Below are 66990 nucleotides of genomic sequence, written 5' to 3' on the forward strand. Positions count from 1 at the left end.
TTCTGTGGAATGCATAATAATTACAATTATGTATTCATTATGATTTATTAAATTGATGAATACAAGTATTAATATCTTTCTTTAAAAAGAAATATTGTATTTAAAAATTGTACTCACCCCAAACACTGGAACATTGTGTATATAAAAACAACTCTCGTCTCTCTGAATAGTCTACTAAAGTTTATGAGGAAGTGTCACTGGTGCACCCTCACAGAAACTTTTGTACACCAAGACCTGTTGGACAGGATTTCAGTCAGTCATTTGGAACTCTTTCCTTAGAATTATTTTTGAAAAAAAAAAAAAAAAAAAAAAAAAAAAAAACTTTTGAGTTTCTATCCTATCACCATCCCCTTTAAGAGACAAACTTCAAGTTTATCTATACAAATATAGAGGAGTTTTAGTTGGTACTGCATAAAAACAGTTAATTTGAGTATAAAAAGATAAATTAATCTACCATATAAATATATATATATATATATATATATATATATATATATATATATATATATATATATATATATATATATATATATATATATATATATATATATTAACTCATATTCTGTCTTTCATCCTTATGTTTTTATACTGCAGTGTAACAACCCACCATATATAGATGCTCCCACTAAGTATCCTAATACAATTTATTATGAAATAATATACTACATGTGATCTATAACATAGATCAGTGGTTGAGGTGACACTCTCCAAAATAACCTGATTTAAAATTCCCAGTTGCAGGCCACACACACTCTCTTATGTCTGCAATATTTATCGATATTCATGTATGCCTCGCCCACAAAATTACAGGGAATGTAACTGAAAGTGTCATAACACTGGAACCCCTGGAACTTTACCACAGTACTAGACTGATCTGAACATGAGAATATGATAAAAAATAAAGTCATATTTACTTTGAAAGAGAAGACTATATCCTGTAAGATTATGTTCAAATAATAAGTACAGTAATAATCAAGTACAGACAATAGTTGTTTAAAGGGATAGGTCACCCAAAAATAAAAATGTGATGTTTATCTGCTTAACCCCAGGGCAGTTTGATCGCGTTGATCACAGCGTGAGTATAAGAAGGCAGCAGGTGCAATATATACCAGGTTTTTGCTGAGGAGCCGAGCCAGAGACCTGGCAGCTCAGCGGCGGTACAGCAACTGTGTTGATCAGACGTGACCGCTCCGTTTCCTCCTACAGGGAACGAGGGTTACCATAAGTAACCAAGTGATTCCCTTTCAATTAGTAACTCTCGACGTCAGGTCAGTGACCAACGAATTGGGATTCCTACCAAAGCAGCATGGGTGCTGCCCCTTCCAGTGCCGTGAGTGCCCATGATTTCAGGAGTAAATAATGGGTAGTGTTATGTTTAGGGGTAGGGATTGGGTTAAGTCTATATTTTTAGACAATAATGTTGATCCAGGATCATCAAAAAATTTGATTCAGGAACATGTCTTACTTGGCAAAATCAAAGTGACTACATAAGTACACAAGTCACAATAACAAGAAACTGTGCTTCTAACCACAGGTTTAGAGCTGTAGTTCCAACCATGTAGGCATGCTATACTGTGGTTTTGGGAAATACTAAATCATTGATCGAAGTTGGTATGATGGAATTTTGCAATCCCACAGGTACTGGATTATCACTTAAGATGAATAGTAGTCAAGTCATGTCACTTTATTTATTTATTTTATTATTTATTTATTTTTTATTTTTACAAAATTATAAGTGTTAGGTGTTTATTCATTATAATTTATTTAATTGATGAAAAAAAGTATTAATTATTTTCATTAAAAAATAGATTGTACTACCTCCAAACATTGGAACATGGTGTATATAAAAACAACTCTTGACTTAGTCTCTCTGAATGGGTGTAGACAATTTTTATTAATGAAAAGATGAATTAATCAAGTATAATCAAGGTGAATCTAGCATCTATATATCCAAATGTTGTTCCAATTTAATCATACAGGCTTGTGTGTAAAAGGCAGAAAGAGCCCACCTGGCAGAAATGTACAGACCCTCAGATAAGAAGCATCTGGAGAAACACAAGTGGGCCTTGTTATTTACCATAACAAGTCTTGGGGGCCCCTTCTCTCTAGGAAGGAATGGAATTGTATGTATATGGAAACCTAAATGATACATAAACACGCCTTATCTTGTGTAAAAGGAAAAACTCTATAAAAAGAAAAGCAGAACAACAAACGAGGGACATTCTTTGCAAAGAACTCTTGGCTTTATTCTCCTTAAAATAAAGTCTTCTGGAAACAAAACCCCTATTCTGAGTGTGATTCGTCAGATCAGCATCAGATGACACTACATAAAGTAGGTTACTAAGGTTTATGAGGAAGTGTCACTGGTGCACCCTCAGCAGATTACTTTTGTACACCAAGACCTGTTGGACAGGATTTCAGTGAGTCATTTGGAATGTTTATTTAGAATGTTTTTGATAAAAAAAAAAAAATCGCTATCAGTATCAAACTTCAAGTTTGTCTGTACAAATATAAAGGAGTTTTGCTTGGTACTACATTTAAAACGGGTAATTTGATTATAAAAAGATGAAAGAATCATTAACATTAACACACACACACACACACATTATTTCTTCACTATCAAGTCACTAAACTTTCAAATCAAATAAAATTATATAATTTATATATAACAATTAGATGGTACCATTAAATATCTTAAATAACAATTTTCTGTACTTGATTATCACAGTACTTATTGTTATTTGAGAATCTTTTAGGAAGTAGTATTCTCTTTAAAAACAAATATGAAGGATATTTTTAACCATATTCTCATTTTGATTCAGGTTAGTTTAGCCTGTGTCGCCTCAACCACTGATCTATGTTATAGATGGCATTTAGTATATTATTTCATAGAAGTAACAGAAGAAAAACTTATGTCTGTGTACATTGTCATAACAATTTATAATGTTTTACATGCATGTTATGTATAGTATATGATTGAATGACAGGTATTAAATCTGTCTACTGTTAGGTTACAACAGAGTTACCTGAAACTGAAACTACATTCATTTCAGTTCGTTTTTGCAACCACTGTGAAACATCAGTCATTTCATTTTGTTAATATCTCTGCTGCTACATGTGGAGTCTGTGCTGATACATAAATAACTGTGTCATCTGCATATACTGTAACTGACATTTAGTTTCCTTACAACAATTAAATCGTAAAATACTCAAAAAAAATTAAAAATAGTAAACTACAAAAAGAATTAATGTTAATTTTTTTTCCACCAGACATCATAATGGTTTAGATCATATTGGCAAAACCACCATCTAAAGCTTCTATACTAAATTCTGTGAAATAACAGTTTGCTCTTTCTGTTAAATACTTGGGTCTAAAACAAAACTGATTAGAGTGAAGTAAATATTTTTTTCTCTAGATAATGGATAAGTTGTTCTGCCACCAACTTTTGATATTACAGGGAGTTTAGCAATTGGTCTATAATTGTGAACCTCATTAAATTGGTCCAGCCTTAAAATTTGGATTTACAATAGAGGTTTTCCAATATGATGTGACTCTATTTTCTTTAATAGACAGATTTATCAAATTGACCAATGGCATAAAAAATGTAGCACTATATACACACACATACAAACCTGATTCCAAAAAAGTTGGGACACTGTACAAATTGTGAATAAAAACAGAATGCAATGTGGAAGTTTCAAATTTCAATATTTTATTCAGAATAGAACAGATGACATATCAAAATGTTTAAACTGAGAATTAAAAAAAAAAAAAAATTTAATGGAAATTGATTTTAAAGTTCATGGCATCAACGTATCTCAAAAAAGTTGGGACAAGGCCATGTTAACCACTGTGTGGCATCCCCTCTTCTTTTTATAACAGTCTGCAAACATCTGTGGACTGAGGAGACAAGTTGCTCACCTTTAGGAATAGGAATGTTGTCCCTTTCTTGTCTAATACAGGCTTCTAGTTGGTCAACTGTCTCTTTGTCACATATTCCTTTATGATGCACCAAATGTTCTCTATGGATGAAAGATCTGGACTGCAGGCTGGCCATTTCAGTACCCGGATCCTACACAGCCATGATGTTGTAATGGATGCAGTATGTGGTTTGGCATTGTCATGTTGGAAAATGCAAGGTCTTCTCTGAAAGAGACGATGTCTGAATGGGAGCATATGTTGTTCTAGAACTTGGATATACCTTTCAGCATTGATGGTGCCTTTCCAGATGTGTAAGCTGCCCATGCAACTCATGCAACCCCATACCATCATAGATTCAGGCTTCTGAACTGAGAGCTGATTGTTCTTGTCCTCTTTAGTCCAGATGACATGGCATCCCAGTTTTCCAAAAAGAACTTGATTCATCTGACCACGTAACAGTTTTCTACTTTGCCACAGTCCATTTTAAATGAGCCTTGGCCCAGAGAAAACACCTTCGCTTCTGGATCACCTTTAGATATGGCTTCTTTTTTTACTTCTTCTTTTTTTTACCTGAGTTTTAGCCGGCAACAGCAAATGGCACACTGGATTGTGTTCACTGACATTCCTGTATGTGATGCAGCACCGTCTAAGGGCCTGAAGATCAGGTGGAGCTTAAGTAATGTAATGTCATCTTGCTTAGAGAATCAATGCCAAAATGGCATGCCTAGCGAGACTGATTTGATTTAATAGGGATTAAATAATAAGGAGTGGTAGGCATTTTATCACTTTAGGGTGGTTGTGTTCACACTGCCAACAAATGCTTATGGCCAAATACCATTTAAAAGAGGATTTTGCATAATAAGTGCCCTTTAAAATTTGAGTTTTATTAGTTGTTATCATGTGTTGAATACATGACTGAAATAAACTGAACAACTGCTTTGCTTTTTGAATTGTTCAAAAACTGTTTCAATGTGTTTCTCAAACAGAAGGAAATAAATGAGTGGTTTTACAATTATGATCAACCAAAAGGCAATAGAAACAGTTTGTTATTTTACATTTTAAGTGTTATTTCGGATTCTCAATTAAAATTTGATGTGGATGTAAAGAGGCTTTAGTCAAAAAGGCTTAAATATAATCATGTAAAATATAAGGCCATAAAAAGTCTTAAATCATACACGAGTGACTTAAATTTTTGAGGCAAAGACAATAATTGCGATACGGCTTAATGTGACAATTAAACTGTAAAAGTCTATAATTCATTGAATATGAGCACTGCACACTCCGGATTCTAGAGAGCATTTGAGAGAAGATTTGATGAGAATGTATGCTGTGACATCCAAAAAAAACTGTTGAGCCATTTTGGCGTAAGTGATGAACTCAGTTACCTCACTAAATACAGTAATTTGTAACTTTGCTGTATTTTTCAAATGGCTGTGCAAATAGTATATAGTGCTGTCTTGAGAATTTTCAGGTATCACCAAGATCTGACTTTTTTTGCATTGGAAAACATTGACAGAGTAAACTGTCATAATAAAAACATGACAAAACCATTTGACTATCTTGTTCATAAACAATGGTGTCAGGACTTTTCATCTTGATGACACTGACACTTTCATTGACATGAATACTTGCTTTTGAGGAATGACTTATCCATTTTGAGCAAGTGACACACTTTTTTGCAGCTTATCAACTAGGTTTTGCCGTTTGTACTAATTGTTTTGAGCACTGCATTATCTGTTGTGCAAATGTAAATAGTTATGTGGGAAATGCACCAAAGCGACTGAGAAAAACTATAATAATGTGCTGCTGAAAGCCTTTCTAATCTTCTACCTCCCTCTGCTGGTAATGTGTGGAATATACCTTCGTATATTCTGTGCTGCACATGAACAGGAACGTTTCTTACGACGGCGTTTGCCACGTTGAAAATAATAATAATAATAATAATAATAATAATAATAATAATAATAATAATAATAATAATAATAATAATAATAATAATATCACGAGATTAAATTCGTAATATTTCGAGAATAAAGTCAATATTACGTGAGTAAAGTCGAAATATTACCAGAATAAAGTCGAAATGTTTCGAGAATAAAGTCGAAATGTTTCGAGAATAAAGTCGTTACTACGAGAAAAAATTCGAATAGGCCTACTACGAGAATAAAGTCGAAATATTACGAGAATAAAGTCGAAATATTACGAGATAAAATTCAAAATATTAGGAAAAAAGTAATTTTCACATAGCCAATTTGGAATTTTTACAAAGAAAACAGTTTAATTTAATGAATTGTTTCACATAAATACAGCGATCTGATCATTAAAGTGTTTAAAAACCACATTATTTTAAAACACATAATTTGTGTTTCGCTATAAAACTGATTTTGAAAGCTGAGACATTAAAAGTAGTTCTATCAAAAGCACGAATCTTATTGCTATTGGGTGGCTGGCGCACTACAAATAACGAATGCAATGGAAGATACGAAATATTATTTCCAAGCAAACTGTCCCAGCTGGTATGACACATGGTATGAGTTCTGCTAATAATCCCACATATATTTGTAGTTTATAAAAATAAAAAATTAAAATATAAAAAAATAAATTAAAAAAATAAAAATAAGACAGCCACAGCGCCCCGAAGGAATCTCAATTGGGTGTGTGAGCTGTTGATAAAATAAAAAGTTGTTCCTGTTCAGTCTGTTAATGAATATCATATTCTTGATATTAAGCTGTTTCAGCAAGTCCTTAAAATGGACTCTTCCTGGTGCCCTTGTCATTTCATTTCATTTCATTTCTTTATTTTAGGACAGTGCACATTAATCAACATTACTGTAAATGTGCCAGTGTTCGCCAGCAGGCTAATTTTTAACTGTAGTCCATTGGCAAGATGTTATACTAGGCACAAGATAACTAAAAAATAACATATTAAGTCACACAACAATTGATATACAACAATAAAACATAATGCCATATATAGCACTGGCTACATTAAAACATAAGATCATAAAACAAAAATATATAAATTTATAAAGAACCATCTATCCATCTATCTATCATACATATACCATAGGTTATAGGACAGTTAAAGTTTTCGAGTCAATTATTATGAGAGGTGCTCACATTTTTGTATGCTCAAAAGCCAGTCCTTAAGATGGTGTGTAAATTTATGGTGTGAGGTGGAATTTCTAATGTCCACTGGCAATTGGTTCCATAATTTAGAGGCTCACACAGAAAAGCATAATTGGCCAAAGGAACTGGACCTAAGAGGGCCTACACAGTCCCCTCTCAAGGCAGACCTTGTGGTTCTGCTGCCTAGATGACCTCAGTTGTACAAAAATGCAGAGTGGTGGGGGAGCCTTTCCATTAATAATCTTAAAAAGTGATAAAATAGGCCTTAGTGTTGTGCTACATACCTGGGTCCAGCTTGTTATACAATATGTTAGGTGAGGAATTATCATAGTATTCATGTATAGCTTTGCTACAGGTGTCGTCAAACAGTTCCTTATATACCTAAAATTCGCTAGGTTATATTTGGTTATTTGCATCTTTCTCACTTAAGGTTTAAATGATAGAGTACAGTCAAGAATAATGCCTAGATACTTAAAATTTGAATATCAAGTGACATACAGCCAAGTATGGTGACCCATATTCGGAATTCGTGTTCTGCATTTAATCTAACCAAAGTACACACACACAGCAGGGAACACACACACACACACACAAACACACACACACACACACCGTGAACACACACCCGCAGCAGTGGGCAGGCATTTACGCTGCGGCACCTAGGGAGCAGTTGGGGGTTCGGTGCCTTAATCAAGTGCACCTCAGTCGTGGTATTGAAGGAGGGAGAGAGTGCTGTACATTCACTCCCTGCACCGACAATCCTATTAAGCCATGACTTTTCACATGCATAGGTATGTGGGTAAGAGACCCATCCAAACAAACTGACCCACTCTATTGTTCTTTGGTTGGGATACTTCAAATCTGCTCTGAAACATTTTCTTTACCCAGGTCCTTAACCGGGATTTCTGTAGGACATGCGTACAGCTGTTCTGCTGTAGACGTAGAAATCAGGGAACTGCCCAGTATTTAAATGAACAGATTTTAATCTTTTTGCATAAGTAATGAAAACTCACCTGGACTCACTTGAACTCATCTCATATATTGTTGAGTCTGGTATCAATAATTCATCAAGTATGCTAATATATATTTAAAAAAAAGCACGCAGTAAGAATTACAAAGTATAGTGATACGTATCGAAACGTCCTCCTTTTATAATTTATTATAGTGAATTTGTTCCTATTTTTGTTGTCTAAATATCAGTATATTGTTTGTGATATGACTATCAATTTATGGATGGAGTAGATTTAAAGAATGGCCCGAGGCTGTGTTAAATATTTTGTTCCCATTATTAACCCTTTACAATATTTTATTATTTTCAAATTTATTTTCTGTCATAGCAGCAAATATTATTAATAATTATTCTTATGAATCAGAAAACTTTCAGTGGTTACCACGGCAACAATACTTCAAGTTACGCACCGTAACGCACGCTTCTTACCCATAATCACTTTTACCACTCACTTACTTCACCAGCCAGTTGACTACATTAAGTATCTCAACCCAATGGGTGTTTGTTTGTTAAAAAGCACGCAAACATTTACTGTTATTTCTTTAGTTGTAGTCTGATCTGTGTAGTGTTCATCCCTGGAGATTAGGTTCAATATGTTAGTGTTGGATCGTCATTTAAATGGCTACCCGCCGCTATCCAGCCAAATGACAGCTGTCCCTGGCACAGTTGGATATTGGCACTGCTAACCACAGCTACCAAAATCAGTTTAAACTCATGTATTTGTCCATGTGTTGTGAAGACAACAATTAACAACGTGTTGTTGCAGTGGTTAAAGTTGTATTCAAAGTGCAAAGTAAATGTCAGAAGTGTAACTAAGGGGAAATACCGAAATCAGGGACGGACTGGAATAAAAAAGTGGACCTGGAGTCTTTCCAGAGGATTTGAGGTCAATGTCAATGACCGTTCCGTTAACAGGTTTTTACTTTTTTGTGGCCTTTTATTGTTCAAATCATTATCATTTTTTCATTGTAGGAGTTCTGCTCAAACCTAATGGAATTAAACTTTACAATTTAATTTGTTCCGGAATGTGATTAAGTATTCTGGGTAAGCTTGTACATCATTGAAGATCACAAACATGGATGGGTTGTTAGTTTTATCTGTCACACTGTCATAAAGATCAACACTTTGTAAACTCTTTTTTGGAGGAGTACGAATGCCTTTTCTTCCTTGAGTAAAGTCCCCAACGAGCACCCTGGCGAGGTACATGCGTTTATGACCTTTGGCATCAGGTGTAGAGTAGCCTTGGGCAGAGTAACTCGGATCAACAGCAAAATATGTGCCATTCCCATACGTGGCTCCTAAAACATAATAAAATAATGTTAATCCTAAATGCAAATACAACACCTTTAAATCATAAAAGATTATGGTACATGTTAGGTAGTACCATGCATGCCAGCGAAGCTGCGATTGAAGCCCTGATTGTTGATCTGATCGGTCTTATAAGTGTCAGTGCCATGGAACAGAAGCTTTTCATTGTTTTTATGCTTGTTTTTAACTTCCATTTCCTCCTTTTTGATCAAGTAGTTTCTCCAAAGTGCACTGTTCTGGACTCTTTCAATCTGTGCAGAAGACAAGAATAACATCATAGTACAAAATTAGAAGCTTTCGAAACGAATAACTTTACACAGATTGGGACAGTTGTAGAAGTTCAAATATAAATTGATTTACTTTAATGATATTGCTGGATAGTCCAGTTTTTTTAAACTCTTCTTCCACATCTGCATATTCCTTTGAGTCTGCGCTGAGTTTTACAAGAACAACCGGCTGTCCTTTCATGTCCTCCCAGTGTGAAGGCAGAGAACTTTGAACTGCAGCTGGAGAAAAAGATGAAAAAAATATAAATCTTTTTTGTTGACTTTCTGATCTATTCATAAATGTAGTGTTTAACCTGCAATATTGTTTCTCACCTTTCAGTTCTACTCTCTTTAATTCAACACGTTTTTTTCCCTTTGTGGCAACTTTGTGAAATATGTCTGCATTATACACTTTACTGTCAATCTTGATTTGCACAGAGGTTGTTTGTTGGTTAAAGGCCTCTTCCAAGTCACAATTGGTGAAAATATCAAATCCTTTAAAGTCATGACCACTTAGATATTGCCATTCAACTATACTGCTGGTCAAAGTTGCCAGTCTTTTATGGTGTTCATTCCTTTCCACTTTGCGGATAATATCCCGAATACGACTCTCTGCAGTTTGGACAAATCCTGTCAGGCCCTTCAGTGTGATGACAGAGTCTTGGCCCTTCTTCTCAGTTATGACACTTACTTTGAGTTCCTTTTCCATTTTGCTCAGTATATTTAAATCCTCATTGGTGAAATAAGCGATGGCTGGATCATGGATTGTGATGTTCATATGTTCCTGGTTAATCAAGCTGTTGATCAGGGCACTGGCTTTATTCAAATCCGCTGGTGTCGCCCCACACAATTGAAACACAACTGGCTTGATTTCATCAAACAATATCTTTTTACCTTTTGTCCAGTTACATGTTAGAGAGAGAAACAAAGATGTTGTTAAAAGTATAATATAGTCATTTTGGACCTTAGTACTAAAGACGGTCACCATGATTTTTTTCCTAGTAAGACATGTTCCTGGATCAACATCCTTTGATGATCCTGGATCAACATTATTGTCCAAAATAAAGACTTAACCCAATCCCTACCCCTAAACCTAACCCTACCCATCATTCATTCCTAAAATCAGTGGGTTATAATAGCTGATTAACAAGGGTGTAGAAGCGCCTAACCCTGATATTTCCTGAAAAGTTATATCTAAATTCTGATTGGTTGATTAGAATGTTGTTCCAGGATCAACATGGATGTTGATCCAGGAACATGTTGTACTTGGTGTAATCACACTCACCTACTAAAGACACCTAATATGAAGTAGGATACAAATCTGTGCATGTACCATTTGCATTTTGCATATGCGAACTAATAAAATGTTAATCTATCTAGAAGGAATGTGAGCAGACTTCATTTTTGCCTGTGTGGTTTCACTTTTTCTTTTCCTATTCTATTTGTAGAACTGCTGAAATATGATTATTGTAGTTCTAATCATCATTAAAGTAAGGTATAGCTTACAATATTGTATTTTATGTCCACTCCTTAGGTTCTTTTTTACAACATGATTTTTGCAGCACTGAATATTGTAAGTTATATTAACAAGTTATTTTGGCAGCTTGGTTTCAATAAAAGCTGTTTTTAGACTTGTCAATTTTCCTTCATTTCTATAATGCTTTATACATTACAGATTGTTTCAAAACAGCTTCACTATAGTAATATACATATTTATATTCATGGCAGGGCTGTAGCTGGTATTTCTGTGGCCCTAGTGCAGGTTGTACCAGTGGGCCCTGTTTGAAATTGTTTGAAAAAGTGTCTTCTTTCCAATTTCATTGGACTTTTCTCAAAGATGTCAGAGGTGTTTGGGCTCCCAAGAGTGACCCCTAGAGTCATACACTAAACACAACCCATTAGAGAATGAAGGTTGCCACACACACACACACACACACACACACACATATATATATATATATATATATATTGTTATATTGTTATATATTGTTATAACTTTTCACAGTCTATGGTATTCTAAATGGTTTTCCCTGTCGGAATGATAAGTACAGTGCAAAACACTACAATAATTTTAACAGCAATATCATCCATATTTGAGTTCAGTTCAGTTTAGTGGCATTGTTTACATTTAGTGCCTCCAATATGGTGGACTTCCAGATTGATGATGTCATGTGAAAACGATTAATTTAATGTATGAACCAATCATAGCAGATCATAACCAATCATATCCTATCATATCGTGATGGAATTGCCTCCCAAATTCATTCTCAATTATTCCCCACCAAACCAACCGCATGCTTTAGTGGCGTCTGTTAAAACTCACCGGGCTCAGAAGAAGTGAGAGATATGCAGACTCCCAGTTTCTTTACCCGTTGGTGTTGATGTAGTTTTGACTCAGAAAAAGTTGTGATTTATAAGCTGTTTTTAATATATGCTTTTTTGTAATATTTGCAAGTTTGCAAGGTTTTTATTGTTTTTTACATCCAATTTTTCAAGGAGGCACTTCCTCCACTGCTTCCTCTGAGGAAATGCCTCTGGTGTAAAATTTGTTAATTAAGCAAAAAATGCAAATATGTTATAAAGCAACTGTATAGAAGACAAACATTTCATCATCCAGCTTAATTCAAGTTTTGTTCTCAGCTGCACACTCTCAGAAATAAAGGCAAATAAAATAAAATAATAATAATAATAGCAATGTGGCGGGGGAGGCGTGGTTTAGCGAAGTGGTCAACGGGAGAGCGAGTGAGGAGACGAGCGGCGGTAAGTGGATCAGGTGAAAGACAATTAACACCTGGGTCTCGTTACAGTGATTGGCGTGGGGAACCGGCATTTAAGCCGGCGGAGGACACGCAGAGGACGAGAGAGACGGGGACTCGTGGGAGTGACGAGCTGGAGAGTCGCCGAGCGCGAGAAACAAAGACTGCCAGAGTGAAATGCCGAAAGAGACTGTGAAGTGCGCGCACCTGCCGCGTTTGTTTATTTATTTTTTTATTAGAGTAAATAAAATATCCCACGAGCCCAGTATGCCGACTCCGGTCTGAAATCACTACATTGGTGCCAAAACCCGGGAGGAAGGAGAACAATACCGCCATGCAGACTACGTCAGGATCATCGACATCACCATTCGCGGACATCATAACATCGCTCGCGGGCCTGCATTAGGAACAACACAAAGCCCTGCTGGATCCACGGGCCGACCATGACCGCCGGTTTCAGGCCATGATGCAGGCCCAGCAGGAGGACCGAGAGCTGTTCCGGAGCTTGCTGGACTGGGAAGGTCGGATGAGGATGGCCTCCCCTAGTGCCGGCCCCTCCCCCCACATGCCGCTCACGAAGATTGGGCCAACTGATGACCCGGAGGCATTCCTTGACCTCTTTGAGAAGACGGCGGAGGCATGTGGGTGGCCAATGGACAGCTGGCCCGTCCGGGTGATCCCACTGCTGTCGGTGGAGGCCCAGAAGGCTGCCCAACAACTGCCCTTCCCGAACCTCCTGGTCTATGCCGATCTTAGTTTTACTCCTTGTGATGGATGATTAAGGGGAATTTGGCCTTTTGTGTTGCTCATATTTATAATCCTGTGAAACAGGAAGCCATGGCTGGACAATTTAATGCTGGTCAGCCTGGTGTACTAAAACATGTATATATAAATGGTAATATACTTCAGAGATATTTTACTCAAAATAATTTCTATGGGTACCAGTAATTGTGGCCAACATGCATTGAAGACAAACAATAATTTAATCGTGAGATTTTCTCCCCACTTTTAATTGTTTTAAACCCCCAGGGAGATGAAAAGCATTCTCTATTAGAAAATTTAGAATATATTTCCTTAATTGTGTTTGCATAACAGGTTTATCTTTATTGTATATGTGTGTGTGTGTGCGTCTGTCTGCACATTCCGGTGAAATGTACATACAGTAGTAACATTACAAGAATGAAAGCTAATACTTTTTAAATTACTGTACCTTTACTTCTGCTAATTATGCCTTTCTTCGGCTTCATGGCTCTTTGTTGCATTTTTTGATGAAAGTCAGCCAACATGCTTGTCTGGAATATAATAAACTCCACACTTTTAACATGTACTGGTCCATTTTTTTTTATCGCAAATTCACTCACTGCACTGATCATTGCATCGGCAACATCAGATGGATTAGCTCCACCTTGACCTAAAGGGTCAATTTGAAAAATAAAATTAAAAGAGAGCGAGAGAAAAAAAGATAAGGGGATTTTAATTTTGTAAAATGGTAACTATTGTAAGATGTCAAGAAGAACAAAATTTTAGCTGAGTAATCAATATATAAATGAATAAATAAATGAAAAAAAAAAGAAATAAAGAAAGGAATTACCTGTGCCTAAAGCTGGGAAGGCAACAGAAGTATATTTGTGAGTCTCACATAACTTTAGAACAGACAAAACTTTAAGCTGAATATCAGATGGTTTAGTACATCCAACAATGTGAATTATTTCTTTACATGGGAGATTGCCAGATGAGGTCACAATCTCTGTTAGCTGAAAATTTGAATCTTTAGCTGTGGAAAAATACACATACTAATGAAAAAAGTTTTAATAGATTTCTCTTAAACAATAAATCAAAACATTTTCAACTGAAACTTCAACTAGGCAAATGGTTAACACACCCATTTGTAATAATTCCTGTTCTACTTGTAATCCAGCACCATCTAAAATCGCCTTGGATACCCCTAGATAGCAATGAGACATTGACAGTTGCATTAGCGTCTCAATAAAAGTATGATTATAATAAATGTAATTATAATAACTGTAAATGCATATATATATATATATATATATATATATGAAATTAAATGTATAAATATTGAACCTGATTTGCAAGAAAATGTCTGATTTGAAGAGTTGACAATTGCATCAGTTTTTTGGTTATGTCCCCTGATGAAACCTCAAGGGTCAGATGACCTATTTTCAGAATGTGCACGTTAAAACAGGAACTGGAGACTCTGCCTAGAGGCCCTACATATAAAGGAACAAAGACAAGAGATTTCAAATTGTATCTTGCCAAATCGTATATTTTGTGTGTTCATCAACTGTACCTTGAGAAAAATCATTCTCTTCCTCCAGCATATCATCTTCCTGAAGTACCACCATAAACCCATCTTCCCTCACAAACATTGAGAGCATCATTTTACCCTGCTCTGTGAAGTACTTTTTTGCTCCTGCCTTTTTAATGATCAGTGTGTCCGTGTAGAGACCATCTGCCAAACTTTTAAAGAAAGTCAAAGCTGGCTGGACAAATGCACGCTCTCCAGACAGTTTAATACAGGGTCCTTTTGGATCAAAACTCACTTTCACTATATCAGACTTAATAAAATGCTGCCATTCTTTTGATTTTCTGTCTTTTATAAATTCAACCACAGCTTGTGATTTGACACAAACTGTTTCTTCAATTCTAGTGTGTTTCTCAATGAAACATTCAATACTCTCACTAACCTCCTTCACAGAATCTCTGAAACCACTCACTATTAGCTTGTCTCTATTCACTGACCAGTCTAAAAGCAAAGTCCCCATTTTGGCAGTGTTGTGTAAACATTCTAGGCTCCTGATGAGATCCAACCATTGCAGCATTTGAAGGACACCCCGATCTTCTACAGTGATGCTTTTGGATGTAAGAACAATATTCACCCTTTCCTCTGCCTCAGCAAGTGCCCTTTCTGTGCTTCCAATCACAACAACATCTCCATTTTCGATTGTGTAGACAGCAGTTATTCCATGAGATATGAAGAGATCTCTGGACATTTCATCACAGTCCACTGATCTCAGGAACTCCACGACTGAATGGTCAATCTGTAAGGGCTTCCGTTTCATGTTTATTTGCTTCTCAAGGACCCAATTCTTGAAGATAATAGTATTCATTTTAGAACTTGAAAATACTAATTTGCTCGTGTCTTTTTTGTATTCAATTTGCAGGAGTGGAGGAACAGCACTTTTCAGACCATCTTGTTCAAGCAAAGAGTACATGGCCGGAGAAATCTCCATGTACTCCTTCACACTGTTTGTCTCACTCTCCATAGTTTTGTTGATTTTTGTCTGTTCAAAATGTTACAAAATATGAATTAGTCGAAACAAGAACTCAGATTTTTTGTAAGCTGATTTCCTCACAGATAAGATGAATACCTGTAACTATATGGGCACAGAAATGCACCTCAAACTGTCAGATTTGTCTGTGTAGAATAGCATGATGCAACTACCAAAACAACTTTCCTCATCAAGTAATTTGCCAAAAGTTTGGGACAGTCTTTAATGAGGCCATGTGCAATTCTGCTAATTAATTGATTTAATAGTTTATTTACATCAAACATCAGACAACTCTTTATCTTTTTTTAATCGCATTAACATGCATGTATATAATTTTACTCTCAAAAGATATGGGGCTCGTTAAAGAAGCAGTTTTAAGCTTAACAAGTTTTTTTTTTTTTTTTTTTTTTACATCCGGGGACTACAGGTCACTATTTCTTTCTTTATATGACAGTTATTTCATCACAGCTCCCTCCTGCATCATACATTATGTTTCCCTAAGACATTTAAGCATATGCACACAAAAATGATGCTATACACAGTATATAATTGTTAGATTAAACTGAACCCTAGCTTGCTTATTGTGCGCAAGTCCACGAGTCTTACTAGCAAACTCTAAAAAGACAAAAGTAAACAGTTATTATTCATTAAAATTCAGTTCATTGTTGATTATATGAAAACGGGTGAAATTAAACTATAATTTATATAGAAAACCATTGTGTTTCTTTATAATATTTCATAAATTTGTGAAATATTTTTTTCTGGATTTTTTCATAAAACAGTATCTATTTGAAATATAAATATTTTGTAACATTTTAAACACCTTTATGCAATGAAAAAAAAAAAAAGATAAAAATGTGTCATACTGACCACAGACTTTAACAAATCATGACTTTGTCACTTTAGGCTATCAAGCTATGTTGTATGAGGAAGTGTTACTGGTGCAAACACCAAGACCTGTTTAACAGGATTTCAGATTCCTTCTTTAGATTGTTTTTGCTAAATAAATAAAACTTTCTTGAATTTATCTTACTATCCCCTGGAGATGTCACTCTTAAAGTTTCAGTCTAAACACATAAAGGTGTTTGAGTTGGGACTGTTTTTAAAAAAAAGTTTTGGTAAAAATTTGGTTAAATAAAGGAAACAAACAAAATTAAAATCTTCTGTTTTCCATTATCATGTTTTTGATAGTATCACCCAACAAAACCTGTTACAACTCATTACTCTTTGTACTTCACATTAATTTGGAAAATTTAAGGTGAATATATATATATATATATATATATATATATATATATATATATATATATATATATATATATATATATATATATATAATTTATTTATTTATTCTTTTTTTCAACTATCAAATCACTTACTTTCAAAACATAGAATACAGTATGATACAATCATAACAATTAGTACAATCATAACAACTACTGCTAAATAACTTAAACAAACAGCTATTTTCCATAATCAATTATTACTTACTCTTATTTAAATAGAATCATGCAGGATATAGTCTTCTCTTTAAATCTAAGCCTGAAGGTTATTTATTAAACATATTCTAATATTCCAGAGCAGTCTAATACATTGAAGTTCCAGGGACTCCAGTGCTATGAGACTTTCAGTTTCTGAGATTTTAGATTTTGTGGGCAAGGCATACATGAATATTCATAAGTATCCTGGATATACAAGAGTGTTTATGGCATGTGACTTGGAATTTTACTTCAGGTAAGTTCAGCCTCTGTCTTCTTAACAACTGATAATTTTATTTTATTTTTTATAAAGAATAGAATTACAATAGAGAGTACTAGAGTTAGAGGGCCAAATAAAGAAGGAAGAGATGCGTTTTAGAGATTCAATTCTTGAAGATGGCTAAGGATTCCAATTGAGTTGGGCAGGTCATTCCACTAGGAGGGAACATTTAATTTAAAAGTCTGTGAAAGTGAATGTGCCTTTTTGGGATGGCACAATAAAGCGACATTCACTTGTAGAAAGCAGGCTTCTATAGGGAACATAAGTCTGAAGTAATGAATTTAGGTAAAGGGGTGCAGAGACAGTGTGTTTTTTTTAGGCAAACATTAACATTTAATTTAATTATTTTTGGCTTGTTAAATATTAATATTTCTGCCGCATACTGGATTAATTGTAAATGTTTGAAATAACTGTCTGGAAGACTTGTCAAGAGGGCATTGAAATAGTCCAGCCTGGACAGAACAAGAGCTTGAATAAGAGTTGTGTAGCATGTTCCGAAATAAAGGGCCTGATCTTCTTGATGTTGAATAAAGCAAATCTGGCAGGACTGGCCAGTTTTAGCAATGTGGTCTGAGAAAGTCAGCTGATCATCAATCATAAGTCCAAGGTTTCTAGTTGTATTTGAAGGAGCTATGGTTGATATGCCTAACTGGATGGTGAAACTGTGATGAAACAGGAGCACCAGCACCTATCAAGGGGGGTGTGAGCATCTATTAATTCAGAGGCATACCCTGCATTAGCCTATTAATGAATACGAGCTAGCAAATCTTTAATCATCTTCTAGGGGGCAATATGATTAGTCCCACTGCTAATCAGCCAAAAGTTAGAGCAGAGTTGGCTCGAGTATCAGTCATTCTTATTGACAATGAAGATCCACAAAGATTGGGATTCCAACCACGTATTGGCATGAGTCCATCAGAAAGGAGCTCAGCCATCACATTGAATCAGGTAATATATATATTATCAGGTTCTATATTTGTTTCATTGTAAATACACAAACTATACCAGGGTATGTCCTTAACAAAATATGCCCACAGACCTATTAATAGAGGTTTATTTTAGTTTATATTATAGCAAAATAGCAAAACTTCAACAATGTACCTGATTACAACTCATTTTTCAGACCAACATGCCCATGGGAAAACAGATGAGTGCAAGTAAGTGAATTTGCTATTTAAATGGGGTCCTATTATTCTCTATTTCAAAGTCCTGATTTAGTTTATTAGAACAGGATCTCATACTAGGTTGTAAAAAAAACACATTATGTTCCACATATTTTACATTATTGCAACACCTCTCTCCCCAGTCTGGCATGAATGGCTTGAATAGTTCCTGTATCAAATGAAGGCCTTCTGAAATACAAAATGTGCTGTGATTGGTTAGCTGGGCCAGTGTTTGTTGTGATTGGCACAACTCAGCGCCTGGTCAGGAAATGTTATGCCCTTACCAAAGCCACCTGCTGTGAGCTTCAGTGTAAATACTGTCAAAATCAAAACAATTTGAGTGCGATTTAAACCCTGATAATTGTAACCACTCTTAAGTTCATCTGCCTTGGGAAAGCTAGCGTGTCTCTGACATAGTGACAACACTCGTTGCCTTTTCTAGTGCAACTCTTCCAGGCCTCGTCTCATTTATCAATATTTGTGATATTACAAATCCCGGAATATATGCGTTGTAGTCCAAACGAGTCATTTATTGTAGTTGCTGAAAAGTGGTTTATGTTAAATAAAATATCTCCTTTTGAATTGGACTTTGAGCTTTGTAGTTTTGCAGATCGTTTTTGTGCTCAAACAGCAACATTACAGATTATCTAAAGTTGAAAAAAATGAAAAAGCATAATAGCACCCCTTCAAGGAAAGGAAATGATGTGTGGCCAAGTATGGTGTCCCATATTTGGAAGTTGTGCTTTGCATTTAACCTATCCAAGTGCACACACACAGCAGTGAGTAGTGGACAAACACACACACAGTTCTGAGACTGGAACCAGTGACCTTTGGGTTATAAATCAGACTATCTATCCATTAAGCCATGACAGCCCTGTGTATGATCCCTTTATCTGCCACCTATTGCTTGCTTTTGATAAAAAGTGGAGTTCACTTAGGCTGTCCAGACACTAGATGATTTTCAAATCTTAACCGATTTTGAAACCATGTGAGACCAAAGACATGAAGACAGTTTCAACCAATTTTTAGCTTTATAATCCTCTGAACACACACACTAGACAATTCGACCAGACCCAGACCACACACTTGTTGATCATAGAACATACTTGTCAACCCTCCTGTTTTTCCCAGGATTCTATTGTATTTTACCATTCTATCCCGCTATCATCCCATTTAAATATTTTCCTGTATTTTCCTCATATATTCTATCTAATTAAAGATCTAAATGTCAATATGAATTAAGAGGAATTTATATGTTACTAAATTAATATATTTGTTTGATAACAATTGTTTAAATTGATATAATACATTAATATAATAATAATATGATAAAATAATAAAGACACAATATCTTTTGAAGACGCATAAGACCAAAGGTGATGTGACAAAAAAAAAGAGAACATTATCAGCTGATTCTCCAAGCATGCATTCTGTTTCACAGTAAAACACAAAGTATTAAAAAAGAATATGGGTGATGTTCTTTCTCAATACTCTGATTTTGTGTCATGTTTGTGCTGCCAAGTTTCAGCCATAGATGCACGCAAAATTAAAGGGACAATAAGTAACTTTTTAGGTATTTTATTATCTAAAATCAATATTTTTATTCATAAATATGCCCTCAATGGTGTACAAATACCTATGCCAATGTTTAAACTAATCCTTGTAAATGAAGAATTTATTATCTTTATATACATGGGACGGGTAGGTTGACGGAGGCTTCCATGTAGTTCCGCCATCTTGCAAAACTATAATAGCAGAGAGGGACAAAAAGTACTAAGCCAACGCGTTTCCACAGCGCGTTTTCGGTCAGAGCCAGAAACGCAGGTGCAGAGCAGTGAGAGGCGCTTGAAACTGCACCGGCAAGTTTAAAAGTCTGGATTGCATTCTTATTATGGACCATACATATGCCGCACCACAGGAGAAGAAAACATCGTCGCCAAAACAGTCAAAAATAGAACGTAAAAGGAAACGTGACCGTAGATTACAGAAAACAAGAGTTAATGTCGGGGAAGCTTTTTCTAGGTGGAAAGAGCTAATGCTTGATAAAGATTTCAAAAGAGACGCTGAAGTGGCCAGTTTTCTTCTCGACAGGTAAGTCAGTGTTACAGTCTATATTATAATATTTTTTTTATATCTAACAATGCATATAATAAAAAAAACGAATAAATTAGACATAACTACTACATGTTTTCCACAGTCAGTAATTCATACTGTAACATTCGTTTGTTAGTTGTCATGTTGCAGTTTGTTTGAAATAACACACCTGTTCACCTGAAGGAAAACTCGACGAAGTGCTATTAGAATACATCCTGTCAAAGCTTTTTGGTACATATCGCCTACCGTAGATGCAATGCGCATTTGAAAAAGCGAGGCGCTGGAGAGCAAAATTAGTTTGAATGCAAAATACAATTTCACCACTAGATGGGAGTAATTCCTACTCAGTGTCCCTTAAAGAGTCCTAAATGTTAAGAGTCCTAAATGTTTGATATCAAACCATTTTGATTTGAGTTTGGGGATGCTCCATCTCAATCGGGAGCAATTAATTAATTATAATTACACAACACCATAGAGGATTTTTGGAAATAAAAATTGTTTGTGATAAATTTTGAATCAGGCCATGCAAATCGGGCTTAAATCTTCTAGTGTGCGGCCAGCCAGTCGTTTCCCATACAATTTGCTAAACTGGTGATAGACAGAGATCAAAAGTCACTGATGAAGTGCCAACTGCTCCATTCATCCAGGCGCCTTCAGTTTGATCTACCCTGGCCAAATATTTGAGGCAACATCAGCATCCACAGGAACTACTAGTGATAATGTTTCACGAGAGTTCAGAAATCAAATATAACATTTTATTTGCTGGTAAGAATGCATAATGCCAATTGCATAATTAAACAATTCACAAAGAGCAAAGGACAATGCATTGTGACTTACATTGTAGCCACATGGCATGGCATATAACCTGTCACTGCAAAGAGCTGTAAACAGACCAGTGAACTCCTGTACATGCCACCGATTTTCCTGGTATCTGGAAGTATTACTGACCACCAGACACAGGAAATTACATTCTTACAGTGAGACTCACAGGCACTGTGTGGGGGTTTTCAGGTTACAGAATCCCAAGATGTTTTGTCATTTCACTTTTATATCCAGACCAGAACTGTTTCCAGTCTTCCTCATAACACAAGTGACTGCTGTGAAATTTTGACTATTTTTAACAATTGCACGGAGACCGACACTAATCATGAAGGGAAAAACAACAGATTCACAAGATACATCATATGTTCTCCAGATTATTTTTTATTGAATTGTTGCGTGGCATGTTTTAGGTTTAGGTCATCAGACGAGTCAGGGAAGACGGGCACAGAGTACTCCTAGTGGCCCCACTCTGGAGAACCCAAGTTTGGTCCTCAGAGATTTTCAGGCTTTCCATGAAAGCCCCATGGCTGATCCCCCTGAGGCGGGACCTCCTCTCTCAGGCGAACAGGACAATCTGGCATCCACAGTAAAAACTCTGGGCTCTGCATGTATGGTCCCTCAAGCCTCCCAGGGGATGTGCTACACACCATTAGCACAAAACAAAGACCCTGTTGAGTGTGATGTATCTCCGATACTGTCATTTCTCCAAGAGCGTCTAGAAAAGGGTCTCACCCCTTCCACGCTCAAGGTTTACGTAGCAGCCATCGCAGCATTTCATGCTCCTATTGCTGGCCAAACAGTGGGTCGAAACATCCTCATTGTGCGTTTCCTGAGAGGTGCTAGGCGGTTGAAGCCCCCACGTACTCTCACTGTTCCCACTTGGGACCTTCACACGGTCCTTGGAGCACTCAAAGGACCCCCCTTTGAACCCCTGCGGTCAGCTGACCTTCGGCCCCTAACGCTCAAAACCTCTCTGCTACTTGCTCTAGCATCAGTCAAGCGTGTTGGCGATTTGCAGGCCCTCTCGGTGAGCCCTGCATGCCTTGAGTTTGGGCCCAATGACTCTAAGGTCATTTTAAAACCCAGGCATGGCTACGTACCTAAAGTGCTCTCGACGCCATTCAGAGCACAGGTAATTTCCCTCTCAGCTCTGCCTCCGTTGTCTGGTGAGCGAGAGCTGGATTTACTCTGCCCAGTGAGGGCTTTGAGGATATACATTGAGCAGTCACAGCCGTTCAGGCAATCTGACCAGCTTTTTGTCTGCTTTGGTGGCCGCACCAAGGGGTCTTCGGTCTCAAAGCAACGCCTCTCGTGTTGGATAGTTGAAGCTATCGCTCTATGTTACTCCTCTATGGGCCTTGAGTGCCCCATAGGAGTAAGAGCCCACTCTACTAGAGGGATGACCTCTTCATGGGCCTGGTCTAGTGGGGTCTCTATCAAGGACATCTGTGAGGTGGCTGGCTAGTCCTCGCCGTCCACTTTTGTCAGATTCTATATCTTGGATATCCCGACCTTGCATGCTTGGGTTCTTTCGGTTTGAAATGACGGCCTCTAGCAGACTCCGTCATCATACCACCTCCAGGGAGCTAGCTCCCTCTTAGCAGTGTAGCGTCAAGGGTCCGATGGCTCCGGCCCTCTCACTTATCCTCTGGACCGCAGGGTGTTCAAGATAAGTCTTGTCGTTCCCTACCGTGGTACGGCGTGGTTGAATTCATTCCCCATACGCAGTATGAGTGAAGTATCTAAAGGGAACGTACTCGGTTACGAACGTAACCTCGGTTCCCTGAGATACATAACGAGTACTGCGTTATATGCCGTGCCACGAGGCTGCGGGTTCAGTGTCGTCGCTTCAGTCATATGACCTGATTTCCTCTGGCGATTGCCTGCTTATATAATCATTCGCCCCACCCATTTTGGCGGGCTTTGGCGTGCTGCATCGCCGCAGCGCTGTCATTGGTTTAAAAAAGTTTACAGATTAAACCAATGGCAGTGCAGTTGCACTGCGTTATTGAAAAAAGGCTTCAGTATCGAGGAAAAAAAGGAGCTTTTCCCCATAAGCAGTACTCGTTCCGTATCCCAGGGAACCGAGGTTACGTTCGTAACCGAGTACGTTTTCCTTTTAGGTGGGGGTGCAATTTGACATCATTAGAGATAAATAGTGATCATCGCTCTGATAAACTGATCACATCGTACTTAAACTTAAGTATAAATCCATACTCGTATCAATGCATGCTGAAAAGCTGAACTGACTGATATAATCACCAAAAAAAAAAAAAAAAAAAACTTGTACAATTACAATTTTGTAAAGAAAACATTTTTTATTTATCAAATACTCTTTACATGAACACACACACACAAAAAAATGTCATAATAGCAGTTAACAGCAACATTATAGAGAAAAGTTTATTGAAGTAGGTTTCAAAGAATGGTTTTATGTTTCATCAGACTTTAATCCCCTGTAAAGCAGAAATGCTCAGCTTGAACCCATTTTTTAGTAGGCTTTTACTCAATATGTTAAATTAGCAGGATAAAACCCATCGCTGATCAACCCTATAAGGTTGAAAGAGAATTATAAGATTAAACCCCTAAAGTAGGAAATAGGATTATGGTTCTCTCATATTTATAAAAATATATATATATATATATCTACACACACATATATATATATATATATATATATATATATATATATATATATATATATATATATATATATATATATATATGTTTAAACAGAAAAGATTATTCTAAAAACTTATTCTGTAATTCCACCAAGTATATCAAAAATAACAAAAACCCTAGCTGACAGAAACTTATCTCATAATCATTACTGGAAAGTGATCAGGTATTCTGGGTAAGCCTGTACATCATTGAAGATCACAAACATGGTTGGGTTGTTAATTTTATCAGTCACACTGTTAAAGAGATCAGCACTACTGGAGCTCTTCGCAGGAGGAACAGGAAGGCCTGGTTTTCCTTGAGTGAAATCACCAACAAGAACCCTGGCGAGGTACATGCGTTTGTGTCCGTTGACATCAGGTTTAGAGTAACCTCGGGCTGAGTAACTTGGGTCCACAGCAAAATATGTTCCATTCCCATACATGGCTCCTAAAAACAGAACAACAATAGTCAGTTGATTTAAAATACAAATAGATGCAAGTGAAAAAGTTTATACTGAATCTGAGTGATACCATGCATGCCAGCGAAGCTGCGATTGAAGCCGTGATGGTTGATCTGATCGGTCTTATCAGGGCCAGTGCCATGGAAGAGACGCCTTTCATTGTTTGTGTGTTTGTTTTTGTCTTCCAGTTCCTCCTTTTTGATCATGTAATTTCTCCAAAGTGCAACGTTTTGGACTCTTTCAATCTACAGACAAATTAAAATGAACAAAACAGTATCACAACATTATACTAAATATAGACAAAAGGGCTTTTTAAAACTCCCTCTCAGTAGTGTCTTACTGTAATGATACTGTTACTGGATAGTCCTGTGCTTGTGAACTCTTTCTCCACTTCTGCATATTCTGTTGAGCCTGCTGTGAGTTTTACAAGAACAACTGACTGTCCTTTCATGTCCTCCCAGTGTGAAGGCAAAGATCTTTGAGCTGCACCTGTAGAAAAAAAAATAAAAACAAGACCAAAATCGTATCTTTAATGGCCTTCTAACAAACAACTATATCCAGCTAATAACTAATTGTTTTGTTTTTTTATTACTAAAATCATCTCACCTTCCAGATCTATTCTGTTCAGTTCAATCCTCAGTCTCCCCCTTGTGGCCACTTTGCCAAACACATCGGCTTCATATTCAACATTATTAATCTTGATTTTCACTGAAAGCTGTTGCTTCTGAAACCCCTGTTCCAGGTCATAATTGGTCAATATATCAAAGTTTTTATTGCTCCGTCCATTTTCCTGATATTGCCATTGAATCACACTGCTAATGAAAAAGGCCTCACGCCTTCGGTTTTCATTCCTTTCCACCTTTCTGATCATGTTTCGAATACGACTGTCTGCAGTGTGAACGTCTCTTGGCAGACCCTCCAGTGTGATGACAGAGTCTTGGCCTTTCTTCTCAAGTCGGACACTGACTGTGAGCTCCCTCTGCATGGCGTTCAGTGTTTCTCCATCCTCTTTGGTGAAATGAGCAATGGCTGGATCATGGATTGGGATGCTCACATGCTCCTGTAATATCATGCTGTTGATCATGTCCTTGGCTTCACTTAAGTCCTTTAGTGTCTCCCCACAGAGCTGAAACACAGCTGGCTCCATTACTTCACCAACAATTACAAACTCTTCATTAGCAGGAGAATCTGAACTTCCGGACCAGAAGAAGTCTACAGGTTTGATAGAAGTAAAAAGGGATCAATTATTGTTTATTAAACTTATTCATATGAAAAGATGTAAAAATCATTAAGTTTCTTTACTGACCTTTAAGTTTGTTCAGAAAACCTTTATCCTCCTCTACTTTCTCACCAGATCTTCTGATCATGCTTTGGTGGAAGTCTGCCACCATGTTCGTCTGGAATATAAGAAACTTCACAAGCCTTACATGCACCGGTTTCTTTTTCTTTACAAAGTCGACAACTGCATCAACCATTGCATCTGCAACATCAGCTGGTTTTGCACCTCCCTGACCTAAAGGGTTAGAGTAAATATTTACCCAAAAAAGTACAAATAAATAAATACATCATCAATGTACTGCAACCACTAGGTGTAGAAAAGTAGGAATCCACAAGGTTTCTCACCAGTGCCAAGAGCTGGGAAGGCAACAGAAGTAAGTTTGCGTGCCTCACATAACTTCAGAACAGACAAAACAACATCCTTAATTTCAGATGGACTTTTACGTCCAATAACATGGATGATGTTTCCACATGGAAGCTGCCCGGCTGAGGTCACAATCTCTGTCTGCTGCATGTTTGATGATCCCACTATTGGAAAAACATGTGTACTCATAGCATTTTTAAGTTTAATAGATCTCTTTTTCGATATAAATTAGAATAAATGGCTATTTTGAAGGTATACAAACCCATCAGTGAACATTCTAGTTCAACTTGTACCCCAGCAGCATCTAAAATGGCCTTGGATACTCCTACATTACAAATGAAAAGTGGCACTTATATTGCAATTCTCTTTGAATGTGAAATTAATTTTAAATGAAATCAAAATTAGTAACCGTGTATGTAAAGTTGTATTGACCTGCTTTCAGAGAAAATGTCTGATTTGAGGAGTTGACAATGGCATCAGTTTTTTCTTTAGTTATGTCTCCTGATGAAACATCTAGAGTCACTTGACCCAGCTGCATAGTGTGCACTCCAAGAGAGGGAGAGGAGACATTGCCAACGTCCCCTAATTATAAGAAAATAATATATTAATAATAATGTTAATTTTGATTTCTGTGACAAAAAAAAGAAGGTAATGGACTTCAGATAAGAAAGTGTTACCAGAAGTTGATTTGGCAAAAAGATTCATTTTAGACTTGAGATGTTGATGTGATCCTTTTGTGAAGGGACCCTGAATCCCATGTCTAAAGATGCTAGTAAAGCACTAATACATAAAGCACAGAAATATACAAGATAACATTAACATAAACAACTATGTTAGAATATCTAAATTAAATCTAAATTTATTTCACCCACCTCTACACTCTCCTTGTCAGAAGGGTGTACAATCACAGTTACCTCTTGAAGGTTAGTAAAATTATATTTCTGGACTTCTGTCAGCATTATTCTGGCCACCAAATCTTTAGGAAAGCCAAGATTCCCAGTCCCAATGGCCGGGAAGACGACTGAAGACATTCCTTGCGTTTCCGCTTTTCTCAGGCAATCTCTTATGATCTGAATAAGTACCTTTAAAATGTAGATAAATACATCTATTATCTATTATCTTTTAAGAAAGCACCATCTAAATATGTAGATAACATATGGGACATATTTGCATTATCCAATTTAATAAATTCTACATAAAAATTATTAATTGAAAAACAAGGATACATTTGACTGAGGTTGATTAAATGTATGTCTCACCTTATCTGCTGAGTTTTGTCCACCATGCCAAAATGGACAAACAACATGGAAGACCTTGGAACATTTCAGTTTATAACCATCTGTGATGAGCATTTCACCATAATTCAGACTGTTTGAGCGAGCAGCTCTGGTGATTTCTGACTGGAGCTGATGACCAGCAGTCTGGAGGAGAGCGTTGGAGACGGCACCTTTTCTGAGGTCCAAGTCCTCCGATATAGTGTTTACAATGACATCGGCCTGCAGAAGAAACAAATGATATACTTGTAAAAGGAGAGGAATTTTTCAAAGGGCTCCTTCTCTGGTAGATATTTCTTATTATAAAGGTTTTTAGGATTCTTTTTACTGGCATTCAGACAAAAAAAAAAATCTAATCTTTATGTTTCTATAATAAAAAAGTAATCTCATATATTCACTTACACTTGCATCCTGGATATTCCCTTTGCTCAGAATGATGTTTAGTCCCTCTTGTGTAGTTTTGGTCTCAAGAATACTCAATCCTTCAGATATATCTGGTCTGCCACCATAGCTTGAAGCTTCTCTTCTCCTGTGTTCTTCGCCTTCAAAGTCTCTATTATCACGAACTTTGACAACTTCAACATCTTGGTCTATTTGACCATAGTTTCTACGACCATTTCCACGATAGCCTTGGCCATAGTCACTATGCCCATGGGGTTTGGCTTGAGGGGAAGTCATTTCGGGGTTATAAGCAGCAAACACCTTTCTGACAGCTTGAGTCATGGCATTCACAGTTCTGTCATTATTGTCAACCAAGTGAATCTTAGTTAATGTGCTATTGGAGGCTCTGCGGTTATGATCATCAATGTAGTCACACACCTCCATAGCGATCGATTCAGTGCAAAGATCAAGAGGACAACCAAATATCCCTGAGCTAATAACTGGAATTGCAATAGAGGAGCAGTTTTTCATTGACGCTTGGTTCAGACTTTCCCTCACAGCACGTCTCAGGCGTTGCACAGTGGTACGTCTGTCTGAATCACTGAAGCGAGGTCCAACAGCGTGCACCACATATTTACAGGGAAGACGACCAGCGTCAGTGATGAAGGCATCTCCAGGCTTCAAAGGCCCATTTACTTTTATGTGTTGGTCACAGATTTGCTGCAGACTTGGTCCAGCAGCTTGAAGAAGTGCTAAAGCTACACCACCAGTATGCTTCAGATCTTCATTAGAAGCATTGACCACAGCATCAACACTGATCTTGCAAATGTCTGCCTTCCTGACAGTAACAGTTAGTCCACCTGGTATTTTAACCTCACAAGAGACCTGGCCAATATTTGAAAAACTACCTTCAGTAATTTCATTTTCCTCGTCTTCCAGCATGTCATCTTCCTGAAGAACCACCACAAATCTTTTTTCCTTCAACCACATCGAGAGCATCATTTTACCCTTCTCCATGAAGTACTTCTTTGCTCCTGCCTTTTTAATTATCAGTGTGTCCGTGCAGAGACCATCTGTCAACTTTTTAAACAGAGTCATAGCTGGCTGAACAAATGTACGCTCTCCAGACAGTTTGATCCGGGGTCTCTTTGAATCAAAAAGGACTTTCACCTCATCAGATTTAATAAGGTGCTGCCAGTCTTGTGACTTTTTAACTTGTATGAATACAGCTGCTGCATGTGATTTGACACGAACAGTTTCTTCAATTCTAGTGTGTTTCTCAATGAAACATCTTAAATTTTCACTGACCTCCATCACTGGTTCTCTGAATCCAGTCACCATAACTTTGTCTCTCCGTTTAGATAAATATATAATGACAGATGTCTTTTTGGAAGTATTGAACAATTCTTGCAATTGTTTTTTGAGATCCTGCCACGCTGGCATTTGAAGGACACCCTGATCTTCTACGGTGAGGTCTTTAGTTGTGAGAACTGTATTCGCCCTTTTCTCTGCCTCTTTAAGTGCTCTTTCTGTGCTCCCAATCACAACAACATCTTCATTTGCGATTGTGTAGACAGCAATTATTCCATGAGATATGAAGAGATCTCTGGACATTTCATCACAGTCCACTGATTTCAAGAACTCCAGGATTGAACGATCAATCTGTAAGAACTTCTGTTTCATATTTATTTTCTTCTCAAGGACCCAGTTTTTGAAAGTGAGAATTTCTGTATGAAGACCTGCTAAATCTAATCTGTTATTTTTTTTGTTGTAGTCAATGTGCAGGTCTGGAGAAACAGCCTTAGCACTTTTCAGGCCATCTTGTTCAAGCAGAGAGTACATGGCAGGAGAAATTTCCACGTTCTCTGTCACACTGTTCTGCTCTCTCTCTATTTGGTTTGTTGCTCTCTCTAAAATTTTCTCCATTATGGATTTCAGTCCAATTATCTCATGGGCCATTCCTGCCAGTGTCAGCACCCCTTTAGATGCATCTAAATCTATGAAAACTTGATCTTTCACTAATTCCTTAACATCACTTTCCACTTTTGACCACAAGGCATGTGACATGGACCACTCAGATGTTGTGTAGCATGAGGTGATTTTCATGAAGGCATCAATTGCATTCTTACTCCAGCAATCAATGTGTCTTCTGGTAATTCCTTTCTGTTTCAGTAATGCTGGATCAGGACTGAGCAAGACTTCAGGTTTGTCCATGTTTATTTGGCAGAAGTGTGAGCTCATCTGGTCTTTAATGGAGGAAATCTGCCCTTTCTTGAGGATGAACTCTCTGATGGCAGAATCTACACTGACTGTAACGGGTTCAGGCAGCTTCAAATGGGGTCTCTTGCCACCATACAAGACTGTATCCAGTGATTTAAAATAGGGATATATCTTGACTAGAACATTACAGATGTTATTGTCTTGCTTTAAAACTCTTTCTTTAACTGAAAAAAAGAAATATGAGGCATAGTGAATCAATGCATTGATATTGACAAGTTTTACTTAGTTGAAGAAGTTTGACTTAGTCTATCTTAACTATAATAGCAAAGACTTTCAGCAGCTGTAGATGTATTTACCTTCTTCCTCCTTAAAAATAATAATGGCTGCTTGTTCTGCTGGAATTGTGATAACGTCCTCTACTGCACCGCCCCATTTCTCAAAATACAGTTCCAGCAGCATCTTGTTGTTGTTGGCCTCAGCTGGAAGATCCTCCACTCGCACACATGTGCTTCTCTCCAGTGCACGGGCTCTCAGATTATTCTTCTTAAACTTTTCATGTGTCCTGCTGTCCTCAAGGAACTTTTCTGCAGCTGTTAAATAACATTTGTTTCTCAATTAAATTGTTTAAATTATGATTTAAAAAGATGAATATTTTATGGGATAATTTACCACTGGGATTTTTAAAGGTCACAACTGCTTTTCTTAATTCTGGTATTAATTCCATGCTAAAATCATTTTCAGAAAGACCGCTGATGTTCTCCACCAAAAGAGTCAAAACATCTTGATTAACATCATCGGGAAGGTTCTCCAGGACCACAGCACTTGTCTCTTGAGGCTTCTTCACATCTGCATCAGTCTGAGAGGCACTTTGATCTTAAGGCAAAATAAAAGCTACAGTTAACAAACAAAATAATATTTTGTATCAATTATTAACTACCGGTACATAACTTATATCTGTACTATAAAAAAATGAATGTTATTTAGTACTTTCTGCAATAACATTACAATAACTTAACCAATAAAGATTACATAGGGGTAAACAACCAGAGACCAAAGTTCAGATGATTTACTTACTTTGTTCCTGATATCCACATGCCTGCTCCTTCTGAAATCACACAAATGTAAAGCATTTACAATTATGGAGAACTAAACAAGTAGGTTTAGTTAACTGGTCTCTCTGCTCCAGCCTTTTCAACAATATGAAGAAATGACAACCATCTTCTTAGAGAAACTCTAAAATACAGATATATTGCAACCATAAAACAGAATTAATCGTAATTTATCTTATGATAGACCATTCTGTTCATGTATAGTGACTTCATGCAATCTAAAGGGTTTGATTTACAGAGCCACTCATCTGAGGTTTGATTGTTAAAGCATTGTGGTATTAATTCTGCATTTTGTAACAAGTATACTCACTTGTTGTGCAGTGCTGTCTGCCTGTTCCTCTGCATCACTGGGTTTGTACACTTTCAACTTGATTTTCTGATTGTCAATAGTAATAACGTGTTCTGCCTTTGAGAGCACGCTATCTTGGACTTAAACACAAACAATCATACTTAGTCAGATACTGTATATCACAACACTTAGAAAACATCACAGTAAGGAATAATGTAGATCATGTTATGTGATATTAGCCAATGTGATTATGGATGTTTAACCATGATGTGACATTGGCCTAAATTATAGTTTCGAAAAAGTTTTCCTCATAATTTGTCTCAAAGGCAAGTTTATTTATCACAGATTTATTTATTTAAACAGAACACATGAAATTAGATTTTGTCCGTTTTGTCCATGCTAATGTGACAACACACATAGCAGCCAGTGAAATAACTGTATTTGAGACAACGACTGTACATTGGTATATACCTCAGACATCATGTTTATTCATGAAGGACACCTTAATGGTACACTGTTATTCAAGTATGCAAACATCAGATGATTTATTTGTTCATGAGGATAATGCATTCGTATGTGTGATGTCAGTCTTATGTCATCATTTGTCATGGCCTTTGTAGTTGTTTAGTTCAACGATCAGGTAGAAAAATCTTAAAGGGGTCATATGATGCTGCTAAAAAGAACATTATTTGGTGTATTTGGTGTAATGAAATGTGTTGATGTGCATTAAGGTAAAAAAAAAACACATTATTTTCCACACTGTACATTATTGTTTCTCCTCTATGCCCTGCCTTCTGAAAAGCGTTGATTTTGACTAGGCTCACCGATCTAAAAAAAGGGAAGTGTGCTGTGATTGGCCGGCTCTCCAGCACATTGTGACTGGCTGAATACCTCAAGCATGTGACAGAAATTACCCCCTTATAAACTTGACATAAACATGATTTCTAGTTGTGTCCTCTTTTGGAAGGCCAAACAAAGGAGCTTCGCTTTCTCAATGAAACAGCATCAGACACAGTGGCCTTGAGTTAGCGGATGCCGGAGGCCTAGAGTGAGCCTAGCTAGAGTGAGCAGAGTCCGGCTTGAGTGAGCAGAGGTGGGCGGCCTTGAAAACGGTGCAACCTGCAGATTCTGCGAACCAGCTTGCGGCAACCACATGTGACAATCCCGGGGTAGACTCCACTTCATCCACGTTGAAAGCCGATCAGGCGATACACAATGCAAAGTTGATGTATTTCCTCAGCAACCAGCACGGATCAGCTCCAGGCATGACAAAGCCGATATCATCCTCTTTTGGAAGGCCAAACAAAGTAGTTTTGCTTTCACAACCAAACACACAGTGTCTTTACTACATGGCGGCGGCAACAACAATACTACAATGAGAATAAAAGGTATGCCTTCTTCAGTGTGAGCATCTGGGTGGCGTTATGCAAATCTTCCCACATAGTGACATAGAGATGTGGGGGGCATGTTAGAAGGAGCCTTTTTAGGGGGTGTGGACAAGTCTTAACTTTCACAAAGAATATCTCTTTGGATTTGAGACTTTGATCTTTGAAACTTTACAGAACTTCATTATGCACCAAGAGCTTATTACACTCCAAAGAGAAAGAAAAAAATTGTAATCACATCATATGACCCCTTTAGCTTACACTGCAACATTAATTAATTTACTCTAACACAGCATATCATGCAGTGAATTAAATAAAGGATTATAATATGGGTAAATCTATTGGTATATTTGCTTTGAAAAGTGTTACATGTTTGAACATGGCCAGAATGTGTGTGAGTTCAGAGACATGTTTACATTTTTTGTCTTAACAAGGCAAAACTCTATCTTTACATGAACATATTACCAAAGAAACACAATGATAGCTGATGTCTTAATTAACACAGCCAGAATTTGCTTGTCTACTGTCCTAAAGAAACTAGAATTGTGCATTAACAGGGACGTTGACACTGTCATATTTTGTTCTGTTTTCATGGCACACAAACTAAAATTAAGTGAACTGGTAGGCTTTTGCTTGATAAACAAATATTTATAATAACTGATCTGTGATTTCAGGATAAAGAAACAACAGAACAGAGCTACAAGTGTTTTCTTAAGAGAAGTGCTGACATATGGAAACAGACACATGAAGAATCAATATTGGTGTTATATTGGTATATATGCTTATGTTTATACATGTATTGGTGTTATATATATATATATATATATATATATATATATATATATATATATATATATATATATACGAAGAGTTCAGATGCAAAAGCCTCTAAGTGCCATCTGAAATTTTCATCTAAAATTAGGATTTTTATCAAGCTCTTATGCTTAGGTTGAGTCATTTTACTTTAACTGCAATGTGCAGGTCCTTTTCCAGTCTATTAAAGTAAAATAACTGAACATAAATATAGGAGCCTGATAGAAATCCGAATTTCAGATGAAAATTTCAGATGGCATTTAGAGGCTTTTGCATCATATATATGTGTGTGTGTGTGTGTGTGTGTCTGTGTGTATGTACATTGGAGATCGAAAGTTTGGGCACCCCTTGCAGAATCTGTGAAAATATGAGTAATTTTCAAAAAATAAGAGAGATCATACTAAATGCATGCTATTTTTTATTTAGTACTGTCCTGAGTAAGATATTGTACATAAAAGATATTAACATTTAGTCCACAAGACAAAAAAATTGCTGAAATTATTAAAATAACCCCACTCAAAAGTTTGGGAACCCTTGGTTCTTAGTACTGTGTTCTGTTACCTGATGATCCTCGACTGTCTTTCTGTTTTGTGATGGTTGTGCATGAGTCCCTTGTTTGTTCTGAACAGTTAAACTGAGCAGCGTTCTTCAGAAAAATCTTTAAGGTCCTGCAGATTCTTCAGTTTTCCAGCATCTTTGCATATTTGAACCCTTTCCAGCAGTGACTTTATGATTTTGAGATGCATCTTATCACACTGAGGACATTTGAGGGACTCAAACACAACTATTTAAAAAGATTCAAACATTGACTGATGCTCCAGAAGGAAACAAGATGCATTAAGAGCTGGGGGGTGAAAACTTTTGGAATTTGAAGATCAATGTAAATTGTACTTAATTTGTGTACTGGGAAACATACAGGTATCTTCTGTTGCTTACGAAGGGCAGAACTAAATGGAAAACAATTATATTTCAACAAAATAAGACAAATTTGGCCATCTTCATCGTGTTCAAAAGGTTTCACCCCCCAGCTCTTAATGCATCTTGTTTCCTTCTGGAGCATCAGTCAATGTTTGAATCTTTTTAAATAGTTGTGTTCGAGTCCCTCAAATGTCCTCAGTGTGATAAGGTGTATCTCAAAATCATAAAGTCACTGCTGGAAAGGGTTCAAATATGCAAAGATGCTGGAAAACTGAAGAATCTGCAGGACCTTAAAGATTTTTCTGAAGAACGCTGCTCAGTTTAACTGTTCAGAACAAACAAGGGACTCATGCACAACCATCACAAAACAGAAAGACAGTCGAGGATCATCAGGTAACAGAACACAGTATTAAGAACCAAGGGTTCCCAAACTTTTGAGTGGGGTTATTTTAATAATTTCAGCAATTATTTTGTCTTGTGGACTAAATGTTAATATCTTTTATGTACAATATCTTACTCAGGACAGTACTAAATAAAAAATAACATGCATTTATTATGATCTCTCTTATTTTTTGAAAATTACTCATATTTTCACAGATTCTGCAAGGGGTGCCCAAACTTTCGATCCCCACTGTAATTTATTTAGGTTTACTGTATATAGGTGTATATTGTTTTATATTGTAGGTAAATGTTATATATATATATATATATATATATATGTATCAATTATATATTATTTTTGTCACACTTTATTTTAATGTGTTCTTGTTATATGTACAGTACATTTATTTTAAGGTTTCCTTATTACAGCGATTGCTGTTACATGTAAAACAATACATGCAATATTATTGTAACTACATAACAAGGACACATTAAAATATAGTGTTGTCAATGTTTTTACTGTTTTCATATTAGGCTATTTGTATTTATTTATTTAACCCAAGGGCTTGTTTCTTAATGTAACTTTAATATAACCTGACATTGTTTTGACACGAATATTTAATGTTTACATCTGTCTAACTTTTGTCTAACTTCTTTGCCATTGGTCCGCTGGCCTTGTTAGTTATGACAGGCCAATTTTAACGTTAAAATTCACAGATTAAATGCTAACTTCGAGAGAGTTTGTCGCACTTTGTATTGGAGCCCTTAGTTATCTCAGGCGTCTGGAAAGCTTAATGACAAAAATTCAGTTTGTCAACATGTGCTTTTGTGTTCAGTACTTACTGTCAGACGATTTGAACAGAATCGTGGCGGAGTTATTTCCGTCATCATATTGCACGACGCAGTCTCCTCCTTGAGACTTCTTCTTACTCTGAAAGTAAATCTGAAGTTTATTTTTCACACTTTTAACGTGTTCAGGCCCCCAGTCTCCCTCTACAATAATGGGAAAATATCCATCCATCGCGATCCTTCCGAACAACTAGGAAATGGCTTGTTGCGAGTCAGAGTTTATATAGCTGATCACGCCCTCACTTTCACTTTTGTTTCTGCGTAAGTTTACTGTGAAACTGGGTCTCTCTCACTCTCTCACTCTCTCTCTCTCTCTCAGGCACGACAGCAGTGCGATTATTATATAAACGTTGACCCTTAAACAGCTGATAAACACAGTAGTGTATAGGCTTAAGACAAAACAGTCTGCTACTTGGCTCTTGCCAAGTCAGTTTTTAGCAAATGTATTTTGTTTCTAAACGTTGCTAAATGACATTGTAATGTCATTGCGTGATGACGTCATTACATAACTGTGACACAACACAGCGTTTTTACGTAGAATACGCAACGAGATTACTCAAATCTAATTGAAAAACATATTTGTTCCTAAAAATATAAGCATAAAATATTTTAAATTGTAAAAGTAACATAAGTAACATCTTTATGATCAGACTTTTTACAACATTTAATTATTGAACAGTTACACACTTTTTGCATTTTCTTATCAACTAGTAAAACTGCACATTCTGAGAAATTATAGATTTAAGCAGTGTACTGGTAGTTAGTGTGTTACAAAAAAAGTCTGTAAAATAGGACTCAATGTGAATGAACAATCCGTATTTATTTTTATAATATTTTTGCAAATTTTTTTTTTTATTATTTTACCTGTGCTTTTAAATTCCACACTGCATTTTGTGTTTTAAGGTTACAGGGTTACAACTTAATGGATAACATCCTAGCAGAAAATGACTAGTACCTTTTCAGGTTTTAACTGAACAATAGTTATATACAAGCTAATAACATGCTGTATCATAAATGTGCATTTATTATTGACCAATTGGAACTATAGCAGCTTAATGCACATTTAATGCTTCCTCTTTTCGTGTAATTAAAATGAAAATATGTGCCTTTTTATCATTTGAGTCACTTTAAAAAAGTTGCTAAAAGTTGCCCAAAAAAAAAAAAAAAAAAAAAAGCTAAATTTGTTACTAGGTTCTTTATGAAAGAAAAAAAAATTGCTAGGGTAGTCTCAAATTTTGCTAAACATATCAACAAAATTTCTAAGTTGGCTAAGTTGCTTCAAGTTCACCTGTGGAAACTCGTAACTCCAAATCAAGCATTTGTTATGGACATCACAGATTAAAGTCGTGGACATAAGGAGGAAATTGCCTAAACCATCCAAAAGAATTATAAACAACAAATCCAAATAACATCTGTAGGCCTATTAAATTATTTTTTAATACGTGGTATTACAACTACAGTAAATAATGGTGTTACATAAATCAAAGAAAAATACATAATGTTGTTGTTTCATTCAAGCCATTATTGGTGTCTTCAGCATTGTTTTCAATTATCATGCTATTGATCATGTCTCTGGCTTCACTCAGGTCCTTTGGTGTCTCACCACAGAGATGAAACACAGCTGGCTCAATATTTTCTCCCACCATCACAAACTCTTCATTTCTGGGAGATTCTGAATTTCCACCCAAAGAAAAAAAAAAAAAAAAAAAACAGAATGATGAATTACTGTATTTTACAAAAGATAAGAATGGATGAAATTATCCTACTTTAAAAAAATTATCTTGGTAAACAGACTTTTATCCTCTTCTATTTTCTCACCAGATTGTCTGATCATGCTTTGGTGAAAGTCTTCCACCATATTCGTCTGGAATATAAGAAACTTCACAAATATTACATGCACTGGTTTCTTTTTCTTCACAAATTCAGCAACTGCAACAACCATTGCATTTGCAATATTAGCTGGATTTGCACCTCCCTGACCTAAAAAATAGAGACAAAAGGAAAAAAGTAGTGAACAATTCACATAAAATATATTAGTAATAATTTTTAATGCTGTCAATCATTAAAAAAAAAAAAAAAATCAATAAAAAAAAATCAATTACAGACTGCAGCAGGTGTTGTTGACTGACACAGTTCTTTACAGTCTTTTAGGACTTTTTAATTTATGAGGTAACTCAGCAAAAATGGGCACTTAGACAGAATTTAGTGTTTATTTTATTTTATTTTACTTTATTTAAAGACTACTGGCGCACTAAAGCGGTTTTCTGTGCTCATGTCAGATGCCTTTGTTCACAGAGAGCTGCAAAGACACAGAGAGTGAGTCAAAGGCAATATGACATTAAAAGCACTGGGGATATATTTACTTGCAATTTACAATCTCAAACCAAAGCCTTCGCTCTCTGTGTAATGATGGCCAAATGTGCCAAGCTGCTGTTTTGGGTTGCCACAGCTGCTTCTCAGATATACAGCGGTTCACTCTGAGGTTAATTTAGATTAATATGCGCTATATACATGCATATCAAGTGTTTATGAGAAGTATGAGAGTATTATTGCGCTTACTGCATGACATGGAGGAGCCTGCACAAAACCTTGTATTTTCTTCCTGCGGAATATACTGTACTTAAAATAATCTGTCATTTTTGGTCATTCAGATAAGAGTAGCCTAATAGTCTACATCATTCAGAAAATACATATTTTTGCTTTTATTTATGTAAATTAAAAAAATAAAATAAAATTAAATTTATGCATTTAGCAGACGCTTTTATTCAAAGCAACTTTCAGTGCATTCAGACTAACAGTTTTTACCTAGCGTGTTCCCTGGGAATCAAACCCACAACCTTGTGCTGCTAACACAATGCTCTACCACTTGAGCCACGGGAACACTATGTACACTTACAATAACACCAAAATGTTGTGCTTTTGTAAAATAGAGAAAATAAACAGGATGACTTGCCTCACACAGACATAAGAAAGAAATCTATAGAAAGCTTGAAATGACTGCCGTTATTTTGGAACAATTTGAGTAAAAATAAATATTCTCTTATTATGTAGTCTGCATGACAAGGTGCATTTCTTAATTAAAGGTGAAGATCAGTATCAGCTTCTGCATTTGGCAACTATTAACAAAAAATTAAAAAGGTTTTCTTTTTCCCCAGTTCCGTTACTGATACAAAGAAGTACAGTTCTTTGTATCAGTATATTCCCTATTAAACTATGGTTTATTAGGTTATTGTATTAATATAAACATACAAAGTTTTGACTAGAAAATCTTTTGTAGGGGGGCAGGGCTACTTGGCACAAGGAATGGATCATTTTTTTTAAATAAAATACTATCACATTATATATATATATATATATATATATATATATATATATATATATATATATATAAATGGTAATCACATAATGTTATTGTCACACACCTGGACTCATTTAGTGTTTTTTCCCCAGTACCCAGTTTCTGTCTTCCGTGTTTAGTTTGATTAGTTCCCAGGTGTGTCTATTATCTTCCTCATGTGTTCCATGTCCCTGTTAATTTAATGATTCCATCCACCTGTGTTTCCCCAATTATCCTTTGTACTTAAGCCTTGTCCTTTCAGTTCTGTTTTGTCGGGTCTTCATTCATCACTTGCTACTTACGTGTGTCTACCTCTGTGCTCCATGTTGGATATCCCCTGTGTTGTTTATATTAAAAAACCTTATTCCGTTTATCCTCGACTCCGTATTCCTTCAGGCAGCGTAAAACCGTGACAGAAGACCCGACCAGAAAAAGAAAATAGAAAACTGCGTGTTTTTTCCCTCCGTTTTGTTTTTGTGTTTTCAAAGTCTTTTTGTTTCGTAGTGTTCTATGGATCCCCTCTATCGTCCTGAATTCCTCATCCTTCTGCTGAAGCAGGAAGGACGTTCTCTCGAGGACCATACCAAACAGTTTTTCCTATTAGCTAATGCCACCAGCTACCCGGACGGCGCGCTCTGCACCTTCTACAACACCAGCCTGAACTCCAAATGCAGAGCGTTGTCGTCCGAAGATGGTCCTCGAGAGGATTTCGCCGCATTCGTGGAGTGGACTCTGGCGAGAAATGGCTCATCTCTCACCATCTGCCCCATAGAGGACCTCGCCAGCCCCACTCCCGACCCAGAGACCAGCCAGCCACCATCACGCCGCACGGAGCCAGAGCCCACCGCAGCCGCAGAGCCCGAGCCATCCACTGACAGGGAACAGGATCTCGAGAGCGCGACTGACCAGGTGTGTGAGCCGGCAACACCGTGCATCGTGGGAGTCCTCGTGGAGATCGAGGGCGTGGAGGAAAGCCCTGCCCACACTCCTGCGACTGAGGGTGAGCTATATGCAGTCTCTGAAAGTCATATGGAGCAAGTTCTGGATCTGATGGACTGGTCTACGGAGGTAATCCCTAATATTCCTGTTTCTCCGCTGGTTCCGTCCAGCCCTGACTCCCCTGTATACCCTCTCAGTCTCCCACTCCTACCTCCTCCAGTCATTTCCTCTGCTCCATTTCCGCTGGTTCCGCCCAGCCCTGAGTTTTCTGTTTCTCCGCTGGTTACGCCCAGCCCTGAGTTTTCTGTTTCTCCGCTGGTTCCGCCCAGCCCTGAGTTTTCTGTTTCTCCGCTGGTTACGCCCAGCCCTGAGTTTTCTGTTTCTCCGCTGGTTACGCCCAGCCTTGAGTTTTCTGTTTCTCCGCTGGTTCCGCCCAGCCCTGAGTTTCCTGTATCTCCGCTGGCTCCGCCCAGCTCTGAATCTTCTGTTTCTCCGCTGGTTCCACCCAGCCCTGAGTTTTCCGTTTCTCCGCTGGTTCCGCTCAGCTCTGAATCTTCTGTGTCTCCGCTGGTTCCGCCCAGCTCTGAATTTTCTGTGTCTCCGCTGGTTCCGCCCAGCTCTGAATCTTCTGTGTCTCCGCTGGTTCCGCCCAGCTCTGAATCTTCTGTGTCTCCGCTGGTTCCGCCCAGCTCTGAATCTTCTGTGTCTCCGCTGGTTCCGCCCAGCTCTGAATCTTCTGTGTCTCCGCTGGTTCCGCCCAGCTCTGAATCTTCTGTGTCTCCGCTGGTTCCGCCCAGCCATGATTTTTCTGTTTCACCGCTGGTTCCGCCCAGCCCTGAATCTTCTGTGTTTCCTGTATTCCCTCCCAGCCTCCCTCTCCCGCCTCCTCCCAAACCTGCTGGTCCCTCTACTCCTCTTTCGCTGGTTCCGTCCAGTCCTGATCCTCCTGTCCTTCCTCCCATCCTTCTCCTCTCTCCTCCTCCTAGACCAGCCAGTTCCTCGTCATCCCTGCTGGTGCCAGCCAGTCCCGCAGCTCACCCTCAGTCCGCGCCATCGGGGCGCGGTGGTTCGCCGCTGGACTGCCAGTCTCCAGCTCCGCCTTGGCGTGTTAAGGCCCTGTCTCCGCCTCCAGCCTCCGAGCCCTGGACTCCTCCTCGGTCCTTCGACCCAGCGGCTCCGCCTTGGCTCTTAGCTCCCTCGTCTCCACCGTGGCCTGTCATCCCACCTGCTCCACCGGGCTCCCTCGTCCCTCCGGCTCCACCTTGGTCAGTCGTCGACCATCCGCCGCCTCGGGACTCCACTCCTCTGGTTCCACCTCGTCACTCCATCCCTCCGGCTCTGTCAGGCTCCTCCTTCCCTCCGGTTCCACCTCCATCCTCGGTCACTCCGGCTCCACAGCGGTCTGCCAGGACCCTGCCTCCGCCTTGGTCGCCTGAGCCTTCTGCTCCACCTTGGCCCTCCGGAACCTCGACGTCCCCCTGGCTCTGCGGCTGTGCTGCTCCATCTTGGGCTCCTCACCCACCGGTGCAGTCTCCGCCTGTCGGCCCCCTGGTGTCGTCGACCCCTCCTTCACCATGGCTCCTCCCGCCGTCGACTCCACCTTGGATCTCCGTCTTGGCTGGTCTCTGGTGGACCATCTGGCTCCTCCTGCTCCTGTCTCCTCCCTGGCTCCTTCCTCCGTCGTCTCCTCCCTGGCTCCTCCTTCTGTGGTCCCTGTCTGCTGGCCCCCTCCTGGGAGTCCGTCCTACACCGGAACCTCCTCCCAAGTTCCCACCCACGCCTCCCTCTGTTGTTTCTACGGTGCGAGGACGCACCTACCGGGAGGGGGAGTACTGTCACACACCTGGACTCATTTAGTGTTTTTTCCCCAGTACCCAGTTTCTGTCTTCCGTGTTTAGTTTGATTAGTTCCCAGGTGTGTCTATTATCTTCCTCATGTGTTCCATGTCCCTGTTAATTTAATGATTCCATCCACCTGTGTTTCCCCAATTATCCTTTGTACTTAAGCCTTGTCCTTTCAGTTCTGTTTTGTCGGGTCTTCATTCATCACTTGCTACTTACGTGTGTCTACCTCTGTGCTCCATGTTGGATATCCCCTGTGTTGTTTATATTAAAAACCTTATTCCGTTTATCCTCGACTCCGTATTCCTTCAGGCAGCGTAAAACCGTGACAGTTATATTGCATTGCATGAGTTATATATAGTGTATGTAATTAGTTTTTTTTTTCACACTTTGGTCTTTCTTGGCAGTGCTGAAGCATAAAATATTTTTTTATGTATTAAACTCAATAAATAAAGAAATAATCACACAATTAACATTCATTTTATTTAATTATACAATAAGGAAAAAAACCAAACTCATTACTGTTATGTGTAACGTATTAGACCTGAACCAGACAAATTAAAGGTTCAGTCGGGAACATGGTTGAAACATGAGGAGCCAAATTCCACAGAAAGACAACAGGATGTTATAAAAAAAAAAATTATACTCAGCACTCAGAACCAAGTCCACTAACTAGCAGCTTGAACAGCTTTCAACATTAGAACAAAAGAACAATTATGGACAATTCCAATTCAAAAGAGATTGTCAAATTTGGAGCAAGTAATCAAGATTGATGGTCAAAGAGATGCACAGTATGACCATCACATGTAAACCCATGAAAGCAATCATGATCACAAGATCTTTGGATTGACTTCCCCCACCTAAAAGAAAAGACCCAAACTGAAATTCCTAAGGGAACCTTTCAACATCTGGTCTCCACAAAACATCCTTGTGTCAAAGAATGGCACAGGAACGGTCTTTTACAGATGTAGATTCACCAAAATTAACTCAAAAAGACTTATAAATGAATATCCGTCTATTTCTGAACTCCATATCATATATGTAACCCACACATTTGACCATCATGTTTCTAATCGCTCATTGTGTATGTATTTTTAATAACTACTGAATAGCTTAAGGATTCATATTCATGTTTAGTATGTGTGTGTTTGAATATTCTTGCTTGAAATTTTTCTGACCATCAGTTATTTGTCATATGTATCATATTCTTGTTATTGGAATCATGTCCAAAATTATACCCTACAAGAACGGGAAAATTCGGATTTCCATAATCTAACTGGTCAAGACAACATCTGAGGTGTGGCCGAAAGGCCAGTTTAAATATTCAGGACACCATCAAATTTTCTTCAGCCTGCACGCCTGCTGCTACTTAGCCACGATGAGAAGAAACACCACCTAGTCTCGTCAAACTTTACTTCTATTCTTTCACATTAGTTTATTTTATTTTCAGTTTTGAGAGTTTCGTGTTCTGAGAATTTTTATAACACTGTGTCTCTGAGTCTGACCTCGGGTGCCCGCCAAAAACTGCAACCAGTCCACAACTCCGTGTCTTCAGACAATGCCAAACCACTGGCTTCCCAATACGTCACTCCAATGACTACTGAAATCCCAGCCTGACAGCAACCTCGGGAAACCCCCTTTTCAACGACAACACAAGTAACGTACCACCTCCAGATTCTGATCTAAACTAGTGTAGCTATCTAGTATAATTTTAACCTCATTGAGGAACTCAGTACGGGGATTAATTAAGGGATCGATGGTTGTTCATGTCTATGCAATTTCACATATTGCTGTAAACTTGGATTTTCACATTTTCATTCTTTTAAACTCATTCTTTTTTTAACTTTCTCTCTTCCTGCAACTTGTGTGAATGTGTGAGTGCATGTGTTTATGTGTTAGATTAGTCTATATGTCTTAGATTTATCTAATAAAGCCTTATTCATATTGAAAAGAGAAGTATCTTGTGTTTTGTGCTTACAAGTTAATGTCTTAAACTGCCGATCTTGTTCCTCTGCTAATTAATAGTGTTTTCACTATACTTCGGATATTAATATCCATTGCAGAGTTGTTATAAGGCTCATTCAATGAATAGCTGGCCGTCTCAGTAATCAGCCGTATAATAGTGATTCTATTCAAATTCCCTTTAAAATCTTAAATGATTCCCTATGAGCTAAATTGACCTGTTTCCCTTACATATGTAAAAAAAAAATAAAAAAAATAAAATAAAATAAAATCACACAACGTGTCTTAGCAGTGCCAAGAGCTGGGAAGGCAACAGAAGTAATTTGGCGTGCCTCACATATCTTCAGAACAGAAAAAACAACATCCTTAATTTCAGATGGACTGTTGCGTCCAATAACGTGGATGATGTTTCTACATGGAAGTCGCCCGGCTGAAGTCACAATCTCTGTTAGCCGCCTGTTTGATGATCTCACTATTGAAACATGTGCACTACATTTACAAAAGCATCTAAAATTCATTAGATCTCTCTTGAAGTATATGCAAAAAATATATATATAATAATATCTTCAATAAATAAATAAATAAAAGTCCATCAACTAAAAGAAAGAGTAAATTTAAAAGAATACAAACCAATCTGTGAACATTCTTTTTCCACTTGTACTCCAGCAGCATCTAAAATGGCCTTGGATACTCCTGGATTGCAAAGAGAAATAGAACAATTCTCTTCAAATGTGACAGAAATTATAAATTTTTCACTGAAACATGTAAGTTGTATTAACCTGCTTTCAGTGAAAATGTCTGATTTGAGGAGTTGACAATGGCATCAGTTTTTTCTTTAGTTATGTCTCCTGATGAAACCATCAGAGTCACCTGATCCAGCTGCATAACATGGACCCCAAGAGAGGGAGAGAAGACTTTGCAACCAAACTCTAAAGAAAAACATAAAAAATGTATGGAAAATCTATAGAATTTTCTGCTTGAATTTCTCTTGTCACTATTTTATATATATCTTGTTACATACCTTTGTTATTAGAATAAATATTTAAACAAAATGTTTTTTTTTAAATAAGTTTGATGGACATCAGAAAGTGTTACCAGATCTCTGAGCTGATTTACCAGAAATTGTATTTTTAGGCAGGTCATGTCGATGTGTTTGACCCTGAATCCCATGTCTAAAGATGCTGATAAAGCACTAATAGGTAAAGCACAGAACTATTTAAGATAACACAAGCAAGTTTAGAGTTTAAACAATAAAAGTGCAAACATTGGTCATACTCTTTGTGTTTTTATGGTTCATGAATCTATTTTTGACACTCACCTATACACTCTCCTTGTCAGAAGGGTGTACAATCACGGTTACCTCTCGAAGATTTGTAGGCTTAAGTCCCTGGACTTCTGTCAGCATGATTCTGGCCACCAGATCTTTAGGAAAACCAAGATTCCCAGTCCCAATAGCCGGGAAGACGACTGAAGCCATTCTACAGCTTTCTGCATTTTTCAGGCAATCTTTAATGATCTGAGTGAGTACCTTTTAAAATGATTATAAATATATCTATTTTAATATTTAAAGAAAATAAGTGAAGCCTACATATCAGGTACATTTGCAATATAATTGAATCCTAAAAACAGTCAGCAGTAACCGGGTTATTGACAACTTTGTTATATTTCAACTGCAATTTTATATTTTATTGTTTTTCTCACCTTATGTTCTGAGCCTTGTTTCCAAAATGGGCAAACTACATGGAAGACTTTTTGACATTTCAGTTTATAACCATTTGTGATGAGCATTTCACCATAATTCAGACTGTTTGAGCGAGCAGCTCTGGTGATTTCTGACTGGAACTGATGACCAGCAGTCTGTAGGAGAGCTTTGGAGACGGCACCTTTTCTGAGGTCCAAGTCCTCCGATATAGTGTTTACAATTACATCAGCCTGCAGAAGAAACAAATCAGACACTTCTTTTTCAGAAACTGGTCATCCTTTGATTCTCATATTTCACTGTACTTATACTGGTATACTTTATAAGCCTTTTATCAAAGACTGTGTCTTTAAATAGTTTATAGATCAGGATAGTTGAGAAAAATAAAAATTTAAATTCTCTTTTTGAATAACATGAGTGTGAGTAAATGATGGACTTTTGATTATGAATAAACTATCCTTTTAAATATATTTTATTTTACTGTATTTCTTGCCATTACTATCATTCACTTACATGTGCATCCTGGATATTCCCTTTACTAAGATTGATTTTTAGTCCCTCTTGTGTAGTTTTGGTCTCAAGAACACTTAACATTGAGTGCGGTTTTTCTTCAAAGTCTCCATGGCTTTTGGGACGTTCAAACTGTTGGTTAATTTGGTTGTAGTTTCCAGGACCATTGTCATGATACCCTTGTACATAGTTACTATAACCATGAAGTTTATCTTGATTAAGGAAAGTTATTTTAGGGTTATAAGCAACAAACTCTTTAATGACAGCTTGAGTCATGGCATTCACAGTTCTGTCATTATTGTCAACCAAGTGAATTTCAGTTAATGTGCTATCGGAGCCTCTGTGTTTATGATATTCAATGTAATCACACAGCTCCTTGGCGATCGATTCAGTGCAAAGATCAAGAGGACAACCAAATACCCCTGAGCTAATAACTGGAATTGCAATGGAGGAGCAGTTTTTGCTTGACACCTGGTTCAGACTTTCCCTCACAGCACGTCTCAGGCGTTGCACAGTGGTACGTCTGTCTGAATCACTGAAGCGAGGTCCAACAGCGTGCACCACATATTTACAGGGAAGATTACCAGCGTCAGTGATGAAGGCATCTCCAGGCTTCAGAGGCCCATTTACTTCTGTGTGTAGATCACAATATTGCTGCAGTTGGTCCAGCAGCTTGAAGAAGTGCTAAAGCTACACCACCAGTGTGCTTCAGATCTTCATTAGCAGCATTGACCACAGCATCAACACTGATCTTGCAAAGGTCTGCCTTCCTGACAGTAACAGTTAGTCCACCTGGTATTCGAACCTCACATAAGACCTGGCCAATATCTTCAAAACTACATTCAGTAAATTCATCTTCCTCCTCTTCCAGCATGTCATCTTGCTGAAGAACCACCACAAATCTTTTTTCCTTTATCAGCATTGAGAGCATCATTTTACCCTGCTCCATGAAGTACTTCTTTGCTCCTGCCTTTTTAATTATCAGTGTGTCTGTGCAGAGACCATCTGTCAACTTTTTAAATAGAGTCACAGCTGGCTGGACAAATGCACGCTCTCCAGAAAGTTTGATCCGGGGGCTCTTTGGATCAAAACTCACTTTTACCTCATTAGATTTGACGAAATTCTGCAAGTCTTGTGATTTTCAGACTTTTATGTATTCTGAAACCGCAAGTGATTTGACACGAACAGTTTCTTCAATTCTAGTGTGTTTTTTGATGAAACGTTCTAAGTCCTCACTGACCTCCATCACTGGTTCTCTGAATCCAGTCATTGTTACTTTGTCTCTTTTTTTAGAGACGTTTACAAACACAGATCTCTTTTTTAAAGTACCAAATGACTTTTCCAGCTGTTTTATGAGATCCTGCCACGCTGGCATTTCAAGGACACCTTGATCTTCTACTGTGAGGTCTTTGGTTATAAGAACTGTATTTATCCTCTTCTCTGCCTCTTTAAGTGCTTTTTCTGTGCTCCCAATCACAACAACATCTTCATTTTCGATTGTGTAGACAGCAGTTATTCCATGAGATATGAAGAGATCTCTGGACATTTCATCACAGTCCACTGATCTCAAGAACTCCAGGATTGAAGAGTTAATCTGTAAGGACTTCTGTTTCATATTTATTTTCTTCTCATGAACCCAATTTTTGATGGCATGAGTTTCTGTACGAAGCCCTGATAAAACTAATCTATTCATTTTTGTGTTGTAGTCAATGTGCAGATGTGAAGAAACAGCCTTCAGGTCATCTTGTTCAAGTAGAGAGTACATGGCAGGAGAAATCTCCAAATACTCTGTCACACTGTTCTTCTCTTTCTCCATTTTACTTGTTGCTCCTCCTAAAAATTTATCCATGATGGGTTTCAATCCATTTATCTCATGGGTCATACCTGTCAGTGTCAGCACACCTTTGGAGTCATCCAAATGTATAAATACCTGATCTTTCACTGCTTTCCTAACATCACTTTCCACTTTTGACCACAAGGCGTGTGACACGGGCCACTCAGATGTTGTGTAGTTTGAGATGATTTTTTTGAAGGTATCAATTGCATTCTTACTCCAGCCATCAATGTGTCTTCTGGTAACTCCTTTCTGTTTCAGTAATGCTGGATCAGGACTGAGCAAAACTTCAGGTTTGTCCATGTTTATTTGGCAGAAGTGTGAGCTCATCTGATCTTTAATGGAGGAAATCTGTCCTTTCTTGAGGATGAACTCTCTGATGGCAGAATGTACACTGACTGTAATGGGTTCAGGCAGCTTCAATTGTGGCCTGTTGCCACCATACAAGACTGTATCCAGTGATTTAAAGTAGGGATATATCTTGACTGGAACATCACAGATAATAGGCTCTTGCTTCAAAACTCTCTCATTGGCTGGAAAAGAATAAAAGTTACAGATACAATGAATATGTTGGTGGTGACAAAAGGAGGCAAAGAAGTGTTAGCAAATCTGGAACTGTAACAGCAAATACTATCAGCAATTGCAAATGTGTTTACCTTCTTCCCCTTTAAAAGTAATAATGGCTGCTTGTTCTGCTGGAATTGTGATAACTTCTTCTACTGGACCACCCCATTTCTCAAAATACAGTTCCAGCAGCATCTTGTTGTTGTTGGCCTCAGCTGGAAGATCCTCCACTCGCACACATGTGCTTCTCTCCAGTGCACGGGCTCTCAGATTATTCTTCTTGAACTTGTCATGTGTCCTGCTGTCCTGAAGAAAATTTTCTGCAGATGTAAAAAATAAAAATAAAATAAATCATAACAATAAAAAAATATTTTCCAGATATGTTTAATAAAGTCACAACAACAACATGTACTGTAACTGTAAGCTGTAATGTTATCAAAAATCTAATTTTCACATACAAACTGTTTCCTCCATCCAAAAAAGATTATCATGTGCCATGTAATCAACATTAAGCTAAATTAACTTTTAATGCAATAAAGCTAAACATGTAAAACATGTTTAAAAGATGATAAAACAAACAAATAAATGCATACTTTACAGTAGAACTTACCATTGGTATTTTTAAAGGTCATAACAGCTTTTCTTAATTCTGGTATTAATTCCATGCTAAAGTCATTCTCAGGAAGTCTGCTGATGTTCTCCACCAAAAGAGTCAAAACATCTTGGTTAACATTATCGGGAAGGTTCTCCAGGACCACAGCACTTGTACTTTGAGGCTTCTTCACATCCACATCAGTCTGAGAGGCACTTTGAACTTTAGGCAAAATTAACGTTACACATATTTATTCAATCTCAAGGCAAATTATTTGTTGTAAAGTCACTTAGCAGTACAGTTAACAGGCATGCATGTAAGCAGCAAGACACCAAAGTCCAGATCATTTACTTGGTTCCTGATATCCACACCCCCGGGCAATCTAAAACCACACAAGCATAAAATATTGACAATTATTCAAATGGAGAACTAAAGAAGTAAGATTATTGGACTCTCCAGCCATTTTCAGCAATTTGGAAAAAATGACAAACATCTCTTTAGAGAAACTAAAATGTATATACTGTATGTCTTAACCTTAAAATTTAATAAATATTTTTTTTCTGATAGACCATTCTGTTCATGTATAGTGCCTTCAATGGTTAGTTCACCCAAAAATTAAAATTAGCCTGTGTTTTACTCACCCTCGAGGCATCCTAGTGTAGGTGTATACGACTTCTTTTTTCAGACGAATCCATTCTGAGTTATATAGAAAAATGTCCTTGCTTGCTCTTCAATGCATTATAAATGCAGTTGGTGGGTGTTTTTTGTTTTAGTTTTTTTTTTTTTTTTTACAGTCCACAAGATGTCAAATAAAGTGCATACATTCATAATAAAACGTGCCGTGTCTTTTTCCACATTTGTCATCTCCGACATCCTACGTCATCCGCCGGAACGGCTTCCACGTACCACAGTTAGATGAAGTGAGAGAGAAGAGTTTATTACATTTGAAATATGGATCTTTTCCTTACAAAAACGCATGGACTCGCTACAGTATACAGTAGAGCTGTATGAGCCATATTTTATTATGGATGTGTGCACTTTATTTGGTGCCTTGTGGACAGTTGAAAAAAAAAAAACACCCACCCACTGCAATAATATCCCTTGTAATGTATCCCTTGTATTTATTTAATTCCGATTGAATTCTTCTGAAAGAAGAAAGTCATATGCACCTAGGATTCTTCAAGGGTGAGTAAAACACAATTTAAAAAGTGAGTGAAGTGACGTGACATTCAGGTAAGTATGGTGACTCATACTCAGAATTCTTGCTCTGCATTTAACACATCCAAAGTGCACACACACAGCAGTGAACACACACTGTGAACACACACCCAGAGCAGTGGGCAGCCATTTATGCTGCAGCTCAAGGGCACCTAAATCATGGTTTTGCCGGCCCAAGATTCAAACCCACAACCCTAGGATTAGGAGTCAAACTCTCTGACCACTAGGCCACGACTCCCCCATTTTGGGTGAACTAACCCTTTAATGAAATCTAATTGCAATAAAATTGCAATCCGGGTGTGTGTTCACGGTGTGTGTACACTTTGGATGGGTTAAATGCAGAGCACGAATTCCGAGTATGGGTCACCATACTTTGATGTATGTCATGTCACTTTCACTTTCACTTTAATAAAGGGTTTTATTTACAGAGCATGGTTTGCCTGTAAAAGTAGTGTGGTCTTATTCATTTTACTAACTCTAACAAGTCTACTCACTTGTTGTCCAGTGTTGTCTATCTGTTCCTCTACATTGCTGGGTTTGTACACTTTCAGCTTGATTTGTTGATTGTCAATGGTAATAATGTGTTCTGCCTTTGAGAGCACGTCATCTCGAACTTAAAATCAAACAATCAGATTTATTCAGATACATCACACACTTTAAAACAAGGACAACACAAAACAGTACAATAAATGCATTAATGATAGAGGAGGCTATAGGCTATAGTAGCCTTCTAACTTACACCGTGTCTACACAGGACGCGACAAAATTAAATCTAAACCACTGTAATCAGTAATGCTGTCTAAACTGGACACGACGAATCCCTGACATTACAGACACCAAGTTTAAATGATTTGCAACGGTCGCTTAACGCGTCTGGTGTAGACATGGTGTTCTTGAGAGAGTTTGTCGCGATTTGTATATTTAAAGTGTCTCTCCGCAGACTGATTGCATAACTAGATAAATATAAATTAATACTATAAAAATATGTTATTTGTTAACATAAAATGATTTTGTGTTCAGCACTTACTGTCAGACGATTTGAACAGAATCGTAGCAGAGTTGCTCTTGTCATTATATTTCACGACGCAGTCTCCTCCCTGAGATTTCTTTTTACTCTGAAAATGAATCTGAAGTTTATTTTTCAAACTTTTAACGTGTTCAGACTCCCAGTTTCCCTCTATAATGATGGGATACTCGTCCATCGTGATCCTTGTCAACGAGGAAATTAATTTGGAGTCAGTGTAGTTGATCATGCGCTGCTTATTTTCACTTTTGTTTCAGTGTCAGACCATTTTCAACCAACCTTTCAACACACCCACATAGGGTGACCACCAGAGGGGTTACCAGGATGTCATGTTTGGGGGGGCATTTGGCTTGTTTGGGGGGCAACATAGACAATTGAAAATATCGGCACAAAATGAAGCTATATTACACACAATCTTTTTTAATGCATATCTTTTTCTAAGCCAGGAACCCAGAGATAAGCACAGGGCCCATAGACTATAGGGCTATCACATAAAAGTTAAAACAGGTCAACAGATATGACAGATTCATATATATAACAGATCATGGTGTTTGCCTGATAATGAGTGACAGGTGTTTGCTTGTGAGAAGACGTGTTACACAAGTAGGTTACCGAGAAGGACAAGAGAGTTCTTTAAATGAATCTTCACATTTGTATAGACAGGAGGTTAATTAATTTGTTTCTTCTTTGAAGCTGGTCCAGAAGTAGATGCTACTTTTAGGGCTGAAATGCTTCGTGAATTACTCTTAGTAAAACACATTAGCAGTCATTATTTGCAGGAGTTTCTCTTAAATTCGCCTGTTAGGAGCTACTTGTAGCCTCTTATAAGTTTCTTTGTGAATGCGGCCCCAGGTAAAAAAATGTGAATTTTTTGATATGCTCATTTGAACAGTACGAGAACATTATTTGAATGTTATTCTGTGGTTGTAAGTGGCTTTGGATAAAAGTGTCTGCTAAATGAATAAATGCAAACACGTAGGCCTAGAAATATATTAGGCTACAGGGTGTCAAGAGATTTAGAGAGTTGAAATAAAAGCTATTTTTGTAAAACTATAACAATTTCAAGAATGATATGATTAGCAGAGGCAACATAACTTTTTTTAAATATAGTTTTATTTTTTTATTTATTATTAGTGGTGCTTGCCATAGGCAAATATTATTATTATTTTATAGGGGTTGGAGTCTGTATGGGTTTGGTCTCCCTCAGGGGTGGGTGATATAATAAAAATCGAACAATTTTTTTTTTTTTTTTTTTTAAGAAATACCATGGTTTTATCATGATATTTGTCATGTTGGTTTTTCTATTTTGCAAGCTGTTTGAGCATGAGAGCCAAACTAATTTCCCTATTTAAAGCCTTTTAAGGTAACAAAATATGAAATAGTGTGGCAGATATTTAGGCCAAAGTGCATGGATTAAAATCTTTGTCATTATTTTATCTTTGTTATTAAAAAATGAGAACAAAGATAAACAATACAAATACAGATATTATACAAATAAAGTGCTTAATTTTCAGGTACAAGGGGTGTATTTAGCAGGAGCATTTAAAAAATTTATTGAACAAATATAAAAATAAAAACTATATACACTGATTCCTATTAAAGCAGCTGAAATAAAGTTTTTCAGTCAAGAGTATAGAGTATTGATTTTTCTCTGTGTGTTTGTTGTTTCATTAACATATAATTCACCCAAAAATGTAAATAGTGAAGGAAAAAAAATCTGAATGAGTTTCCTTCTTCTACTAAACATAAACTCTATTTTGAAGAAGGTGGAAAATCAAACAGTTGCTGGTTCACAGTGACTTCCAGAGTAATTTCCCCCCTACTATAAAAGTCAATGTGGACCAGCAACTGTTTGGTTATCCTAATTTTTCAAAATATCCTATTTTGCTTTCAGCACAAGAAAGAAGTTAATATAGGTTTGGACAACATGTGAGTGTATAAACAATGACAAATAAAATTTTAGGGTGATCTATCCCTTTAATTCACACGACAGCATGTAGCCTACTGTCCCTTTAAGACCTGCGCACCTCTAATATTCAGATATGCATCTGTTTCTTTCAGTTGTTTACTTTCATTTTAAACATATGAGTCTATACATAAACCTTGTGTGTTTTGACAGTATTAGCACAAAACATAACTTAGTAATCAGGCACAGTTCGAAGGGCTTTTTCGTTTTCGGGCCGCGCGTTGTGCTCAGAAAAAAACACACGTCAGAAAAGGACACGAATTAAACGTTTAAATAACCAGTAAGGATTTAAACAGATGCAAAAAAATGTGAATGAGTTAACTGTGATGTTAATGTATGTCGCAGTATATTAATCCCGCTGGGCCAGAACTGCAGCTGATAGAATGTGCGCAGCACACAATGCAACGATATTTTTTCGAAAGCAGATTGTGGAGACATTTTTATCACCCACAACCAAAACTATTAACATCCTACCCTCGGCAGAAATCGAGGACAAAATCAAGCTGTTCAGCTGTCAATGCACTTCGATCCCATACGCTGTTTTGGGTTGGCAAATCTAATTTTTTGCCACACTTCTGGACACGCCACTGCTTTAAAGCTCTGCGAGATAAACATTTCAATTAGCGTTCTGTTCTCACATGATGCACTTTTTCTGAGCGCGTACCCCCGAAGCGCGCGCAATGTCAAACAGCGCCAAACTGGATTTTTGTTGGATCAGACCCATCTGCAAGCTATGAAAAAATATGCACAAAACAATCCACTTTAAAGTTTTAATTTATCATCAGAGGGACAGATCATTTCTCAGGGGAGGCAGGGCTTATCCTAGGGGAGGCATTGCCTCCCCCAGCCTCCCCCTAGACACGCCCCTGGTGACCACCCGTCCCGCGTAACGCGTGCGCGCACTTTGAAGCTCAATTAATGCGTCCCACAAATTGAGACTGTGTCACGCATAATCAATCCTTGATCAAAAAAAGTTGGTCGCTGTATATCCCCGAGCCCCAGGCAGCCAAACGAACATTACTTGACAGTTCAGCAAAGGGGTGTAGCCATCTTTTCAGAAGTGAGGGGGACAGAAATTATATATATATATATATATATATATATATATATATATATATATATATATATATATATATATATATATATATATATATATATATATATATATATATATATATATAAAACATTACAGTAGAACATTTCTGTAAGCTATAGCCTACCAGTCAACAGTTTTTGAACAGTAAGATTTAAGTCTCTTCTGCTCACCAAGCCTGCATTTATTTGATCCAAAGTACAGCAAAAGTTTTAAAAGTTTTTACTATTTAAAATAACGGTAACACTTTAGTATAGGGCTGTTTATTAGTGATAATAAACATATAATGCATGACATCCATAATCCTACCCAATACCCTAAACTTAACAACTACCTTATAAACTATTAATAAGCAGCAAATAAGGGGTTAATTGAGGCAAAAGTCATAGTTAATGGTTAGTTAATAGTGAGAATTGGACCCTAACATAAAGTGTGACCAAAATGACTATTTTCTGTTTGAATATATTTAAAAATGTAATTTATTCCTGTGATCAAAGGTGAATGTTCAGCATCATTACTCCAGTGTCACATCCTTAAGAAATCAAATCATTCTAATATGATGATTTGTTGATTTTCAATATTTGAAACATGAGTAAAAAAAAATTCAGCATTCTTTGATGAATAGAAGAATCCAAAGATCAGCATTTATGTGGAATAAAAAGCCTTTGCAACATTATACATATATCATTCAAAAATATATATTTTTTGGAAAAGAAATTATAGAAATGAATACCTTTATTTAGCAAGCTTTAAAATCTCAATAAATAACATTTTGAAATATATTCAAATAGAAAACAGTTATTTTAAATAGTAAAAATATTTCTGTTTACTGTTGGATCAAATAAATGCAGGCTTGGTGAACAGAAGAGACATGACTGGTAGTGGATACTATAGGCAACTTTAATTATTCTCTAATTTCTAGCTTTTAATTATATATATATATACTACAAACACTTATCACATAATAAGGCAGAATAGTTTCTATAGGCTACTGTAATAACTCTATGTCAATTAGCACTGTTTTGTTGATATATTGTATTTATCACCTGCTGGAGATGACTTGGAAAACCATATTGTCGCAATCGTCTATTAATGTCTTCGTGTTTCCAAAAGTTTGACAGTTCTTCTGTCAAAACAACTGTTTTCATACAGCGATAGCTCGACGTTGCCCATATTAGTCGTTTCCTGATATGACTTTCTGCGCGGGAGCGCGCTCCGCTTCGAGGATGAATGAAACACACACTGCAGGAGTGTTTAGCGCTTCTGGGTCCGAATAAAATATCAGGTCATGCGCAGACTATCCTGTCTCTTTGAGTTTAAATCTATATTTATTCACACCAGCTCTTGAAAACATCTATGCGAACACATTTGACTGAAAAAGTGCGGGGGACGAATTTACTTGATATTAAAATTGTTTTTTTTTACACGTCCCCCGCGTCCCCCGCGTAATCTACGCCTCTGGTTCAGCACGCTACTGTACTGTCAACACACCCACCCCTCATTTGAACGGCTGCCTATTTAAAAATGTGTTACGCCGATCTCGGATACGGTGAGCTCCACTCGATCAGCGGGAGCTCAGTCCTCATGTATCCGCAGAGAGCAGCCTCACTTCGGCTAGACCTTCTGATATGTGCCGCTGGCTCTGATGTCTCTTTAGTGGTTAAAACATAACATATAATTCAGCTGCGGGGTAAATCTAACAGGTTTTCTTCGGTCTGTATTCAATTTATCTATATGTTAAAATGAAAATAAAAAAGGCAAATTTATATAATATTTCGTTTCATTGTAATGGCTGCATCACATATCCCTGAACTAAGCTACATTTCTGCAGCTGTTATTATGCTTAAATGAAAACCAAAGGAGGCAGTGGTATTTGATATCCTATTTCGTTTTATTGTAAATATACAGAGAGGAAAATTACAGGATTCGCGTCGTTGCGGACATCACACTCCCCAGTCAAATGCAAGAAGTCAGGAGGGGGTAGTTCCTGGGAAAAAAAGTTCCTGGTACAAATGTTCCTGGTAATTTCCCTTACTGTCTATGGTAATTTCGGTGGAAACGCGCCATATGTTGTTGTCAACTTTTTCGTTGTTGTCATGACAGCGCACGCACGTGCATACCAGACACACTGGGAGGTGGGAAGGAACTTTCAAGATGCACGCGCTTTCCAATTCGAAAAATTGAGAAAGTGTTGACATGTATAAATGGTATGCTCTCATTTGTATTTGTATTTTTGTTGTTTTTTGGGACAGGCAATCCAGTCACATTGTGAAATGTCATGTGACCTAATCAGTGACTGAATGAATGCACGTGTGTTTTTTTTTTTCTGTTTTAATAAAAATGCACCAGTCAGAGCGACTGTGCGGTTGGTGTATTGTTCCAGAGACAACAAATAAAGATATAAAGAAAAGATGGTACTGGCGTCTTTATTCCATGTGGCACACAAAGCGTGTCTCCATTACCAACCCTTCCTCTAGGGAATGCACTTCATTTTATACAATACATTACTTAAACCTACAGGCATAAATCAGTACTCATCACAATAGATACTCATTACATCTCTTTTCCTTTTTTTTTTTTTACTACACATTAAATTCACAATTACTAATAATTCACATCAGCCCAACTGTAAAAAATTTACAATCAGTTCATTTCATAAGTCCATCGGGAGCTTTTCGAACTCGATTAGTTCTCCGTAAAAGAGGCATGTCAGTCTTTGGTACAGATAACTTCGAGAATTTCTTCTGCAGAATTAAACGTACCTGGAGATAGCATTTCATGACGTTGCAGATCAACAGAGGGCATTTCACAAGACTGCAGTTCTGCAGACAGGTTTGACTCATCAACAGGAGGACATTTCTCTGCAGTCTTAAGCAAGCTCTGTTGATTTCTCCACAATTTCTGGCCATCTTCTGTTTGAACCAGATATGATCTCGGATTTACCTCTTTTAGGATTGTAGCTTTCCTTTTCCATCCATTAGGCTCCGCAATTCTAACAGTATCTTGTTCAGAAAGAGGTTTCAGATGTCGAGCTCCCTTGTCATAATATTATTTCTGTTTCTCTTTAAGATGTTGCATCTCTTTCAATAATAGACTGTTGTTTTCTGTTTTCAGGGATACTTTTGGCAGTGTATCACGCAGTTTTCGGTTCATCAATAACTCCCCAGGAGATAATCCACAACTGAGTGGAGAAGAACGGTAACTCAGAAGAGACAGATTGATATCAGACCTGCTTGCTGCGGCTTTTTTCATAAGTCTTTTTACAATTTGTACCCCTTTTTCTGCTTTACCATTTGCCTTTGGATAAAGTGGGCTTGAAGTAGTATGTTTAAAACTGTACTGTTCCGCAAACAGTTTGAATTCAAAACTAGTGTACTGAGGACCATTGTCACTTTGCACAATATGAGGAATTCCATGCCTTGCAAATATGCTTTTCATGCGTTGAATCATGTCATTCGATGTTGTGTGATGGAGCTGTTCAACTTCAGGATAATTGGAATAATAATCGATAACCACCAGATAATCCTTACCATTCAACTGGAAAAGATCAGTTCCTACTTTTTGCCACGGTTCAGTAGGATGAGCAGCTATCATCATAGGTTCTTTGGCCAGTTTATAATGATGACTTAGACAGATGTCACACTGATTGATGTATTTCTCAATGTGCACATTAATTCCAGGCCAGAAAACAGCTTGTCTAGCTCTTCTCTTGCATTTTTCGATACCAAGATGTCCCTCATGAATTCTACGAAGCATGTCGTGGCGCATTGATACTGGAATGACAATTCTGTTCATTCTCAACAACATGCCCTCAACCACACTCAGTTCTGCCCTTAAAGGAAAGTACTGTGGACACTTGCCTTTGATCCATCCACGTTGAAGGTATGCAATAACCCTCTGCAATTCAGCATCCTTTGCAGTTTCCTCTGCGATCAGCTTTAACATCTCATCTGAAACTGGTAACGCTGAATACACCATACTCACATGTCTCTCAACTTCGTCCATTTTGCTGATCTCCGAAGCTACTGGTGCTCGAGACAGTGCATCAGCCACAATAAGATACTTTCCAGGTGTATAGACTAGATTCAGATCATATCTTTGTAATTTCATAATCATGCGTTGAATTCGAGGTGACATATCATTTAAGTTCTTTTGAATGATGGAGATTAATGGTTTATGATCCGTCTCTACTGTAAAAGTAGGTAATCCATAGACATATCCATGAAATTTTTCACAGCCAAATACTAAACCCAAAGTCTCCTTCTCTATTTGTGAATATCGTCTTTCAGTCTCTGTCATAGATCGAGAAGCATAGGCCACAGGTCTCCAGGAATCCTCAAAGGCCTGAAGAAGCACCGCCCCCAATCCATCCTGAGAGGCGTCTGTAGAGATCTTAGTTGGTCGTGTGTGAGCAAAAAAAACAAGGACAGGTTCAGTAGTAAGAGTCTCCTTTAACTGCTTCCATTCTTGACCATGTACTGAAGTCCAGACAAACTCCTGATCATTTTGTAACAACTTTCTCATATGGGTAGTTTTAGCTGACAAATTTGGCAGAAATTTGCCCAGGAAGTTCACCATTCCCTAAGCACGCAGAATTCCCTTCTTATCCGTAGGTGGAGGCATATCAAAGAGAGCTTGCACTTTTGCTGGATGTGGCTCCACACCTTTTGCAGACAGCTTGTCCCCTAAGAATGTAATCTCTGTGACTCCAAATTGACACTTTTTCTGATTGAGCTTTAAATCATGTGCTCGAACTCTTTCCATCACTTTTACTAAGCGCTGATTATGTTGTTGAATGGTGGACCCCCACACCACAATATCATCAATATATACTCGAACACCCTCTAGACCTTCAATAAGGGTTTTGGCTCGATGAAAAATCTCAGGAGCTGATTTTATTCCAAAAGGAAGTCGAAGAAAACAATATCTCCCAAAGGGAGTATTAAATGTACAATACTGGCTACTCTCAGAATCCAATCGGATCTGCCAGAATCCTTGAGATGCATCTAATTTGCTAAAAAACTTAGCTCCTGACATGTCACTAATGATCTCTTCACGGGTGGGTATCTGGTAATGTTCTCGTTTGATGCTATCATTTAGGTCTTTAGGATCTAAGCACACTCTTAAGTCACCATTAGGCTTCTTCACACAAGTTATAGAATTTACCCAGTCTGTAGGTTGTTCAATCCTTTGTATGACTCCTGATTGGGTCATGCGATCCAATTCCTTTTTCAAGGCCTCACGCAGAGGTGCAGGGACCCGCCGGGGAGCATGGATGACTGGAGAAGCATCATCTTTCAGTTGTATTTTATAGGTAAATGGCAGTGTGCCTTGACCTTCAAAAACATCTGGAAATTGTTTGACAATGTCAGTTATATTGTCACAGACAGGCTGTAAGACTACGGTTTCCCTGTTGACTTGATACACTCTTTTAACCAAATGAAGGTCTTCACATGCTCTATCTCCTAAAAGAGATTCATGACCATTGGGAACTACAACAAACATCAAACTCTTCATCTTTCCTTTTACTTGTATGTTTAGTCTGCATATTCCTCGCGTTTCAATTGGTTGTCCATTATAGGCTTTGAGGGGAACTGTACGTTTTTTAATCAGAGGTTTTTCCTTCAGTACTTTTACATCTCTGACATTAATTAAATTCACTTTTGCACCCGTGTCTAATTTAAAGGGTACTGCGGTCCCATTAACTACAAGAGGAACAATCCACATCGAAGACTTGACTGAATCATCACTTGATACACACGTTTCAGCATCCAGATTTACTTTCTCTTCAGAAACCATGTTCACATAAAATGAGTCGCTCAAATCACTGTCATCTGCCTCCTCCACTAAATGCACTTTATTTTCCCTCTTCATATCTTTTGAAAAACACATTTTTGCAAAGTGGTTGGGGCCATTACACTTAGAACATCTTTTTCCGAAAGCTGGGCACTGTCTGAATTTATGTTTGGTCCCACAGCGCTTGCATGAGAATGTTTCATTATCATTATCTCTGAAACCTCTTGTGTTACCTCTTCTCTTGTCTCTGAATGAAATAGCATCAACTTCTACACTGGGAAATGACATAGCGGCTGTATTAGTTCCATCAAACTGCTTCACTTGCTGTCTCGCTACTTCACTGGATTGACACAATTTAACAGCATAATCCAAGGTGAGTTCTGATTCTCGTAACAATCTATCTCTCAGTTTCTTCTCATAAATACCAAAAACAATCTGATCACGAATCATTGAATCTCTCAATTCATTAAAGTTACAAGTCTTTGCTTTTATCTTGAGATCAGTCAGAAAGTAATCAAAAGCCTCTCCTTCATGCTGCACACGTGTTCTGAACACATATCGTTCATATGTCTCGTTCTTCCTTGATAAACAATGAGCATCAAATTTTTCCAGAACCTTATCCAGTTTCTTCTTGTCTGCCTCTTCATCAAAATTAAAGGTGTTATAGACTTCCACGGCATCTGCTCCAGCAATGGTAAGTAACAGGGCGATTTTTCTTTCATCCACAGCCGCTTTTTGTCCAATAGCCACCACATACAACTCAAACTGCTGTTTGAAAGTCCTCCAATGTGCATCAACATTTCCACACAACTTCAACGATCCCGGTGGTTTAATGGCATCCATTGGGCTTTTTTTTATTTAAAGTGAATAAATTGTAATGAAAATAAATTAAATTAAATAGCTAAAGTAAATCGTAAAAAAGTCGTAAAGTAAAGAAGTGGAAGTGCATTTGTCAATTCTGTCATGAGCATACATGAGCAATTGTTTAGGGGAATAAGGCATTATTAATATACCATGTAAGGTGGTATGTGCTAGAAATGGGTAAACCACTATCAGTGAGTCTGCCCATGGGGTGGGGGCACCACCGCGCAAGGCAGTGTCCCACATTGTCCCTCAGAAACATACCCCTTTTCCCCCCTTGGGCTTATTAGCAGGTGGTCACCCTACACCCACATCTGAAACACATTATACTGGCCAGTCTCCTACCACTTTTATACATGGTATCAAAAGGATTTGTTAGGCTACATTAAAAATAAATAGATAAAAATAAAATAAAATCAAAATGACCAGCTTCTTAGATTTACAACCATCTGAGTATACTATATTTAACGTACTTTCCTTCAGCAAGCCATGTGAAATAAACTTTTGCTCTTAGACTACTTTGTATTATTGGGCTCATTCATTCATTCATTCATTCATTTTAACTTCCAAAAAAAAAAAAGAGAGAAATGTTCTCTTACTTTTAACTGATTTTACTGCAAGCTAATTTCTTGACAATTGCAAATATTTGTGTAAATACTCTGTATAAAATAGATAATTAATTTAAAAAATAAACATCTGAGACACACCGAACAAGTTCCACAGACATTTTACAAACAGAAAAATAACAATGAATCCCAGATTTGCCAGTTCTTGGGATTTTTAATGCACATCATTTCTTCATGACAGGCTTCACATTTTTATTTTTTATTTTTTTATACAGCGATAACTGGACACTACCCCACATGGAAAGAACCTATATGTGGATATATGTGCATATATTAAACCTATATGCAGTGTATATGCACATATATGCCGCATATATTCACATATATGATAATATATATGCTGCATATATGCCATATATATATACTGCACATATGCATATATATACTGCATATATGCTGCATATATGCGTATGCCACATATAGGCAAAATTGAGGTGCATATATGTGCATATACAGGAAATATAGGTCTCTTGTATTGCTTCTTCATATCCACATATAAGCCCTATACATACAAGATATGTCTTCTATATAGCTAATGGCAGGATCTGGTCATTTTGTAGCTCATATCCCATTTTTGACTGTCATACATGATGCCTAGCTCATATTTTCTATTATCAAAGCAAAAACTAAGAATTAACGAAAAAAATTATGCAAGAACTTATGTGTGTGTGAACATGTGAAATTGGTATCAGGTGTAATTGGCATGTTATGGAATTTAACTATGGCAATATATTAACATGATATACAGAGCCGGACAGTAACGGAGTACATTTACTTGAGTACAGTCCTTAAGTACAATTTTGAGGGATCTGTACTTTACTCGAGTATAATTTTTGGGGAGTACTCATGACTTTACTCAACTACATTTGAGAGGCAAATATTGTACTCTTTACTCCGCTACATTTCTATCAATAACCCCCCATTACTTTTTCGGCCCCGTCCACACGGAGACGGACCCCCAATCTTTTTTTCCCTCGTCTCAATAAATATCCGCGTTGACACGAAACCGATGTAGTATACATGCCAGACCAGCATGTGGCACTGTAATTCTGCCACAGAGATACACTTAAAACGGACAAAAAGACATGGATTTGCTGCGCGTGGTACACAAACGAACATGGAACAAAACATTTATTAATCCGTGTTAATGTTAGCGTTCAGTGTCTGTTCATGTTTTTGTTGCTGTTATGTGATGTAGTGGTGTTTGACTAGGGGCAAGACATGGGCTGATGACGCCATATTTTCAGAAAATGTACGGATTCGCAGTCGAGACGAAACGCAAAGGCGGCTTTATCAAATATATCCACTCTGGGACCTGGTTTCAAAACATCGATTTCACTCTTCCAAAACGCCAGATCCGTGTGGACGAAAACGCCTATCTGCTAAAAAATATGTGCGCATGAAAAATTAAGAGGAAAAAATAAAAATCTCGGACACCCTTTCAATCATCATTGGATAGTGCAGGAAGAAAGAGGAGGAGTCGGCGGAGGAGGAGGATGATGAGGCGCATCATGACAGACCTTCAAAAATAATAAAGATTTTTTTTTTTTCTGTTCAGTTTTTTGTCTTATTTTTGTTCTGGTACTATTTGATTGTTCTTGTAAATACATAATGTACATTTCTATATTTTGGACTTTTATTTATGTTGCCTAGCAGGTTTTTTGTCTTATTTTTGTTCTTGTACTATATTTTTTTGTTTTGTACTATTTGATTGATCTTGAGTAAATCAATAATGTACATTTCTACATTTTGGACTTTTATTTATGTTGCCTAGCAGCTATGGATTTTAATTTTACTATTATAGGTGAACATATAGGTACATATATACGTGCATATATGTACCTATATAGGTATATGTATGCACATATATATGTGTACATATATGTGTAAATATATGCGTGCATATATGTACATATATGTGTAAATCATGTCACATATATTAAAAACCTATATCAAAACCTATATTGAAACATATATGTTTATATAGGTTTATTCCATTTTTGTTTCAGAAAGGGAGGTTTGTCAAACCTGAGAAAGCAGGGTAAGTCAAGCCCGTTTCTGAAAGAGAGGTATCTTATACTCAGAGTTAGTTACCGCAGTAACTTTCTCTATGAACCTAACCTGGTCAGGATCAGGTTTTTTTTTCTTCTTCTTCTTTCAATACAAATATAAAAAAATAAATACAGATTGATTTTCTACATAAGAAGATATGAGATACTTAGTCTTGTTTCCTGGGGGGATCTAAATTAAGTGCATTTTACTTAAGTCAAATTATATGCCAGTGTTGTAATAAACATAATCTTAATGCAAATGGAAAACAAGATTATTCTGAGTGTCTATTACTAAGCGCAAATCTACTTTAGCTCTGCACTCCATCGACACATAAGGTTAAATAAGACACATGTGAATAACGGCTTCAGTGGTTTAGAGACAGTAATGTTTTTGGGCATGGAAAAGTAGGTTGTAACACAGTGTTTGGTCTGTGTTTCCCTGGGTGTCCACTAGTGGTCCCTCCAAAGCCCCTTTCACACTGCACGTCGGACCCGCAATATTCCCGTAACATTGCCTGGTCGCCTTCTGTGTGAAAGCAACCACGTCCCGGAATTGATTACCGAATCGAACCCGGGTCGGGGACATAGTAACATTGCGGTAATCGATCCGGAACGAGCGCTGTGTGAACAAAAGCCAGATCTAATTCGGTATCGAAGTGATGACGCGCGTTATCGCGCGACTCTTTTACCGGCTGTTTTGAAGGAAGATCAACATTCGCGACGAAAACATATGTGCAAACTTTAATGAAGCAGAGATCAGTTAGTTCCTCACTTTCCGCGCTGACGCAGATATCGTTTGCTTGCTTCAGTTAAAGTATAACGTGCCAAGCGTTGTCGACTCGTACATTACACGTCACGCGCTGATGTCACGTGTCGTTACGGGATCTTCAAGGGTTGTGTGTGAAAGCACGCACATATACCGGGTCATCACTGGCAGTGTGAAAGTGCCAAATCTAGCGACCAGGGAACAATTAACAGGAACACTTTACCCCTGTATTTGCCGGAATGGCAGTGTGAAAGGGGCTCAAGTAGGGCTCACTTCCCCATAGTCACCCCACTGCTGGCACTACATTTCTCACGAGCCTTTGTCCCATTCATCGCTGTTAATTGCACAACTGTTATTGCACTCAGCTGTCTTCACTTTCATCTTCATCACCTGTCCATATATACCAGCCTTTCTCATTCTGTTTCATGGAGTCCTTGTTTTCCATCACCCGGCTTTCTTGTGTTCCTTTGTGTTTTTCTTGTTTCTGGACTGATTTTGAGTTATGACCTCTTGGCTGTTTTTGGATTATGGTTTTTGGATTACCCTATTAAAACACTGCATTTAGATCTCTCGTTTCCTGTGTGCATTCGTGACAGTGACGTGACTGATTGGTTTAGAGTCCGGCTTTTGCCGAACTCGTTCTTCTCACTTTTCCCATCACATGTCACATTAGAATTTATTTTCAATAAAAATGAACAAAATGTTCTAAAAGTGGAAGTGAAGTGCCTAACGAGTGTTTAATAATGATGCAACTATTTATAATTGTAATTAATATAATTATTTACAATCTGTTATTATTGCATCCTGTTAATGTATAACAATACGGAGGTGCACATGGGCCTACTTCGTATGTGTCTGCCAGTATAAAGCATCTAATTATTATTTACACTTAGTCTGTTGCAAAGAACTGCTACTTTTACATGGTAAATAGAATATATGACGAGTTCAGATGGAAAAGCCCCTAAGTGCCATCTGAAATTTTCATCTAAAATTAGGATTTTTATCAGGCTCCTATATTTATGTTCAACTATTTCACTTTAATAGCCTGGAAAAGGACCTGCACATTGCAATTAAAGTAAAATGACTCAACCTAAGCATAGGAGCTTGATAAAAATCCTAATTTTAGATGAAAATTTCAGATGGCACTTTTGCATCTGAACTCTTCATATCATGATTTTCACTGTAATTTGTTTCTGTTAATTACAGTAGAGCTACTTGCACTTATTGTAGCCTACTGTAAATAGTACCTTTCGCTAAGAAAGTGTTAATTTCACTTAGTGTAAATAGCCACTGCCGTATTTTTCTTACGGCAGATCATTTGTAAAATAAGAAAAAATGCACTTACCATAAAATGATAACGTTCTGCCGGTTTTCAGGAGCTGTTGCCTTGGTGAATCGCAATATTGGTGCTCCATTTATAATAGTTTTTTATAGTTGTGGTGCACGCGCTTAACTCAGAGTCAGTCAATTTAGAGTTGATTAAACCAACTCATTTCAGCTGTTCTGTAACCGAAACTCAGAGTTTCCCATCTCAAGGTAAGTCAACTCAGAGTTCAAGTTTAAACTCAGAGTTGGTTTAACCTCCTTAGTGAAACAGGCCCCTGGTAGACTATGACTTTCTGCGTGAGAGCACCCTGCGGCTTCTAGTATTCTGGGTCAGAATAAATATCAGATCATGCATAGACTTTCTCTTTTAGTTTAAATAATTAGAAGCCAATACAGAAATGTACAGAAATGTAATGTACTCGATGGCGCCGCGCATGGCTGCTTCAGTGCTTGGCTCTCCAGTGTTTGTACTGTTTTTGTTCGTTTTTCCTGTTTTTTTTTTAACAAAAACTATCAGTTTCACCAGGGATGAACTGAACCACAACTCTCTACCCAACAAAACAGACGAACTCCTTTTGCTCTCTCGGACAAATAAGGATTTCTCTCACTCTGCTGCTCTGTGTTTCACGGAAACCTGGCTGAATGACGCCATACCGGACAGCACGCTCCATCTGCCGGGCTTTCAGCTGTTCAGAGCGGATCGCGAATCAGAGTCTACTCGGAAATCGCGCGGCGGCGGGACATGCTTTTACATCAATGAGCGATGGTGTAGAGATGTAACTGTGTTAAAGAAGATGTGCTGTCCTGATCTAGAAATGCAGTTTGTCAACTGCAAGCCGTTCTATTCGCCGCGGGAGTTTCATTCGTTCATTCTGGTTAGTGTTTACATCCATCCGCAAGCGCACGTGAGCTCAGCTTTACAGAAACTCGCTGATCAGATCACAGAGACAGAACAACAACACCCGGACTCTGTTTTAATCATTCTTGGGGACTTTAATAAAGCCAATCTTTCCCGTGAACTGCCAAAATACAGACAGCATGTTACATGTCCCACCAGAGACAGTAATATATTGGATCACTGCT

The 66990-nt window shown here is 37.6% G+C and overlaps 2 protein-coding genes and 1 pseudogene across 3 annotated transcripts; all 3 read right to left on the reverse strand.

The window, feature by feature from the left end:
• Positions 1-8945: 8945 nt before the first annotated feature.
• Positions 8946-10680, reverse strand: LOC113109743 (poly [ADP-ribose] polymerase 14-like). Its single transcript, XM_026273485.1, has 4 exons — positions 9968-10680; positions 9729-9874; positions 9445-9619; positions 8946-9358 (listed from the first exon to the last, which is right to left on the reverse strand). The coding sequence occupies exons 1-4, from the start codon at positions 10620-10622 to the stop codon at positions 9057-9059; spliced, it is 1278 nt and encodes a 425-aa protein (XP_026129270.1). The 5' UTR covers positions 10623-10680; the 3' UTR covers positions 8946-9056.
• Positions 10681-24323: 13643 nt separating this feature from the next.
• LOC113109729 (poly [ADP-ribose] polymerase 14-like) lies at positions 24324-51637 on the reverse strand. 2 transcript variants are annotated; one of them, XM_026273476.1, is made up of 17 exons: positions 51426-51637; positions 50893-51011; positions 49532-49562; positions 30828-31031; positions 30515-30748; positions 27960-30382; positions 27543-27779; positions 27156-27365; positions 26961-27063; positions 26716-26865; positions 26546-26608; positions 26265-26447; positions 25948-26154; positions 25248-25853; positions 24982-25130; positions 24712-24886; positions 24324-24628 (listed from the first exon to the last, which is right to left on the reverse strand). In XM_026273476.1, the coding sequence occupies exons 1-17, from the start codon at positions 51598-51600 to the stop codon at positions 24348-24350; spliced, it is 5550 nt and encodes a 1849-aa protein (XP_026129261.1). In that variant the 5' UTR covers positions 51601-51637; the 3' UTR covers positions 24324-24347. The 2 variants fall into 2 exon arrangements, with proteins under 2 accessions (XP_026129261.1, XP_026129260.1); XM_026273475.1 differs by lacking the exons at positions 49532-49562; positions 50893-51011; positions 51426-51637 and adding exons at positions 31233-31263; positions 31578-31696; positions 35897-36171.
• Positions 37332-49511, reverse strand: LOC113109732 (poly [ADP-ribose] polymerase 14-like; annotated as a pseudogene).
• Positions 51638-66990: the final 15353 nt, after the last annotated feature.

Source organism: Carassius auratus, chromosome 10, assembly GCF_003368295.1.
Source record: "Carassius auratus strain Wakin chromosome 10, ASM336829v1, whole genome shotgun sequence".
In the NCBI taxonomy this organism is placed as follows: Eukaryota; Metazoa; Chordata; class Actinopteri; order Cypriniformes; family Cyprinidae; genus Carassius; species Carassius auratus.

Coding starts and splice junctions, on each gene's coding strand:
- LOC113109743 (XM_026273485.1), bottom strand. CDS start 10,622: ATGGTGACCGTCTTTAGTACTAAGGTCCAAAATGACTATATTATACTT. Junction 9,875..9,967: donor AAAGAGAGTAGAACTGAAAG/GTGAGAAACAAT, acceptor CTTTTTCTCCAG/CTGCAGTTCAAAGTTCTCTG. Junction 9,359..9,444: donor CAGCTTCGCTGGCATGCATG/GTACTACCTAAC, acceptor ATTATGTTTTAG/GAGCCACGTATGGGAATGGC.
- LOC113109729 (XM_026273475.1), bottom strand. CDS start 36,074: ATGGATGGATATTTTCCCATTATTGTAGAGGGAGACTGGGGGCCTGAA. Junction 31,264..31,577: donor CAGACAGCACTGCACAACAA/GTGAGTATACTT, acceptor GTGTGATTTCAG/AAGGAGCAGGCATGTGGATA. Junction 31,032..31,232: donor ATGTGGATATCAGGAACAAA/GTAAGTAAATCA, acceptor TTTTGCCTTAAG/ATCAAAGTGCCTCTCAGACT.